This window comes from Dipodomys spectabilis, unplaced genomic scaffold (genome assembly GCF_019054845.1).
Source record: "Dipodomys spectabilis isolate Male_0828 unplaced genomic scaffold, ASM1905484v1 ptg000157l, whole genome shotgun sequence".
NCBI classification, from domain to species: domain Eukaryota; kingdom Metazoa; phylum Chordata; class Mammalia; order Rodentia; family Heteromyidae; genus Dipodomys; species Dipodomys spectabilis.
In genome coordinates this window covers 22,838,932-22,911,020 of record NW_024870834.1, presented here as the reverse complement: position 1 = coordinate 22,911,020, position 72,089 = coordinate 22,838,932, and the positions used below count along the sequence as shown (strand labels likewise).

The following is a 72,089-nucleotide window of genomic DNA, read 5'->3' as shown; positions in this document are numbered from 1 at the left end:
TGGTAGAGCACTTGCCTTGCATGCTTGAGGCACTGGGTTCGATTCCTCAGTACCACATAAGCAGAAAAAAAAAGCCAGAAGTGGCACTGTGGCTCCAGTGGTAGAGTGCTAGCCTTGAGCTGAAGACCTGAGGGGCAGTGCCCAGGCCCAGAGTTTAGGCCCCATGACCGGACCCAAAAAACAAAAACAAAAACAAATATAATAGCATTAAATTCTTATTTAGGATCTTTGACTAAAGAATCCTGTTCTATGTCTGGCTAAATTTTCCTTTTTCATTCAAAGATTATGTGTCTAATATTAGATTTTAACTAATCAGATTTTAAAAGGACAACAACTATAGTTTTCTGGCTGATAGCAGCTGTTCATCACAGGATCTAAATCTCATTTCTACTTTAAGTAGATATTATGAAATTATATAGAAAAGACAAGTAACTGCTAGTAAATCGTTTGTATGTCAAATCCAAACAAACCAGTTTTTTTTCCAAAAGTTCTACTTCATAATCTACAACTCAAAAGAACTATTTGCTGCAAAATCTCTAGCTGGCGAAAATGCTATCATTTAGTAACTTACTTCAAGTGTTCTAATGTTAGCCTCTGCATTTTGACCACTTCATTATTACACGTCCTGTCATAAAAAGGATTACTTCTTTCTGAAAAGTAATCCAGTACACTACCGCTGTTCAAAATGGGGATCCAAGAGCTGTCAACCCAAGAGATTCCCAGCAGATTATCTAGGCAAAAGAAAAAATGATAAAAGGATTAGAAAAAAGAATCCAGGCCAACAAATAGCTACTATGCATCTAATGTAATAGACACTATGAATATAAAAATGGCCTGGCACCTACCTACATGCTCTCATTGCCTAACAGAAGAGAGACATATACAAGAAAACAATAACACAATCTAGGAAGTATTATAATAAAGATAGGGTTATTGGGTTATAAGGGCAGAGAAGAATGAGAATTTACCTAAAGGGGTAGGATTTTTTTTTAATAAGGACAGGATGTAGAAGTATTCACTGTATGTGATATATGATAATAGTGGTGGTGGCTCCTTTTCTGTCCTCACAGCAATTTTAATATATTTTTACTATTAATACTCGTATCATAACCAAGAAATACAAATGTGTTTGCATTACTCATCATTAACTAGCAATGGACCCAATCAACAGTAATTAGCAAATGCTTATAATTCATAGACTGAGGATTATAAACAAATATGATTTACTCTACTAACCACATATATTTATCAATTCATTTACACAGACTTCAATATCCAACTCCATTATCCAAGGATAAACGCTTAACTGGGATTAAGAGTACATTCTAAAGCCATAAAATAAAACATTATCTTTCTCATTTGGAGGCTGGAACTACAGCCTCATGCAAAAAAAAATATATCAACGAGTTAAGCAGACTCCAACCACTTCATACAGAACACTTCATCTTGAACACTCTCATCCTAGCTCGTCAGGAAGCTGAGTTCTGAGGATCGCGGTTCCAAGGCACCAAAAGGCCGAAGTGAAGCTGGGACAGAAGTGATAGAGAGAGCTAGCCTTGGGCATAGGAAGCTCAGGGGCAGTGTACAGGTGCAGAGTTTAAGCCCTAGGACTGGCAAATTAAAAAAAAAAAAAGGTAACCGTACGAGGTACCGATCAAGGGGTTGCCATCTCCAGTTTATTCTCTGGTTGATTTAGCAAATACTTTAGGACCTCTACATTCCTGCTGTGAAAAAAGAAACCACCCCCTGATCTGTTGTGCTGAAAAGCATCAGAGACCTAAAAACAAAGCTCTCAACGGAAAGACAGAGGCAGCCTCGCCCGGCGGCCCAGGCGGGGCCCGAAGGGCGGCTCCAGGCCGAATCCCACCAGCCGAGCGGGAGCCTTTACCCCTCTCCTCCCTCTGCACAGACACCCCCCTGTGGTTACGACGCCACAGCCCCAACGCCAAGGCGGAGCCGGGCGTGGAGCGGAACCCCGGCGGGGGGCCCCACGCGGAGCCGGGCGTGGAGCGGAACCCCGGCGCAGGGCCCCACGCGGAGCCGGGCGTGGAGCAGAACCCCGGCGGGGGGCCCCACGCGGAGCCGGGCGTGGAGCGTTCTAGAACCCCGGCGCAGGGCCCCACGCGGAGCCCGGCGTGGAGCGGAACCCCGGCGCAGGGCCCCACGCGGAGCCGGGCGTGGAGCGGAACCCCGGCGGAGGGCCCCACGCGGAGCCGGGCGTGGAGCAGAACCCCGGCGGAGGGCCCCACGCGGAGCCCCAGCGGAGGGCCCCACGCGGAGCCCCAGCGGAGGGCCCCACGCGGAGCCCAGCGGAGGGCCCCACGCGGAGCCCAGCGGAGGGCCCCACGCGGAGCCCGGCGTGGAGCGTTCTAGAACCCCGGCGCAGGGCCCCACGCGGAGCCGGGCGTGGAGCGTTCTAGAACCCCGGCGCAGGGCCCCACGCGGAGCCGGGCGTGGAGCGTTCTAGAACCCCGGCGCAGGGCCCCACGCGGAGCCCCAGCGGAGGGCCCCACGCGGAGCCCCAGCGGAGGGCCCCACGCGGAGCCCCAGCGGAGGGCCCCACGCGGAGCCCGGCGTGGAGCGTTCTAGAACCCCGGCGCAGGGCCCCACGCGGAGCCCGGCGTGGAGCGTTCTAGAACCCCGGCGCAGGGCCCCACGCGGAGCCGGGCGTGGAGCGGAACCCCGGCGCAGGGCCCCACGCGGAGCCGGGCGTGGAGCGTTCTAGAACCCCGGCGCAGGGCCCCACGCGGAGCCCGGCGTGGAGCGTTCTAGAACCCCGGCGCAGGGCCCCACGCTCCGAGCCGCTTCCAGCGCCTTCGCGTCGGCGCGGTGCCAAGTCCGACCCCCGGGGACCGGGAAAAACTCAGCAAAAACATTCAAACCAAACTAGGACTATCCGGAAGAATTGGAGAAATTTCCCAAAGGGCTATGAACCTCCAAGCCAGCGTACAAACCAGTAAGGAGACACAACAACGCCAATCACCTCGGATATCGACCGCCGCCATCCTTCCACAAGCGCCTGTAGCGTCTGCTTCCGGCGCAGAGTAAATGCGTAACGACGAAGACGCAGAGTAAACGCGTAACGACGAAGACGGCAGAGCGGCGAGGTACAGATCGTCAAAAGAGACAAAAAGGTGCGCTCGCGAGGCAAGAAGATGAGCGGGGCGGGGACGCCCAGGGGCGTGGCTAGTGAGTAGCTGGGCGGGGGGAAAGAGTAGGAAGGAGAAAGGTGTTGGGGAAGGGAAAACTGGGGACGGTGTGGGAAAAGGTAGTTGGGCGGAAAGGCCCGGGAAAGAAGAGTGGGGGTGTGGGGAGGGAGGCCAGTCTGAAGGGGCGAGGCGGGCGCGGGTGGGCTGCGTACTGGGGAAAAACCCTAGGCCTCCAGGGAACAGGTGGAGTGGTGGCGCGTTGTGATGCTGCTGCGGAGTGGCCGCAGGGAGACCTTGTCTGCAAATAAATACACGTAGAGGTAAACGTACAAATAATAACACATGCCCAAAATAAAATGGTGGCTTAATAATGGTTTGCTAATGATAACATAAATTTCTCTGGCTAAGGAAACAAATGCAAGCACCTCCTGCGTATCCAATGAGCTGTTAAGACTAAGGAGCTACTGGCCAATTCTATTTTCATTGAGTTTCAGGTGTTTAAACCCAAAGTCTAAACTAATTAAAAATCTCAACCAATCAAAAACCGACAACAAAAATTTCACATGAGCCGGGCGCCGGTGGCTCACGCCTGTAATTCTAGCTACTCAGGATCTGAGGATCGCAGTTCAAAACCAGCCCAGGCAGGAAAGTCCGTGAGACTCTTCTCCAAATAAACCACTAGAAAACCGGAAGTGGTGCTGTGGCTCAAGTGGTAGAGCGCTAGCCTTGAGCTTAAGAGCTGAGGGACAGCGCCCAGGCCCAGAGTTCAAGCCCCGCAACTGGAAAAAAAAAAAAAAATTCACATGTCCGGGAGTGCTTCTGAACTATTAAGAGGATTGAGAAAGAAGGAGAGAGAGAGAGAGAAAAAAAAAATAACACCCAGAGCAAGAGCCGAATGTTTGCATTCCAGATAGTTTGCAAGACTCAAATAAGGAATGATTCAATGGGGGGAGGGGGGGGAAGAGGAAGAAAAATGAGGGAAGGTAAACAAGAAATGTAGTTACTACCTTTTTATGTAAGTGTAACCCCTCTGTATATCACTTTGACAATAATACAAATTTTTTAATCCATGGAATGCTTCAGAAAGCCTGAAGCTCCAGTGTGGCTAAAGAAAAACAAAATGGAGCTACCTATAAAATGACACAGACTAAAACCAGAAAAAATCCCTGAGAGGGGTGTGCGCTTACATTCTTGAGAATTATGAACATTCCTAGAATCCAGGACTCAAAAGGCTTCACCATGTATTTAGATGGGATTTTTCACCTTAATAGATGTGGTATTCACACTTTAAAAATCTCAGTATAATAGAAGTACACTGCTATATTCAACCTGGAATTTTTATACTGAAATGGTATGTATAATGTATCCCACTAAAGCAGATTAGCTATAGGAAAAAAATGCTGAAACCAACCTCCTTTTATAATCATATCCTAGGAGACACCTGTGAGTTCTGTCTCCTCCCATGACCACTCTTCTTGTGGGTAATTAGTGGTCAGTTTGTGCTTGGTGCAGAAACTCCTAGCTAGTTAAAGCCAAACTGAGGCTCCTACATAGTAGAATTTTTTGCATCCTTAGCCTGACCTTTGCACAAGAAACTCCTACATAAGGCTTCATGCATACGTGTTGAATCTCATATACTTAAAATTATAGGATGGAAGCCTTGTATATGCACAGATCCCTTCCAAAAATCTACCAAGTCATGACCCTTCATTTCCCTAAGATCAGCCCACTACCACTACTATGAACTCCTTCCATTCTCCCAAAATCATACAAAGATGAAAACTTTAACTCTTGAGCCACTTAACTCATGGCTACTGTTTCCTTTAGTGATGCCCTTTCTATTGAACTTGGTTTACCACTTTACTTGTGTGTGTGTGTGTGTGTATGTGTGTGTGTGTTCATTCAATTGTTAGAGAAACCAAGAATCTTGTTATCTTCACCTCTGCAATCACCCACAAGTAATTCAACCATGCACATGGTTATGGCAAACAATTTTATTGATATGAACATTATTGATATTCATTTCTTAAACAGGTAATGCTATAAATTCTCAATGAATAAATATTCTCATTGTATTCCTTGAGTTTCAATTTGTGGTATTTTATTATCATTTAGTTCTAAGTGATTTTTTTGAGTTTTATTCAATTTTTTTTTTTTGGTTGGTCGTGGGGCTTGAACTCTGGGCTTGGGTGCTGTTCCTGCACTCTTCTACTCAAAGTGAGCTCTCTACCACTTGAGCCACAGTGCCACTTCCTGTTTTCTAGTGGTGTATTGGAGATAAGAGTCTCATGGACTTTCCTGCCCAGGCTGACTTTGAACCAAGATCCTCAGATCTGAGCCTCCTGCATAACTAGGATTACAGGCGTGAGCTACCAGTGCTAGCTTATTGTCTGTCTTTATGAGCACATCTTCAAGTGAACCGGACACATAATGTAAACTACTAGATTTTCTTGTAGCTGTCAAGACTAAAATTCAATGTCATCTTATTTACAGACAAACTTTAATAACAGGAAAAGAGGAGTTTGAAATAATAGACTTTGTAACAGAGCATCTTTTCTCATGTTAACACTTCATGCCATAATTATTCCAAAGTTATATGCAAACAAAGAACACCAATACATATAATTTTTATATATGGTATACTCATATAAAATGAAAAACCATATTAAATATTGCTAGCATCCAGGGATCTTAAAAAAACAAGATGGTCTTTACATACCTGAGGATATCTGTTTGATTCATTGACAAATTACTTAAATAAGACACAATTTGTCTCCTGTGTCTTCATTTACTTCTTCATTCAGCTGTTAGTTCTGCTGGGGTGCAGAATGATCAGGTATATCAATGAGTCAATATTAAAAATGTGTTACTATAACAGTGATGTACAGAGGGATAACAGTTTCATAAGTCAGGTAAAGAGTACATTTCTTTTTGAACAATGGCCATCCCTTCCCTCACACTCTCCCAGATTTTCCCTCCTCAATAAGCCAATATTGTCAACCAAAGTAAAAAGTGATGAACCTATCACAGGGAGGGATTTTGTTCAAACAGGAGCAAATACATTATGCCTCAAGAATACTAGTGCTGGAAAATGAGATCAGAAGAGATATGTGATCCTAGTGTGTTGTGGATCTTACTTTTGTAGGCAATGGCATTTTGAGTTGATTCAGAAAGCATTGGTTCAACAATGGGGAATATATTGGAGGATGAAGACCCAACTGTCAATATGGAGAATAAATTGGATGCACATTATCCAACATCTGCTAACAGTCCAAAAAGTGATGGTAAATTAAACTAAGGCAGAAGGTATCAAAGTAATAAAGCTGTAGTTCTTGGAAAAATAAAATATTTTGTTCCTAAGGCCTAAAGGCTGAAGTACACCAATTGGCTGCTGCCCATATAAAAAGTGCTAAGGAATTCTGTACATTCACACATTGATATTGTCTGCTCTGGGTTATTCTTCCTTTCCCTTACTTCTGACTTCAGAGGAAAGGGTAATTATAAAATTCATTAAGTTTCTTGAATGAAAAAGTGTGATGTCTTCCAGGAAAAAAATTAAACCACCACAGGGCAAAAAGGCTTATCTGTATACTTCAAAGCTATGAAATGCATGGATCATTGCTTAGTGTCCCAAATGTAGGCTACCTGAAGCGGATCAATAATCATACTCCATCTGGTCAAAATCAATCACATTGTTCTATAAACCAAGAAAAACATTTTAGAATTTCAGTTTCCTATCACATGTATCTCATTTGCAGATGCTTCATTCTCTTGCTTGAAAGAAGAGAGAAGATTATGTAATATGTACATTAAAATCTCTCATTCAAGGCTCAGAGCTTGAAAAGATGATTTGATAGAACCTTCTTATCCTACATATAAGACAGGAATGCCAAAGACCTCTGCCAAGTATCAGATGTTAAGCAGATCAATTAGGATGACAAACCAAATTGAAACAATCTAACCTCTTCATCCATTTCCTGTAACCAAGAAAAGGCAAAAAAATAACGTTGGCTCTCCAGTGTTACATTTTCCTATGGAATGACATCAGACAGGGCTCAAATGGAAGCACCTAAGGGATGAATTTTCTCACTGACTAGGAGCCCTGTAGGGCCACAAGAAGGAAAAATAGAGGGTGAAAGTGAAGAAGCACTAAGTCAAAGCAGAGAGAGAAATAACAATATCAAGGTTGGCAAAGGTGCTTGGGATTTGTCTCAGGCAATCTCCCATTTCCCATCTGGAAATGTAAGATATATACACTAGCATTAATGGGCCAAAAGGTCCTGAGTCCTTGTCCCCAACTCCCTCCAGAAAACTGCCATGTTCTAAGTGACAAGTCTGATGTGGAGAGAGCAGCTTCCCTCATAGAACTGCCAGGCAAAGCCTGGTAGTTGCCTATGGTGGAGCATAGAAAAGATCACACATAGCCAGGTGCAGGTGGCTCACACCTGTAATCCTAGCTACTCAGGAGGCTGAGATCTGAGGATTGCAGTTCAAAGGCAGCCCGAGCAGGAAGGTCCGTGAGACTTTTAGGAAACCACTCAGAAAACAGGAAGTGGCACAATGGCTCAAATGGTAGAGCAGAATCTGTAAGTGGTATTGAAGTGAGGTGGACTCAAGCGTCCAATGGGCCAGTATGCCAAAAGCCATAAATTACTTTATTTTTATTTACTAGGGGGTAATTGGCAGTTTGACGGGTTTTTTCCCCTTTTGCCTAGTCCTGGGGCTTGAACTCAGAGCCTGCGTGCTGTCCCTGAGCTTCTTTTGCTTAAGACTAATCCTCTACCACTTCCAGCTTTTTAAGCAGTTCATTGGAGATGAGTCTCATTGACTTTCCTGCCTGGGCTGGCTTTGAGCCTTGCTCCTCAGATCTCACTCAGCCTCCTGATTAGCTAGGATTACAAGGGTGAGCCTCTGGTGCCTGGTTGACAGTGTCTTTTATATGTTATATTTGGGAAGCCCCAAACCAAAGATTAGACCCAGGGCTTGAACAGAAAAAGAAAAAACAAACTAGAATGTTGCTTCCCATTTACCAACTTTGCTCATTTACCATACATCTGGTGTACATCTGAGGCGGAGGTGGGGGGAGAAGGAAAGGAACAAGGAATAGGGACCACAAATACATAATTTCTGCAGTTCTATGAGCTGTCACTGCACCATCTCTCAGCAGAGGAGATGCAAGCGGTCTTAGTAGAGATGTAAGCGGCAGCATGCACGGTGTCATTTCAGAGCATCAATAAGAGTCTCTCCAAATCTGGACTGGATGTAACTCATCTCAGAAATCTTTTAAATTTGTCTCCTAATTTTCATTCTCAGTATCTCTCATGAAGATTACCATTATAGACTCCGGATTACTGTCCCTGCCTCTGCTTTATTTTTCCTACTCAAATATCTAGTAAGCAACAAGATATAAAGAACAGAAGCTTCTTTGGAAGTTAGATATGTGGTGTAGGTAATTGAAACCCAGAGGAATGAATAAGCTCTCCTAGATAGTGATGTCATTTAAAACAAACAAACACAAAGCTCCCCCTATTAGTGAACTAGGGAAAGCTCCCCCTATTAGTGAACTAGGGAAAGAACACGCACCCATTTGCTCATTTATTCAATAAGTTTTTTGTTTTTTTTTTTGTCTCAGGTCTTGAACTCAGGGCCTGGGAACTGTCCTTGAGCTTTTCTGCTCAAGACTAGCACTCTACCACTTTGAGCCACAGCTCCACTTCCAGTTTTTTTGTGTGTGTGTGATTAATTGGAGATAAGAGTTTCAATGACTTTCCTGCCCAAGTTGGCTTTGAACCATGATCCTCAGATCTCAGCCTCTTGAGTAGCTAGGATTAACACTGGTATGAGCTACCAGTTCCCGGCTTCATTTATTGACAAATGATTACTGTGAATATTTATTGTTGTATAGCAAAAAATGTGTGACTCCACATAGTTAATCGGGATTGAATTATTCTACCTATGCAATAATGGGAATAATTGGGTAGAAATTCCAGCACCAGCTTCACCTAGGAAACATAAAAGACATGAAAGGTGTGGGGGTATTTATTTCCTAGATGCAGTGGAGAATAGAGAGGAGGAAGAAGGAAGAAAGAAGAAAGGAGATATGTTGGCATGAAATATCCTCATTTTCTTCAGCCAAGTCAAATGACTAGGAATCAGCCTAGACTTCCTCGCTTTCCTCCCATCCATCCAGCTGCCAACTCCTTTAAATCTTAATTCCTTTTTGCCCATCACATACAATCCTTCCTCTTTACTCCATTATGATTTCCTCAATTCAGGCCCACAGTCTTTTTTCACTCAGACTATAGATAGTTATAACTTATACTCCTCAATTCATCCTCCACAAAACCGACAGCTTGGACTTTCTGAAACAGACATCTTAACACTGAAGTAAAACTCTCAGATAGTTATCTCACTGTTTATAGGATAAATCCCAAATGACTTGTCACGAAAAATCGCGAGGTCTCCAGTTATTGGGATTCGGCTCATTTTTTGCTTACACCCTTCTTCATTTTTACCTATCACTACTAATTTCCAGACATATGGTAACTGCTTACAAATCTTTGAATATTCCAAGAGGCTTCATGCTTACACATCTCCTTGTACAAATTATGCTTGAGATGACTTACTGGATGTATCGAAGGTGAAATTCAGAGGGTAGTTGGAATTAGAGATAGAATTCAGGGAAAGTTGTGGACTACAGTCATACACACACAGGCAAATATTTGACTCAGAAAAATCATCTTTGCTCTTTGTAGCTCTGCCAATGACTGTTTATGACCTATCGGCTCTCTCTTGGATGATTAAAATGACTTCATTTGATCTTTAGACTCTACCCTTTCCAGCTCATCCTTCATATTTCCACCAGTGGTATTTCTAAATGTAATACATAGCCTCTCACCTAAAGCTACTGGTGGCTAACTACAAGATTGCAAAATATAATCTACACTTCTTGTGTTTGGTCTCTTGGCAGAGAATAAGTCAGCTTCAGGAGGTGGTGGCTAACACCTGTAATCTTGACTACTCAGGAGTTTGAGATTCAAAGGGTCACAGTCAAAGACAGTCTAGGCACAAACTCCTTGAGACTCCATTTCCAGTTACCAACAAAATGCCTCATAGCATGGAGAGCCAATAACGAGCAAGCAAACCAAGCTGAATTCAAGCTTAATATGGAAAAAATCTGTATCTATAGATCAATGAATATTAGCCATCACAGTATGTCACTCTTTGCTCAAAATTGTGCAATGGTGTTGTGCTGTTCTTCAGATAACATCCAAACTCTCTGGCATGACTTGTAATGTGCTTCACGATCTATTTTCCTCTTCAACCTCATTTCTAAGCATTCTGTTTTATCCCTAGCAACATACTTACCTTCTCGTCTTGATCCCTCTGCCTCCATGAGTTCTTTCTACTTAGAACCAACTCTCCCCTTTCTTTACCTAGTCCATTCCTGGAAACTCTTCAAAACTTAATGTAGATAGAGCTAGGAAGGTGGCTTAGCGGTAGAGTGCTTGCCTCATATGCATGAGACCGTGGGTTCGATTTCTCAGCACCACATACACAAAAAAGGCCAGAAGTGGCGCTGTGGCTTAAGTGGTAGCGCGCTAGCCTTGAGCTGAAGAGTTCAGGGACAGCGCCCAGGCCTAGTGTTCAAGCCCCATGACTGACCAAAACAAACAAAACAAAATAAAACAAAACTTAATGTAGCAAACTCCAGTTGGCTGGGTTGGCCACTATAAGTTGCATGCTGTAGCATCCTACTTCTCTTTTGCAACACACAGTACAAAGTACATTACATTGTAATGGTCTCCTCTCTTTGGGAAAATTCTATGATGATTTTCTTTTATAAATGTCCATTGTGGAATGAAAAAAGTACGTAACAAATAGGATTATTGCTGTTACTTTCAACTTCTGTGGATCTGAATCCTTTGATGGATCTCTTTATACATTGTTTTTTCTTTGTAAAGCCTTTCTAGGGGTCTGAGAATGTGGCTTAGTGATAGAGTACTTGCCCAGCATGCATGAAGCTCCAGGTTTGATCACATAAATAGAAAAAGCTGGAAGTGGCACTGTGGCTCTAGTGGTAGAGTGCTAGCCTTGAGTTCAAGCAACAGGATGGCAAAAAAAAAAAAAAAAAAAAAGAGCCTTTCTAGGGTTTGAAATCAGTCTTATTCTTGCTGACTGGACACTCTGCCATGTACTCTCAGTTCTTTTTTGAGACAGGTTCTGGCCAGGTAGCCCAAACTAGCCTCAAACTCATGATCTTCCTGCCTCTTAAATACTGGGATTAGGGGTGTGTACTACCATGTCCCACTTATGGTCTTCTTTAATAGATCCTGAATCTAGCTAGCTAGCTAGCTGATTCTGGGGCTTGAACTCTGGGCCTGGGCTCTGTCGTTGAGCTTCTTTGTGCTCAAGTCTTGTCCTCTACCGTTGAAGCCACAGCACCACTCCCAGCTATTTCTGGGTAGTTTAATTGGAGATGAGAGTCTCATGGACTTTCCTGCCGAGCCTGGCTTAAGAACCTCAATCCTCAGATCTCAGCCTCTTGAGTAGCTAGGATGAGCCACGGGCACTGGGTGGGTCCTGGAACTTTTACCTTAAAAAATTCTGACAGGCACCTCTTGTCTCAGAGATGCACCTCCTCCAACCACTGCTGCGATCCTGTCAATTAACTGAGAGCAATACAGCAGACATTGCAGAAGTTATTGTTATTTGCAGGTTCAAGAATACAGGTAATTGTCACAGACATATGGAGATCAGACAGCTAAGCCGTCAACTCAGTACAACAGTTTTAAATGTAGGATGATTCCTATTAAAATTCATGCTTTCCATACTCTGTATTTATTTAACTCTTCCTAACTCTTTTTCATAGACCATGTATCCTCTTATGATCTTGCTTCTGCCTATCTTTCCAGCAAAGTCTCTCTACCTTCATGGTGTTCCAATGACATGGCCTGTTTTCACTTCTGAAAGACATAGCGAACTCTTAACTCCCAAGCATTCTCCCATGCTTATCCTACCTAAGGGCAACCTCTCTCCCTTTTCATTTCTCCATGAAATCCCAGCTGTGTTTATTTTCACTTTATGGTACCCATCACTCATTATAAATTATTTTTACCCATCACTCATTATAAATTATTTTCTTTCTTTGTTTGCCATTTGATTCTCTCAACACAGATACTTAAGTTCTAAGGGAAGAATGATATTCATTTCACTCAATGGTTAGCATCTACTAATTGGTTGATAAATAAATATTTGTTATTTAGAAACAAATAACAGTTCTTTGGAACTATTCAGTGAAAATTATCTATCCAAAGAAGAGCAATAGTATTATTATTCCTTTTTATTTGATCTGATAAAAATAATTCTACAAAAGGCTTTTAGGACTTTTGTTACTTTAAAATAGAAACAGTTCCTTTTAGCCAAAGCCATTGGAAAAAGAAAAAGTTTTAGTTGTCACTGGTACCACCTTCCTCATTTTGTAGAATGATAAAATAGAATATAGCAAGGGGAAGTGATGAGTGCAAGGAGTTAGTAATAAGCTTAGAAGTGAAACCCGCCTGGCATCACACCTATAATCTTAGCTACTCAGGAGGCTGAGAACTGAGATCACAGTTTAAAGCCAGCCAGGGCAAGAAAGTTTGTGAGACTCTTATCTCCAATTAATCACCAGAAAATGGGAAGTGGTGCTGTGGCTCAAAGTGATAGAGCACTAAGTCTAGAGCAAAAAAGCTCAGGGACAGCACCCAGTCCCTGAATTCAAGCTCCATGACCAGAAAAAAAAAGTGAAACCCAGGCTTTCTCTCTATGGCTTTAGTACTCATGCATCCATAAATAAAGTTCATTAAGTCCCTTCTCTATTGAGAAGCAATGCTTTGGGTGATACTTTTCTGTGTTGGGTGCACATTACAATACCTAGGAAGCTGTAAAAGGCATTAAAGCCTGGGACCTTACCCCCAACTAACCCTTCATGTCATTAGGTTAAAACTGCTGAAGCCTAGGTTATCATTCTGACCAATGAAATCAGAATCTCTGGGAATGGAGGCTAGGAATCATCATTTTAAAAAATGTGTTATTATTATAAAGGTGATGTACAGATGGGTTTCAGTTATATAAGTTAGGTAATGATTCCCAGAATCATCGTTTTTAAAGGTCCTCAGGTGGTCCCACTGGATAGCCAGGGGTGAAAAGCACAGATTAAGGAGAACAATGTAGGGGGGCTGGGAAGGTGGCTCAGTGGTAGAGTGCTTGCCTTGCATGCATGAGGCCCTGGGTTTGATTCCTCAGCACCACATAAGCAGAAAAAGCTGGAAGTGGCGCTGTGGCTCAAGTGGTAGAGTGCTAGCCTTGAGCTGTAGAGCTGAGGGACAGTGCCCAGGCCCAGAGTTCAGGCCCCATCACGGGGGGGAGGGGGAGGGGGAGGGGGAGGGGGAGGGGGAGGGAGAGGAGGAGGAGGCTGATTCATCTAGAAAGGAAATTCATCTAATATCAGCTTAATCCGTAGATCATGTTTTCTCCCTAATTATCACCCCTGTAACAGTCACATGTCAAGATAAAATCAATTCTCCTGATATGACTAAATAAAAAATAGTTCTGTGTATAGCATTTTCATAGTCAAATTTCATATAATCAAGGTAGGGTTGAGGCAGGATTAGTTTATGTGTGATATTTTCTGCCCAGTGGAAACTGCCAATCATTAAAAAGATAAAGCATATAAGTGTAGGGGCGGGGGAAAGCTACTGCATAGAAAGTCATCTGCAAGTTAGGTGCTGATAGCTCATGTCTGTAATTCTAGCTACTAAGAAAGCTAAGATCTCAGCTGGGCGCTGGTGGCTCATGCCTGTAATCTTAGCTACTCAGGGGTCTGAGATCTGAGGATCACAGTTCAAAGCCAGCCAGTGCAGAAAAGTCCATGAGACTCTTTTTTTTTTTTGCCGGTCTTGGGGCCTGAACTCTGAACTCTGGGTCTGGACGCTGTCTCTCAGCTCTTCAGCTCAAGGCTAGCGCTTTACCACTGGAGCCACAGCACCACTTCCAGCTTTTTCTGTTTATGTGGTGCTGAGGAATCGAACCCAGGGCCTCATGCTTGCAAGGCATGCACTCTACCACTGAGCTACCTTCCCAGCCCCTCCATGAGACTCTTATCTCCAATAAACCACTAGAAAACCAGAAGTGGTGCTGTGGCTCAAGCAGTAGCATGCTTGCCTTGAGCTGAAGAGCTGAGGGACAGCACCCGAGCCCAGAGTTCAAGCCCCACAACTGACAAAAAAAAAAAGAAAGAAAGAAAGAAGGAAGGAAGGAAGGAAGGAAGGAAGGAAGGAAGGAAGGAAGGGAAGGAAGGAAGGAAAAAAGAAAGAAAGAAAGGCAAGCAAGCAAGCTGAGATCTAGAGGATCACAGTTCAAGGCCACCTATGCAGAAAAGCCTGCAGGACTCCATTTCCAATTAGCCAGCAAAAAGCAAGACTTGGAGTGTGACTTGAGTGGTAGAACATCAGCCCAGCAAGAAAGCCCAGCAAGTGCAAGGCCCTGAGTTCAAAACTCCATACCTGCAAAAAAGAAAGAGAGAGAGAAAGAAAAGAAGAAAGGAAAGAAAAAGAAAGAGCAAAAGAAAATAATCTGCAAAAAGGAGACCCCCCCCCAGGTATTTTGACACAACGTAAATAAGGAATAAGAATATTTAAAAACCTTACATTGCATTTATTTCAAAAATAATTTAAAGTAGGTCATGGACCATATCATCAATTTCTTTTACTATCCTAAACTGAATCCAGGAGAATTTTGACTGCTAGATCCAATTCTGTGGTAGCATCTTCATGAGCTCTGCTGGGAAAGCAGGCAGGGTACCTGAAGCTACACAATAGATTCATTCAAAGACCGACGGAGGTAAAAGACAGAATCCAGATTGCTAGTTCTAAATATCAGGGTTTTCCATTTGTAAAGTTATATTTGGACCTTGTCAGGAAACATGCATTTACTTCTATTTAAGTTCATGCAGAGTTCACTTATAGCCAGTTTCTGGGGGTGGTATAGTGATTAAAACCAATTACACAAAGGCTTAATTTTGATAATCTTGTAGTGTCAACAAATGACTCACCGTTTTGGCATCTGCAGCTGGTTGAGAAAACTCTGTAAAGAAACCAAGTGTCACTGTGAACCTTACAGCCTCAATGCAGGCAATGAAGGTGGTTCTTGTGAGAGTGGGAAGGGGGCACACAAATTGCACTCTCTTTACATATGGAGCGCAGACATGTCATGCAACAAATATGCAGTATATCTTCAGTATTAAAATTTCATGGCAACCACATAGGTGATCTTGTCATGCAAAATGTTCAAACAGGCAAGTTACTCTAAATAGAAAGTAGATTTGTGATTGTTTTGTGCTAGAGAGGTTGAGATTTGGGAGAGTTATTTACCAATGGTTATGTTTATTTGCGGGGGTGAGGTGGTAATAAAAACGTCCTGAAAGCCAGGCATTGGTGGCTCATGCCAGGAATCTTAGCTACTCAGGAGGCTGAGATCTTAGGATTGCAGTTCAAAGCCAGCTGGGGCAGGAAAGTCTGTGAGACTCTTATCTCTGATTAACTACACATGTGCTAAAAAGAAAAAAAAAATCTGGAAGTGGAGCTGTGGCTCAAGTGGTAGAGTCCTAGCCTGGGCATAAAAGCTCATGGACAGTGCCCAGGCCCAGAGTTCAAGCCCCAGGGCTGGCACATGCACACATACAAAAGAAAAATCTTGAAGTCATTGACAGGGAAGGACAATTTGGGGAAAAAAATAACTAAGAGACTCCTTAAAGGACCAACTATATACTTTAAAAAAGGTTGAGAAACACTTACTTGGACCAAAGAACTCTATTTCATTTTTAAGATCTTTATTTCTAGCCCTAAGAATCAGTGGTGACAGACCATCACCACCTACCCCCGCCAGCCTCAACAGGTTCTAGGCTGATCCTACCCAAGAGAAGCGTATCGTATAGGCCTTGTCTCTATCAGTAGGTAGGGTCTGGGGTAGTCTCACTGCCCAGTGTCTGGTCTGTATGTATGCTTAGGTAAAGGAAAAGAGTGATTTCAAATTTTAGTTATTGTGAATAGTGCTGTTATAAACCTGGTTGAGCAGATATTTTGACTGAATGTCCATGAACATTCCTTCAGATATATGCCTAGTAATGGTACAGCACGATCATAAGAACCTCTATACTGAGTGGCTGTACTAATTTACATTCCCACAATGTGTTATTTGTCCTCACATCTTGCCAGCATTTGCTGTTATTTGTTTTCTTTTTTTTTTTTTGTCAGTCATGGGACCTTAACTCTGAGCCTGGGCGCTGTCCCTCAGCTCTTCAGCTCCAAGGTTAGCGCTCTACCACTTGAGCCACAGTGCCACTTCTGGCTTTTTCTGCTTATGTGGTGCTGATGAATCAAACCCAGGGCCCCATGCATGCCAGAAAAGCACTCTACCACTGAGCCACCTTCCCAGCCATGTGTTTTGTTTTCTTAATGATAGCCATGCTAGGTGCCTATCAACTAATGAATGGATTTTAAAAATGTGATATACATACACAATGGAGTATGATTCAGTCATAAAAAGAATGAAATTATGTCATTTGCAGGGAAATGGATAAACTACAAATCGTTTTAAGTGAACTAAACCAGACTGAGAAAAATGAAATATTGCTTGCTCTCTTTCATATGTGGAATCTTGTCTTTGAAAGACAGGAAAATAATACAGGTTTTACTTGAGGGAACATATCAGTTGGGGGAAAGGTGAAAGGTGAGGTCATGGTAGAGTTAGTGTGGCTGAAGGATTCTATACACCATTGAAAGTAGAAAAATAGAACCCACTGAAATATTTCTAAGGGGGGAGGGGAGTGATAGAGGGGATTGGTTTGATTGAGGCACATTGCATGCATATATATGTCATAATAAAACCCTTTTGAACAACAACTATATGCTAAAAAAATTGTAAAAATTATAGTAAAAATTGTGGGGAGGAGAAGGTGAGAGAGGGATGTAGTATGCAGATCAGGAAACCTTGTGAATGCTATAATAGAAACTGTCTCACCAGGCACCTGGTGACTCACATCTGTAATCCTAGCTACTCAGGAGGCTGAGATCTGAGGATTGTAGTTTGAAGCCAGCCCAGGCAGGAAAGTCTGTGAGACTTTTATCTCCACTAAACTACCTCCAAAAGCCAAAAGTAGAGCTGTGGCTCAAATAGTAGAGTGTTGTTTTGAGCAATGAAGCTTAGAAGCTAAGTGAGTGGCCCAAGCCCTGAGTTCAAGCCCCAGACCAGCACAGGAAGAGGGGAAAAAAAGAAAAGAAAGGAAAGGAAACTGTCTCCAAGTTGAAAGTGAAACTCACACTCAATCCATAGCACAAAAAAAGAAAAATACAAAAATTAATTTTAAAAAATCAACCAACCAACCAACCACCACTATCACCAATAAAAACCCCTAAAAGTGAGAATCTGTCCCTTCCCTAACTACTTGCTTAAGACTGCTAGAGGCTCCCTAAACACAAAATTTATCAACTCAGGAATGAAAGTCTCTGGAAGATGGACTCTTCTATGTTTATGGGGATGGCATTTAGTAGAGGATGTTCTTAGAGTCAACATTTATTGAAAAGACAGGGAGGGAAACAATTCAGTAAAGGACCTATGGAGCTACAGTTGAGGCCTGACAATGGATTTAGCCTGCCCCAAGAGGAGCAGCAATGGCCCCCCTGAATTGTCCTAATGAAGGGTCTAAGTCCCTCATTCTAGAAGGGTATCTGGGTACTTCATTAAAGAATTCATTCCACTCCTTGCTTCACAAAGGCCAAAACTGGTATATTGAGACACATCAACAGAAGCTCATGAGTTGTAATAGTTGTAACTGGTGGTTGTAACTAGATGACAGAAGGTAACCTCTCAGATGGATTCATTCTTTTAGTCTCCTGACCTCAGAGAATTAATTTCTATAGCATTAAGTCATTACACAGTTGATACTTATTAATATTACAAACTTACATTAATACTGTAAAGCAAAATATGTGACGCACCCATTGTCAAATAATCCACATACACAATGGAATCTTTCCTTGTATAGCTAACATATGTCAGTTTTTAAGAAGAAATGATTATAATGCAATTTTGAAAATTCCATAATAAGTATGTCTACAAAGACTATGGACAGGAGGACATAGCAAACAACTGGAAAATTAAGGAAGGCTACACAGAGAAGGTGACATTTGTGCCAGCTATGTTAATTTTTTTAATAAAAAATGATGAATCTGGCTGGGAAGGTGGTTCAGTGGTACAGTGCTTGCCTTGCATGCCTGAGGCCCTGGGTTCGATTCCTCAGCACCACATAAGCAGAAAAAACCAGAAGTGGTCCTGTGGCACAAGTGGTAGAGCACTAGCCTTGAGCTGAAGAGCTGAGGAACAGCACCCAGGGCCAGAGTTCAGGCCCCACAACTGACAAAAAAAAAACAAAAGAAAAAAAAAGATGGATCTGATAATTGTTTTGAGTGTTAAAACTAGAGTAGCTGCTGAAAACAAAGGTGAGCAGCCGACTAGAGCTGCAGTTCCACAGGAAGACATGAGGGGGCATAAGAGAACAAGTCTTTCAAAACAATCCTTCAACAAACTAGAGCTAAAGCCTGAAGGTCTTCCCCTTCAGGGGACAGAAGACTGGGGAACATGACTGTTTAATCGGATGTCAAAATACCAGAAACACATGTATTATTATAATCTTCATGTATATATTATTAATAATAAAATACATACAAGCCTATGTTATCACAGATCTCAACCTCCTCAGTAGTTCTATTACAGGCATGAGCCACTGGCATCTGACAGGTTTATTTAGAGATCACCCCCACCTTAAATGGACAACTCCTTAACTATATTAAGAAAAGAAGAGCTGTGTGAAGGTGATTCCTGCCTGTAATCCTTGCTACTCAGAGACTGGGGTCTGAGGATCACAAATTGAAGCCATTCTGAACAATCAAATCCAAGTGACTCTTATCTCCAATTAACCCCAAAAAACACAGAAGCTGAGGTATGGCTCAAGTGGTAAAGTATCAGTCTGAGTGAAAAAGCTATGGGACAGCTCCTTGGCCTTGAGTTCAAGCCCTAGTATTAGCATAAAAGGAAAAAAACAAAGAACAAAGAAGAAAGAATAAAAGAGAAGCAAACAACTAATATTAAAAATGAAAGAGAGAGCCTGGCACTGGTGGCTCACACCTGTAATTCTAGCTATTTAGGAGACTAAGATCTAAGGATCACAGTTCAAAGCCGGCCTGGGCAGGAAAGTCTGTGAAACTCTTATCTCCAAGAAAGTACCAAAAATCTGGAAGTGGAGCTATGGCTCAAGTGGTAGAGTACTAGTTCAGGGATAGCACCTGAATTTAAGCTTCATCAAGGCACAAGCAATGCCACAGAATTACAGAGAAATCTGTTGTTTGTGGTGGAAAGAAAATAACAATAAAAATACAAGTCTCAAATTAAGGCCTCAAATAATTTAATAGTTCACTTTTCCATAGAAAGATATTTGAAGAGTGAATAGAGATATAAATGAATGGTAGATGTGCTGGTAACTTTCTCAGGTAAATTATGAAGTTCAACCTAATTAGCAAACACCCTCCAAATAGCTTTGGTTTGGATGGCTTAGATTTTACTAAGAGTTTAAAACGTATTTCTCATGTATGCTCAGAAAACTGAAGGAGGAGACAAAGTAGCACAAAACATCTGTTTAGGAGGTACACACATTCCAGAATGAGTATGAGAAGAAAGTCTAAGATCAATGGGTCACAGAAGATTCAGAAACTCCAAGAGACAGAATTAAGATCAAGATGTAGGGCAGATTGAGAACCTGCAGCCCATAAAGTCAGCAGGGGCACTGTGCCTTTTGCTTACCACTAAAGTTCTTTGCTTCAAAACAGTCCCACGCATGTCTTCTCTAGGAAATCTTCCAGTATAGCTCAGCAGTAATGAGCCATATGACCGCCCATTCGATTCACTGACCTGCACTCACAGTTTACCTGTGAAGAACAAAGAGAGAGGTTTTGAGGTTTTGGTGGACTGGAAGCACCAACCCTGCTGGGGTTCAGTCATCTTTCTCTGTGAAGTTCAGGAAAAAGCAGCACATGCAAGGCCCCCTTGATAGATAAGAAATAAGAATACTACTTTATTTTCATTTGTATACATGCCTAATTTCTCAGTGCAGAACTCTCTTTTTAGGGCAAGCAGCCACCATGGAAACTCTCCAAAAGAATTCCTTTCTTCCATGAAGCACCCAAATCATCCCACACTAGACAGGAAATGAAAGCAATAAAAGAGTATGATTGGCTCAGACTGGAAATAAAGATGGACATATGCCAAGAGGAGGCCTTTGCCCACTTTACCTATTCCTGGCTATGCGAAATAGAAGAGAAAGCTGAATGAAGGTCCCTAACCCAGTTCTCATTACACATGGGCCAATTAATTTCCTGGGTTTGATCAATCTACTCAACAACTAGGCCTTGGGCTGGGAATGTGACTTAGTGGTAGAGTACTTGCCTAACATGCATGAAGCCCTGGGTTCAATTCCTCAGTACCACATGAACAGAAAAAGCTTGAAGTGGCACTGTGGTTCAAGTGGTAGAGTGCTAGCCTTGAGCAAAAGAAGCCCAGGCCCTGAGTTCAAGCAAAACAAAACAAAACAACAACAAAATAAAAAACAACTAGGCTATGGGAAATGCAAAGATTGGAGAAGGGGAGATATAGAGATGGATGACTTTTCTTTCTTTTTGTTGGTCATGGGGCTTGCACTCTGTGCCTGGGTGCTCTCCCTTAGCTTTTAGTTCAAGGTCAGCACTCTACCACTAGAGGCACAGCGCCACTTCCAGTTTTCTGGTGGTTTATTGGAGATAAGAGTCTCACAAACAGGCTGGGAAGGTGGCTCAGTGGTAGAGCACTTGCCTTGCATGCCTGAGGCCCTGGGTTCGATTCCTCAGCACCACATAAGCAAAAAGAAAAAAGCCGGAAGTGGCGCTGTGGCTCAAGTGGTAGAGTGCTAGCCTTGAGCTGAAGAGCTGAGGGACAGCACCCAGACCCAGAGTTCAGGCCCCACGACCGGACTCAAAAAAAAAAAAGAGTCTCACAGACATTCCTGCCCGGGGTTGGCTTTGAACCATGATCCTCAGATCTTAGCCTCTTGAGTAGCTAGGATTACAGCCGTGAGCTACTGGCACCTGGCTTTGGATGACTTTCCTCTGACAATTGTTTCCCTAATTTGGGCTATAGACCATCAGCATCAGCAACACCAGATAGTTTGCTAAAAAAAAATATGTAATCTTGAGCCACACCCTCAATTACTGGAATCAGAAAGCTATACTTTTTTTTTTTTATGATTGTCAGGCAACTCTTGCTGAAGTGTGAGAAGCATTGGGTTTCTGACTTCTAAATTCATGCTCAAATTTCCTGTCATTTGGATCTGGGCTCACTTCCTGAAATAGTTCTCTGCAATATGGTCAATAGCTAATGAAAGTATGTTGGAGAAATTCTCACTGATACTCATTTCCATTTGAAGGAAAGAGACCTTTTCTAAAAAGCTAGTACGTGCCAATAAGTGGCTTAGATAGAAAATAAAAACATACTAAAAACAAGCAATTCCACACTTATACACAGTTCTGTTGAGAGAGACAGATGGCTATAGTAACTCTTCTCACTCCATCTCCCCACCCATAACATTCCCTCCCTTATTCATTCATGTTTCCTTTCCGTATGAGCCAGTACTAAACTCTGATGTTGTACATCACACACAGGACAGTATACATTATTACATGCCTCTGTTAGCCCTGTCCTTTTGTCAGCCCAAATCTAAAAATGAGATACTCTACCAGTAAGACAAGACATGAAGGTAAAACAAGAAGCAATCTAGCACGTCTATACATCTTTTAAAGGACTGTGACTATTGGATTGTCATAACCCAATGCATTTCTCATTTTTTATATTACCAAATCCCAGGCTATCTATAGCCCTTTCTATCTAAACAACTTTACTTAGGTAAAGTTCACTTAAGTTTTCACTTTTACTTGAGAATGAAAACTCAGAGGAAGGCCAGGCGTTAGTGGCTCATGCTTGTACTCCTTGCTAATCAAGAGGCTGTGATCTGAGGTTCATGGTTTGAAGCCAGCTCAAGCAGGAGACGCTTATCTCCAATTAACTACCAAATGCAAAAAGCAGAAGTGTGGCTCAGTGGCTCAATGGTAGAACACCAGCCTTGAAAAAAAAATAATGAAATAAAAAGTTAAACAAGAGCCAAAGGCTCTGAATTCAAGTCCTAGTATCGGCACAAAAAAGTTGCCATCTTTTGAGAACTTAATACGTGTTTCATAGAACCTTATAAAAGTAAGGAGCATCCATCACTGAAAGTGAGAGGAAACCTGAGGTTGTCTGAAGTTGAATAACTTATCCAGGAAATAGCAAAGAATTCCAGCCCACACCCACCTCAAGTTCAAAGCCTCCTAGCCACTGAACTAATAGGATGTTTTGCTTGACATAGGCACCATAGTCTCACAGTGTAAGCAGAGATTTATCGTCCCTGTCTGGAGTAAATGGGAGGATTAAATGGGTTAAAGATGATAAAGCACTTAGAAATGGCAATAATATATGGGAAAACAATTTTATCCCTTAAAATAAAAAATATCAGTTAATTTAATATATATTTCTCATGTATCAAATTTAAAAGTATCTTTACATGTTTTACCTTTGATGTTAGTAAGGCTAATGTGAAACTGTACATGACTAACCAGATAATCAGAGCAGGTTAATATCTCCTTTTATTATTATAGTAATTATTATTATTTGGTGACAGTCCTGGGCTTGAACTCAGGGTCCTAGGCACTGTCCTTTAGCTTTTTTTGCTTAAGGCTACCACTCTATCACTTTGAGCTACAGCTCAACTTCCAGCTTTGTTTGGTGGCTTATTGAAGGTAAGAGTCTCATGGCCTTTACTGCCTGTGCTGGCTTCCAATCATAATCCTCAGATCTCATCCTTCTGACAAGTGAGGATTACAAAGCATGAGCCACCGGTGCTTTGCAGGATCTCATTTCTAAAAAGCAAGTTGACAAGACTTTCTTGAACTGAGTGTGTAGCCAGTGGTAGAGCGTTTGCCTTGCAAACCCTAATTCTGACACCCTTCACCTCCAGCTTGGCAAAAAAAAAAAAAAAAGAAAAGAAAAGGCCTTCTTAAAAACAGACATGATTTCAAATTAGGATAAAAATATGCAAATACAAAGAGTTAAGAAGCAGACATGATGGTGCACATCTGTAATCCTAGCACTCAGGAGATGGAGAGCAGAGTGTCGTTTGTGAAAATCCACGTTGCCTAGGTCTGGAATAGGGCCAGAGAATCACATATTGCTAAGCTGCCCAGCTGTTGCAGAGGCACACTTCTACACATTCTGCTTTAGGATATATTTTGGTTTGGCATCATAAAAGAAAGGTATGCCTTGGGCTGGGAAGGTGGCTCAGTGGTAGAGCACTTGCCTTGCATGCCTGAGGCCCTGAGTTCAATTCCTCAGCACCACATAAGCAAAAAGAAAAAAGCCAGAAGTGGCGCTGTCGCCCAAGTGGTAGAGCGCTAGCCTTTGAGCTGAAGAGCTGAGGGACAGCGCCCAGGCCCAGAGTTCAGGACCCACGACCGGACACCCCCCCCTCCCAAAAAAAAAGTAAGAAAGGAATGCCTGACTTCTTCACTGACTACAAAAGTCATCTTCATCCCAAAGTTCCCATAACTCATCTCAATCATTTTCCAGTATTTCTACGCAAAACATAAAGAAATCAATCAATAAATAAAATAAAACCACTAAGTCTTTAACACACCTTGAGATTTCAAATACCACCACTTCTTTGGAATGCCTTGTCATTTCCTGCTTATTTCCTTATGCCCAAATCTTACCCATCCTCACGGCCATAAAATGCTTTTCCTTCTGCAAAGCCCCCGCCCCTTCCCCTTCCCCGGTCGCTCTCCTCCCCAGCGCTGTACAGAGCTTTCTATTTCTCCATTCTCCGCCTGGTCCAGTGTGTCCCAACAGACTGGGCGCTACTTCATTCAGTACAAGGGGTAACTTGCCCATCTTCGCGTAGCAAATTTCCAGCAAGCCCTGAGCGTGGACTGAAACAGAGGAGGGAGCAACGGATCCCAGGAAGGGCGCGGAATGGTGTAATAATGGAAGTGGCCACCCCGGACCCGCCAAGCCCCACGACCGACCGGCAGTAACAGGTGTCTCCATCTCGGGAACCTGTGATTCCCGAGGCCAGGCTGCGCGCGCACGCACACTCCGGGGATTACAACGCCCCACACGCCGTCGTGCGCACAGCGTTCTAGGCGCCCCGGGGACACGCCACGGCCACAACCTGCATCCACAAACAACAACAACCGCGGCAGAGACGCCCTGTCCCCTCCAAAATAGCAATGTTTGTACGGCGAAGAGCGACAACAACAAAAAATTCCAGCTCGTGCACACTTCCCTGGCTCCCCACCGCACCTTCCCCCTTACTAAGAAATCTAGTGAGAATGAATCTGCATGCATCGCCAAGACCGATCCACCTTAACACACACACACACACACACACACACACACACACACACACACACACACACACACACACACACACAAGCGCGCGCGCGCGCGCGCGCACAGGCGCGCGCTCGCTCCCTTCCCCCATTCGTCCCTTTCCGACTAGGCGCGCCTCCCAGGCTGGATTGAATGGGAAAGGGCGCGGGGGGCCCCCTTTGTCATAAATACGCCGCGTTTTGGAGCAAGCCCAGCTTCTTCCGGGTCAGCGACGATCACCGCCACCCCAATCAGGCCCACGGTCCCCCCAAACCAAGAACCCCAGGGCGCGCGCGCTCGCGAGGGTCGGGTGTCTGCCGCCGGCAGGTTGCAGGAGGGGAGGAGGGCGGGGAAGAGGGCGGGCGCCCGGGAGTGGGGAGGGAGGGAGGGAGGGAGGCAGAGAGGGAGAGAGGGAGGTAGGGAGGGAAGCCATCCCGGGAGGAGGAGACAGCAGCCTCCGACAGCTGGGGAGGAGAATGGGAGCGCGGGGCCACGGGGCGCCGCGGGGTGTCACGGCCGCGGCGGAGCCAGCGAGGCGTGGGGCCAGCGCCCGCCGCTTTTAAAACCCGGGCGGGCGGGCGGATTGACCAGCGCTCGGGGCGCCCGGGGTGGCGGCCGAATGGAGAGGAAGAGCTCGGCGGCCGGGGCCAAGGGGAACCCGAGCCCGCCCGTGGTCGGTGAGGGGCAGCGGCCGCCGCCGCCACAGTGCGTCCCCGGAGGTGGTGGAGGGACTCCGGCGCGGGGCCCGGCTGGGGCGGCGGCCGAGCCCGCGGAGCTCATCCGGCGCGCACACGAGTTCAAGAGCCAAGGGGCGCAGTGCTACAAGGACAAGAAATTCCGCGAAGCCATCGGCAAATACCACCGGGCGCTGCTGGAGCTCAAGGGCTTGATGCCACCTCCCGGGGAGCGGGAGCGGGATTCGCGCCCAGCCTCGCCGGCTGGAGCCTCCAAACCCGGCCGCCTTTCGGAGGAGCAGAGCAAGACGGTGGAAGCCATCGAGATCGACTGCTACAACAGCTTGGCAGGTGAGCCGCGCCGCGCCGCGCCCCTCCTCCGCCCGCGCGCCCGCCCGCCTGCCCCGCGCGCCGCCCCATCGCGGGGCCTTGACCCTGGGCGGACGGTGGCAGGGACGGAGTCCCAGCCCAGGGCACACTCCGTGCAGCTTTGTGGAGGAGGGAGGGAAAAAGTGTGACTTTCAGGGTGACACCTCCTTAAGGCCAGAATCATCTCCCGTCCTTTTGCTTGCACACATCGTAAATCTTGCCTTGAAATGGCTGGGCAGGCAGAAGGCGATCCAGCTGGTCTGGCAAAGACGGGCTCCTGTTTGCCAGTGGACTTGAGTCCACAGACGTAGTAGTCGTACTCTGGGTGGGCCTCTGCATCCATCACTAGCCCTGCGTTTCCCTGTGGGTGGGTCTACTAACCTACCCGCTCTTCTCCCCCTACCCCCAACAAACAGCTCCCCCCGCATCCTTCCCCTAGTTCTCTGGCCCCCGCTAGCCAAGGGGAGTGTGCCACAATGCCTTCTTGCATCTTAAGCAAAATGGATTCCAAAATGTCACTTTCTTCTCTCTGAGCACTGCTGGAGCTCAGGTTGCCAGGTGAAAACCCATCTCCAAAGGTCCCTAGGAGTTGGGGTCTCAACCTGCTGCCTCATTCTTCCCGCCCAACTCAGGATTGGGGAAATCAGGGCTTCTGTTGGGCTTAGATGATGTATATTCCACAGTGCACTTTGGAGACAAGGTTAGAGTCCATAGTTAAAATATTTTAAACGTGTCTTCAAATGTCTTGTGTTGTTTGCTTTTTTCGCAGATGATTTAAAGTCTGTTAAAAAAAAAAAAAAAGGAAAAACTCTAGGTCTTTCTAAAGTCTTTTCCTGGAAGAAGATGGGCAGGGGGACATTGGCCTTGTATTTGAAAAAGAATTCTCCTATTAGATTTGGCAGAATTATGGGCATAGTTGAGCTACTCTGACCAAGTTAAAGACCATTTCTAGTTCCTTAACCCTTGAAGTTGCCTAAACTAGCTGTGGCCTGTTGAAGCTGAGTTGGGTCTAAGAGTGTGACTGGGTGTGGCAGGGAGGGTGGAGGTGTCTGGAGCCCAAGCACTTGGGGATGGAAATAAACACCGTTCCCCAGTGCAGATCTCCCTGTGAAATTTCTAGTAGTCCCAGCCTACCTCTGCTATCCCCAAAGCCCAGGTCTGTTACCATCTTTAATCAGGTAAAACCCAGACCACTTAGTACATGGCAAAGTAGTTTAGAAACTTAAAGGATGCATGGCAATAGGAAAGCAGCAGCAGTTTTAGAAATGATGGTAGCCATAATGGCACTACCAATAATAGCAGCAGCTAAAATGATGGTATAGCCAAAATGGAATTTTTGAACATTGATGTGATAGACCGGTTGACTTCTATTTCCTGTAAGTCTCTGGCATCCTGGCTGTTGTCTGGTGAATAGTAAAAGGGCAGAGTAGTGGTGGGTGGATAATGGAGTGATCTGGTGTTAGGGATGGAGCCTTATAGTCAGTGTTCTAAGACTACTCCACACCCCATTCTTTTGGCTCTTAGCCAGTGGCTAGCACTGACTGTTCTCCACCCCAGAAGTGGTTACATTTCCTTAGTGAAACTAAAGATGTGTCCTTGGGCAGGCCAGTCAAGTCAGGGTCAGGGTGGGGCCCAAGGTCTGGACAGCCCCTCCACTTCCATTCTTGCTCCATGAACACTTTTGGGGAGGGGAACCTTCAGTGGTAAGAGAATGGAAAGTAGATTTTTCTCCTCTGCTATCCTCTTCAGTGCCTACCACTTAATATTAATAATTTATTGTGTGTACTGTTAGGTATCTTACTGGCATACACTTCTTTTAAAATATAACCTATCTAAAAGAAACAGAACCATCCATTAAAAAGAGACATCCATTTTATAAAGGAAAACAAGAAGGGTACAGAGCCAGTCCACTTCAAAGTTAATGCTGTTGCCCTCACACTTTAATGCAGAAAGCATCCTCTGGGCCTTTGCCTCCTCGGAAGCTGGTCTCAGATGGTCTCCCAAATCCCACACTTGAGAGAATTCTTCATTTCTTAGCCATGGTAGCCAGGAGAAACAAATGCAGGACCTTGATTTAAAGTTCCAAAAGGGGTACATACTCCCAAATGTCACAGCTTCCATAATAAGGGAAAGAGTGACTGTAAACTGAACAATCTTGTCAAGGCCAAAGTCTGTATCTTGGTGCAGAAGATGCAGCAACTGGGAGGAAAGGTGGTTTCACACAGAAGGAAAAATCTAATTTTGACTTTCTTTGGGGTGAAAAGTAAAACCAGTTACATCTCTCTTGGAAGTCCTACCTAATAGAGTGAAGTATCTTTACTTACGAGATGGAAAAGTAAGAGAGAGATAGCTAAAATATGTGTTTTCCTTTTGAAAATAGCAAAACAGTCGAAGAAGTAAATACAAATTTCCCTTTCATTCATCACCTAAAGAAATCCATTGCATTGTTTTTTCCTATAAATGTAAAATATTTATAAACATATATATATATATATATATATAAAATTCTGTATCCTGCTTGTAATACTGCTTACCATTACATTACAAAGTCTGGTATTTTAGACTTATTAAAGTATTTTCATAAGACTTCTTTCTTTTTTTTAAGATTTTTTATAACGTGTATTAATTGTAAGTGGAAGTTTCAATGTCATTCTCTTACATTTATACAATAAATCTGATCACACTCACCCCTTCCATCTCTCTCCATCTCCACCGCCCTCCTTTTAGTTTTACATTTGTATTATTTTATTGTTTTTATAAGGTTGATGTACAGGGGGCGGTTACAGTTACCTAAGTCAGGAAATGAGTACATTTCTTTTTGGATAATGTCACCCTTCCCTTGCTTTCATGAGGCTTATTTCAAGTAAAAAATTTAAATGTGTATTTTCAGCTATCAATAGATAGTTAAGGGTTTTTTTTTTTTTTTTTTAATGCCAATCCTGAGGCTTGAACTCTCAGAGTCTGGATGCTGTCCCTGAGCTTTATTTTGCTCAAGGCTAGCACTCTACCTCTTGAGCCACAGCTGCATTTCCATCAATGGATAGGAAGAAAGGAGAGATGATCAGTAGCATTATTGTCAGAGTGGAATAGTGCAGCCTTGCCCATGAGATAGTCTTTTCCTTCATGGGCCTGCTCAAAGGAAGGAGAGCAGCAACTACAGGGACATTCTGGCAGAAAGGCAGCCAACCCTTCCATGGGCTACAGTGCCAGCTAAGCAGCTCAATGGGCTCTAGTTGGTAGCAGTCTGAAGATACCTTCCCCCCCCCCCCCCCCCCCCCGCAAGGCTTTATCCACATAGAGTGAAAGATTGGGATCAAGAAGGCACTTGAATTAGCCCAGAATACTTGGAGAATTAAGTTTTGTTGCTAAGAGCATCTGTGCTCCACACAAGAAGCTTCTGGAGGAAAATTAGCTTCAGTGGACCTTTATTCTTATCTGAAAACTTGCTGAAGAATAGCAAGGGGAGCAGCTGCAGTTTGATGGAGATGTTAGTCTAAAACCCATCTGGATGGCCTAGAGTCACTAGGTGTACACATGATTTGCTAAGTGCCCCATGCTATTGTCTGTTCTCATGTGGATTTCCTTGTTGTTTGGGAAGTATCTGGCCAAATTATTCAGGGCCTCTGCGTGAGATTTTGCATTTCTTTCTTCACTGGGAAATTCAAGGGAAGAGGTAGGACATACATTATTGCTTCAGAAAATTATATGGTTCAGATACATTGATTAGAAAAGCTATGTTGACCTGCCTGGGAAGACTTAGGAATCTGGTCCATATGGAGGATTCTTGTTGACCTTGAATGAGATACAAGACTCCTCTGGAGTCTTGGAAACTCTTGACATGGAAGAACCTTTCCTGCATGACTATGGTGGCCCCAACTGGAATACAACCCAAGAGATGTAACACATAATGCCTTTGTTGGTATTTTCAAATAATGGCTCTGGCTCAAATGCCAAAAGTGATGGTTGGATTCAAAGTCTAGACACTTGCACCTCTATCTTTGAAATACCTTGTGGCCTTTTGTTTCACCCCCATTTCCTATATATTTATAGCTAAATTTGGATGGGGCAGATAATATTCATTGGTCCCAGTTGAAGCTCCAATACTAGTATGTGAAATCCTGGGATGGTGCCCCCTGAAATCATAATATCCATCCATATACATCTTCATATGTATTTGTATACATATGTATATTTGTATATGGTTCTATATATAATACTATATATACACATCTATGTAGAAATGTATGTATATACACATATACATATGTGTGTATATATGTGAATATATATTTCTCATATGTATATATATACATATATATATATGTATATATATATATATATCCCTTTCCATTGTACTGAGGCTTTGGACCTCCAGCTTGCTAGGTAGGATCTGTACCACCTGGGCTACACCTCCAGCCCTGAAATCAGTTTTTATTAGTGCTTGTGGCTATATATTGAAGCTATGGGCTGGGCTCAGGGCCAGTTATATAATTTTCAGGGCCAATACAAAATGAAAATGTGGGACTCCTTGTTCCAAAAGCAGAGAAAACATGTCATTGCTGGTCCTACAAGTTAGCTGAGTATGGTGTTACATTCTTGTAATTCCAGCATTTTTTGGGAGGTTAGGTCAGGAAGATCTTGACTTCAAGGCCTATATAGCAAGTTCAGGTTTAACCTGGGCTACATAATAAGGCTCTATCTCAAAAAAAAAAATCAAAAAAAAGATAAAGCTTTTTTTTCTTTTTGGGGGGCTTTTTTATATTCTTTTTAAATTGCTATTTAGCATCATAAGAAAATTAAAAGTTTTATATTATTGGTATGAGCTTTGCTATTCATATATGATTCATGCAATGCCAGTTTTGTATGGAAATATGAAAGCATTAGTATGTGGAATCATAAAAATCATACAATTCAACCTCATAGCTCATACATGCATGAGTCACTGATTCCTACTAGAACAGTGACAGTGTTGTACAAAACAGACTTTTTATCTAGTTTCTGTGTATCCTTTATTTCCATATTTTACACGTTGGTCTTCCACAGGGTTGCTGATGGACAAGGAAAGGAGAAGGAACTGTAGTTACCTTGCCCTTTTCTTTCGTGACATCATTTTCAACATAACTAAGTGGTTGACTTAACAGATAAGGAATGAAAGTAAGAAAGGATTTGTAGACCATTTGTATTTCTTAGGACCCCATTGTTTTCTTTCTGGATTTGAAGCAACTTCTGGTCCCAAAGAAGAGGGTGGCCTCTGGGAACTGTTCACATATATACTAACTTATCCACCCGACGCCTTTACCTGTGCTTGCTTTGAGTCGTGTGTGAGTCGTGTGTGTGTGTGTGTGTGTGTGTGTGTGTGTGTGTGTGTGTGTGTGTGTATGCTGGTACTGGAACTTGAACTCAAGGTCTCACTCTCTTGTTTAGCTTTTTTGCTCAAGGCTGGGCTTCTACTGCTTGAGCCATACCTCCATTTCTGGCTTTTGGCTGATTGATTGGAGATAGATGCAGCTGCCTGGGCTGGCTTGGAACTATGATCCTGAGATATTAGCCTCTTAAATAGCTACGATTATAGGATGAGCCACTTCTATCTATCCTTATCTTGAGTTTTGGTGAATGTTCATGTATCTTGAGTCTACTCTAATTCTGAGTTCATGGGGTGTTATGAATACATATGTGACCAGGGCTGCAAAGAACAGTATCATGCTTACTTCTTCATACACATATTCCTTGGTCCAATCAGATTCACTTACAAATACTAGTTCAATTACGAAATTATTAAGAAGTTCAAGAAGGCAGCAACAGAACATGTGCTTTGGGATATGGGTCCTATGCAGTAGCACAAGTGACCCACTTTTGAAGCCAGCTCTTAGTGGAATGCCCAGAAGATGAGTGAATGGATACACCAAAGGTGAATGAAATAGGGTGTAGACTTGGGAGGAGAAGTTGTTGAAAAACAAAGAGTACACAGTAAAAACTGATGTCAGGGACCAAAACAAAAACAACAAAAAGTAAACATGAAAGACTTACAAAAAAAACTCACAATAGTAAACAGAGTTCAGAGGCTAAAGACATGAGGTAACCTGGTAGCCAGAAGATGAAGTTCTGGGGTAAAGATTGATTCAAAGAGCTAGAAACAGGTGCTGTGCTAAGGCGCTTAACCAAAAGCCTAAATTGTTGATCTAGGACTGTTCCTTGTATAGCACATTGGAAAATAAATCAATCTTAAAGATTCTGTAAATGTACCTTCCAAGTCCATCTTCCAGAGATGGATGTGAGATGGAAACTTGTAGGATGCTGGAATACTGGAAGAACAATCAGAATGTAGAAATGGACTGAGTTTCTGAAGTAGATTCTGAAGCTCCTTAGTCTATCTCCAAGGGAAATAAGTTGATTGGCTTGTAGCCAGAAACTTCAGGACATCTTGAAATCTGACTCTCTACAGGCCCAAAGCTGAGCGTTCCCCCATCCAAGATGCAAGACTCAGCTGCTGTGCCAACCAGAAGAAACACCAAGACAGGGAGAACTCAAGCTGCTCCTGAAGGTCACAGGTTGGCAGTGACCTTCAGATGGAAAGTTCTGCTCTTTTTTTTTTTTGTCAGTTGCTTGAACTCAGCCTGGGTGCTGCCCCTGAGCTCTTCAGACTCAAGATGAGTCACAGTACCACTTCTGGTTTTCCGGTGGTTTATTGGAGATAAGAGTCTCACGGATTTTCCTGCTCGGGCTGACTTTGAACCACGATCCTCATATCTCAGCCTCCTGAGTAGCTAGGATTACAGCCGTGAGCCACCAGCACCCAGCTACTCTGCTCTTTTACCACCAGATTGTGCCTGCTACATACAACTAGGATTTAAAACAAACAAACAAACAAACAAAACAAAAACAAAAACCTGTCCAACCAAGCAGAGATTTCCTAATTTCCTTTGGAAAGTCAGGTGTGCATATTTGAAACAGCATTTTTCCCCATTTCCCCCCACATAATGAGGGTGGCTCATTCCCAAGCATAAAGCAGCAACCACATGCTCTAGCCAAGACAATAGCGCAAGACAGAAAAGCTAGGAAGATGATGAGAGGATTTGAATGAAAGGCTTTGAGCCTTCCTGCTCATCTTCACATTGCCTTGAATTTGTTCATTATCAGTATACAGCTCATTACCTAACCCTTGTACTTATCTATAGCTTTACTTCAGCACTGAAATTAAGTGTTTCCTACAGGACCTGAACCAGTACTTCCCAATATTTTTTTGAAAAAGGAAGCAGGATGTTAATTGCCAAGGAGAGTGGACTTAAGCTAGAAGACTACCTGGTTGGACTGGATCCAAGTACACCTTGTAAAAGAGGGGCTGAGTGGTGAGCTCAATGTGGAGTGCTTGCTTAGTATACCTGGGTCCCTAGATTTGAGTCCCTAGCATCACAGGAAAATAAGTAAGTAGGCACTCAAGTGACAGGTAGTATTTACATGGAGGAAATTTAGAGGACCAATGTTTCCTTTTTACTGTGTTTCTATGGAAAAAACAAAACTGTGAAGTTGGGTCAACTAGCTAACCCAAGACTTAGATAAAAACAGAATTATGCTTCTGCCTTAAACAGGCCTGTGAATTTCCTTGTCAACATTACCAACTCACCATGTAGCCTCTGCTAGGCATTTCTAATCATAGGGATACTCACCATCACGTTTGACGACTACCACTACCAAAATAGTTACAACAACAATAATAGTTACAGCAATGACAGAAAAGATAACTGTGCTGAGCCCAGTTCCTGGCACATAGTAGATGTTCCACAAACGTCTTTGAAATGATTGAAAACGCCTACCATAGTAACTGTCTTTGGGTTAGGAACCAATACATTCAATCATGCAATGAACCCTTACTAGGCAAATGTGTTCTAGACCTTGAGCTTGAGAGCTAGATATATAATGCAATAAACCTGAAGGGCAAGTTCCGGCCTTCAAAGTACTTACACATATATCATTTCCTTTGACTTGTACAACTTTGTGAGTTGGAACAGTTAAGTCATTTGCCCATGGTCACAGAAGGAGGAATATGTGGCAATCTGGGATTTCTTAGCCACCAGGTCTGTGATCCCCCAACCTGCCATTTTAGTGACTCACATCCTCTGCCTTTAGGAGTTTCTTAGATACTAAAATTAGCCTCCTTGAAATTTTTATCAATCTATCCATGTTCTCCCTTTCCAGCAACACTGGATACATCTCATCTTTGTTCTAAGGATAAGCCTTGACATTTTTAGGGCAACTCACTCACCTATCCTCCCATCATTTCTCTTGGTGTTTAAGCATCCCTTTTACCATCCTTGTGCCATATGGGATTGGAATCCCCATGTCATGACCATCGTAGGAGAAGAAGAGTGGACGTCCCGTGTTCAGCCGTCAGGGCATAGTTTCCCTCAGTCACTGGAAAAGCACCATGAACTTATGTGTACAAAGGGGAATGAGGAACCTGTAAGTCAAAACTTTTTATGAGTATAGAAAATGCAGAAGCCTCAACCATACCTCCTCCTCCTTGCTTCCCAATGGATCCCAGTGCATAGCTTCCAGTTAAGGATGGTATCTTAACTATGTGGCTCATGCCTGTAATCCAAGCGACTCGGGAGGCTCAGATCTGAGGAACGTGATTCAAAGCCAGCTCAGATAGGAGAATGCTTGTGAGACTCTTATCTCCACAAAAAAAAAAAAGCCAGAAATAGAGCTGTAGCTCAAGAGAAGTCTGAAATATCCCTAGTTCTCCTTAGGCATCCTTTTTTTTTTTTTTCTTAAGGACACAGTAGAAGGCCCCCCTGGTGCAAAACAACCTGGACTACAAAATCTACCTGGAATTTGTATGCTTTCGACCAAAGAATTTTACCTCTGGGACCATGGTTTTCTGATTTATCCAAACTGAAAATTGGATTCTAAGATATTTTTTTCCTTCTTAGGGAAGAAATTCTCTTTTTTAGGATAATATCCTCATAGCTGCTTCAGGTGAGGGAAAGAAAGCTTAGAGGTCAGTACGAGGCAAATTAGCCAGATGAAAAGATAGTGAAACTAGCCTAAGAAGTGGAGAAGGACTGGGGAGATGGGAAAGAGTGAGAAGCACTGGCAGGTAATTGGACTTTGCCCCAAATGGTAAGGCTAATACATTCCTGGTATTCTGATGAATAGCAAGTCTGAGGAGAAACAATTTCTAATTTCAGTTTTTCAGATGTAAACTCTTTTAAGTATCCTATAGTCATCAGTAAAACCCAGAATAAGTTCACGCTCTGCAGCCTGATGTTCTAGTACCCTGGGATATACAAGGAAACTGAAGCACACGGAGGTGAGCTGCCCTGATGGGGGACACCCAGAGAATGAGCAGCACTCTGTGGTGCTGAGGAGGAAGAGGAGACCAGGAGTTCTCTACAGTGGCTCCAGCACATGGGAAGCCAGAGCTTCCTCTCCTAAATAAACTGGAGAAAGACAAACCTTGAAGTGGGCTTCCTGGGGTTTATTTTACATGTAAATGTTTATACACACATGATTAGAAGCAAATAAACCCAAACAGCTAAGAGTTGTCATCTTGGAGGAGCAGATGACAAGTACTTGTTTGTTGTTGTTGTAATTTTCATGTATTTCTATCAATGTCTACAAGTATAATTTTTTAAATTAGAAACTAAAAATAAAAAACCAGAAGAAGAACAACAAAAACAAAAACCCTCAGCAACTGATCCAGTTTTTTCAACCCAGGAAACCTAGGGTTTCCTGGGTTGAAAGCACTGCCTATTTATGGGGTACTACAGGGAGAGGGGAAGGACTGGATGGGAAACATGGGGTTGTTTGAGGACCAGGAGCATTTTCTGGTGGAGCCCACCTGGAGTGCTCCCAAGGGTCACATCCACAGTGCACTCACCCCCAGGAGACCCAATCAAGCGAGGGCTTTCTTAACCTATGCCTTGGAGGCAGCTTGGAGAGCGGGTTCCATCTTGATGCACCATGGGGCATAAGCACAAGGTGTCAGCTTCATGGCTTCCCCCAGAGGCTTTCTGCCTTCTTCCTTATCCCTTCCCATCAGCCTATGAGCTCCCTTGTAAGCATGGGGGCCCACAGCAGGTATCTTTTGATTAATCACAGCAGATATCTTCTCTTCATGGCAAGTCCCCACTCTGTAGCCTCCAAACACTTCCGACTTGTAGGTTCTTAGTTCAAAGAAAGGAGCAGGGGGAAATCCTAGGACAGAGGATAGAAAGTAGCTCCAGGGATAAGAACATCTAACCACACCTCATATAAGTGTATAATCTCAAACTTATACCTGCCTGGGACCCACCAGTTTCTAAATGTTTCCTGGATGGATTCAAACCTCAGAAGTTGGAAAAGGGAAAACCCCTTGACCCTTTGGACCAGGATCAGGGTCCCTTCTGGGGTTCAGTAGCACTACAGGAGAAGCCTAATGAGTTAACACTTCCCTCCACTTTCCTAACCCACATAGGAAATGCCATCTAAGGTTAGATCAGATCTTGATCACTATCCCTGTTTTGCAGATATCAATAGTTATACACACAAACAGACACAGACCACTCCCCTTTTGTTTGTAGCTCTGCTCACCTGCTTCCCATATTCTCTCAGGACCATTTTCACTACATCTGAAATCATGATGTCAGTGAAAATGATTGCTACTTTCCTGCATCCAGAAAGGATTCTTTAAGCCCAATTCCACCACATCTATTCATTCCATAGAATCATTTGCACTACCCTAGAACTTCTCCAAATCATGTGTAAGTGCTCACTCCATTTGTCCTACAACCAAGGTTTCTTTTTCAGACTGTTTAGTATTATTTTCTACCAGTGCCTCAAACTTGGTTCAACTTCTATGAATACCATTTGTCCCCTAATGCCTATTGGCATGTTCCCACATGCCTATCGTGGTTTAGGGTTTCTGTCTTAAATACTCAATTCTGATGGACTCATAAAAAACTGAATCTTTTTCTCATATGGCTTTTGGGAAAGAATTCCTATCTGACATAAAATTGCACGGAACCCATATAAGTGTCCCCTCACTTGTGGATTTCCTCCAGGCCCTAGGATGTTCAGCCCCAATCTTTCCAAATAGCTCCCTTTCATTTTTTTTCTTCCATAGGCCCTCCCCACCCCTCTAGATCATTGAGGAGCACAGCATTGTTATGTAACAGGCTCACCCTCCCTTTATACCTCAGGAGCTGCTGAAAGCCTTCAGCCTCAGCATGCACTGCTCCTGGGCAGCCTGATGGGAATCTTGATGTCTTAGGGACAGTCTAGCCTACCTGCTACCGGACGGACTGCGTTACTTTGGCGCAGACCTCCCTTTCTCATGAGGGCTGCCTGGGCCCAGGGCCTTCTGCCTGGAGCTCTCTGGCTGCCTGTTCTCTGGACGCTGCTGTCCCCTGCCTGCTGCTCCTATGGCCCACCCGGATGGCGCTTCACATCTTCTGAAATTGTCATCCCCAGGAAGGTGCCCCATAGAAAGGGTGGAATTAAGATGCCAGACCAGCTCGCCTACAGCATGCGCTTCCGGGGTCAAAGACACGTGTTCCACATGAAGCTCAAGAAGAACTTGCTGCCCAGACATTTACCTGTTATTACTGACAACAACCAAGAAGGCATGCAGGAGGACTATCCCTTTCTCCCTGGAGACTGTTACTACTACAGCTACCTGGAAGGGGTCCCTGGATCCCTGGCCACACTGGACACCTGCCATGGAGGTCTGCGTGGAAGGATACAGGTGGATGACTTCACTTATGAAATCAAGCCACTGGAGACCTCTTCCACATTTGAGCATGTGATTTCTCTGCTCGTGGCGGAAGAGAGAGGAGAGGCCAGCCAAAGGTGTGACATTGGAGAGGAAGAAACCAAACCAGTATTTGAAGACCTCGAACTGCTTGGAAGTCCTAGAGCAGGCACCTATTATTTGTGGCGGAAACATCCAAAAGACACGCGAGTTATGTACATCGTTTCTTATTCCTACATCAACCACTTCAAAAATCAGACCCTTGTACTGGAGCATGTAATGATTATAAACAGCATTGTAGACAGCATTTACAAACCAACTGGTTTTAACATCCGTGTGCATTTTGTATTACTATGGGAAACTAGGGATGCTATCAATTCGAACGGGCCCACTGCAACTAGGTTCTTAGTAAACTTTGGGAGGTGGATGCTTAATGTATGGCCAAGAAGAATTAGTCATAGTGCAGCAGTGCTTTTAGTAGGACAATTGATTGCAGGCAAGAATCATACTTATCAGGGATATAAGTGCCATTAATATAACTTTTTGTGGCTGCAAGAAGATTTCATGTATTTTTGGCTGCAACTATGATAGCACATACAGTAGGTCATCAATTTGGTATGAACCATGACTCACGTTTTTGTGTTTGTTTTCGAAGGACCTATTGTCTTATGGCTCCTGTGCCAAATCTTCCAGATACACTTAGCAATTGTTCTTTTCCAGCAGTGCACCAATGGGTTCTTAAATGGGACACTTGCATGTGGCAGCTGAATGTTCCCTATGAAAGTTTTCGTTATGTAGCTCCTCGTTGTGGAGACAAGATCATAAATCAACTGGAGGACTGTGACTGTGGCTCCTTCAAAGAATGCTCCAGTGATAAGTGTTGTGGGACTGACTGCATGTTCACACCAGGCTCCAAGTGTAATGAAGGAGACTGCTGCCTGGACTGCAAATTCTCTCCCCCTGGAACGATTTGCAGAGACATAGGGGGTATTTGTGATCTGACAGAATACTGTGATGGAAAATCGGAGAAATGCCCAAATGACATGTTCCCCACAAGCTTTTTGTATGAGAGGAAACTGCAGCGATCGTGAGACACAGTGCCAAGCCCTTTTTGGACGCAACATAAAAGATGGTGCAGCAGAGTGCTATAAACAATTGAATATGATTGGTGACCGATTTGGAAACTGTGGGGTGAAGTCCCAACTAGGAGGACCTAGACTTGTGAGATGTGGCAAGGAAAACTTTATGTGTGGCATGCTGCACTGCAGTGGTCTGTCTAGTATTCCGGGGGGAGGGGAGCACACTGCTTTTCGCCATCTAAGTGTGCGATACGAGCAAGTAGAGCACCATTGCTTTGGATATGATGCACACTTTGGCTCAGAGCTGCCACAAATGGGTATGGTAGTGGATGGTGCAATGTGTGCCCCAGGAAGGTTCTGCCTTCAGAAGAACTGTACCTCTCATCTCGATTTGAATTTTGACTGTGATGTGAGAAGATGCAATTATAAAGGGGTGTGCAACAACAACCACAATTGTCACTGTATGCCTGGCTGGAAACCACCAACCTGTGAAGAGAAAGGAGAGGGAGGTAGTGAAGACAGTGGCCCACCATCTGGCAAGCAACAACGTCTTCAAACCTACATACGCGTGGATATGCACAGAATAATCCCTCTGATGTTAACTCGTTTAATTCTGTGTCTGCTTTCCATTCTTGCTGGTGGAATCCCAACTCTCAAAGAGGCTGTATCAAGCAGCTTAGATAAAGATGAAACATAAACGTGTACATATTCAGATGACCCACGCTGTGGATTTTCGGTTGCATACTATAACTTCCTGGAAGGAATAGTCCATGATCCCTGTGACAATTACATCATCTTTATTCAATCTGAGGTGTTATCTTGAAATAAAATGACTGTGAGATTAAAAATGGGTCTTTTCTAGGTTCACTTTTTCCTCCCTCCCTCTCTCCCTCCTACCCTTCCTCCCTTCCTCTTTTTCTTCTGTAATGGAGATCAGACCAAGACCTTGTTCATGCCAGCAACTACTCTACCCCAGAACACACCCCAAACTCCACATTTGTAATACTCCTACAGATGAACAGGAACTTGTAGGTTCACTAGCAGATTGACCTGTGTATAAAGTGTGAGTTTTAAACTTCCCTGAATATCCTGCATTGCATTAATTTGCACTAGTTTTAAGTGTCACGATGTGCTTCCAACTCAAATGAACTAGATTTTTGTTAATTGTCCATTTTACTATTTTGTTGTGAGTGTAAAACCTAAGTTAAAAAACTGACATTTGCCAATGATATGCATGGAAGACAATCACAAACTCTCTTTCTCTCTCTCTCTCTTTCTCTCTCTATCTCTCTGCCATACTAAGCCTCGAACTCAAAGCCTTGCACTTTTCTAGGTTATACTATGCAACTGAGCCATACCTCTTCTCTGTTTTAAACTTTTGTGTTATGGCCATCTAGAAATCCTTAATCTTTCAGAATTTCAAGGACTATATTGAACATGTGGAGATGATTTGACCACTCTGGATATAGACAAATTTGATGATAGCAGCAAAAGAAAAGTCCGTTATGTAGTGGCTATGTGCTAGCCGCTGCCTCATCACATTGTTATCCTTGCGTTGTCCGAAGTCTAGAATATTGCATGCGTAATGTCGTTGATATAATTTTATTAAACCATCACATGATGAACACTAGCCTTTAATATAACATTTTTAATGCTTGGGGTGTTTCAAGTCATAGGATTTCATGTATAGAATCTCAGAATTACCTCTGCATAGCTTCACAGAGGCAACATTGAAGTGAAACAGGCCGAATCCCTGTGGGAGGGGGCACAGAGGAAAGTCTCATAAGTGATAAGGGTTGTATTCTTTGAGCTGGGTTTTATAGTTCCTACCTGTAACCCCATCTGTGGGAAAGAGGTTGGTAGAAGCAGCACAGTCTACACGTGACCTAGGCAAATAGAGCCAATCTGAAAACTAAAGCAAAAGGGACCAGGGGATTGAGTCAAATGAGAGAGCATTTCTGTGGCAATTGTAAGGTCCTGAGTTCAAACCCCATTCAAAAAAATCCCAAGAATTCTTTTTAAATAATGAAGATCCTTTGCCAAATCTCCTCTTCAAACTAAAGCATCTAGATTGGAGTAGCCAGCACATGAGCGCGAAAGGTTGCAAGAGCATGGGATCAGAGGGTCGCCACCCACCTTACACTTGCCTATATTTGGGAGCTCTGTTGCCTACCACTTCTTGTCCAGGAGGATACTGAAGACTCAAAGTGAGTCTTGTGCTCTTTTCAAACAGCAGGGTTGCATTGGCACCTGACACTAACATAATCTAAAAGCAGTCAGGAGGACCATTCCTAACAACAATGTTTTTTTCTGGTCAAAGGCCATTATTGAAACCACAAACTGCATCTCAGAAATACAGTCATTTTGTTTCCGTTTCAGCAGCCTGGCTGCCAAAGCTTGGTATCTGTGGGCTCTGAAGACTCCCCTCCCTATCATCCTCCACCAATAGCTGCTCACAACTTCATCAATTAAAACTATTTATTTTATATTTTGGGTAACTGTTTCCCTTAAGCTCTTTCATCTGAAGTATTATCAGTTTTGGTGTGGTTTACTTGGTTCATTATTCATCTCAATAGTGATCTGCTTGTAATTTGAGGCAAGGTAAGATTTCCCAGTCTTTCTGATGATCTGAATGGAATATATTTGATGTTTTGAGTTAAGTTTCATATCCCCTAACAGACAATAAGGTCAATATCAAGGCATCAATTACCTGAATATTCTTTAGAGCAGTGTCTAGTAGGTGCCCAAGGATTGAGGCACAATACATCCCTTTGTCAATACAATTAAAATGCCTCAGTCAGCATCACAAGGTAGAAAACTTGGGAGTGACGTTTAAAGATTTTTCTTCTTGTTTTTAGGGTTTTGTCTATTCATTGGAAGCTGATCCTTAAACTCAAGTGGTTACAGGCAGCAGGAGATGTGGAGGAGAAAGAGCAAGGAAACAAAAAAGAAGATAGTGGTCTGGAAAGCAGGATGTTGAGAAAGAAGAATCAGAGGCAGAAGGAAAGGAGAAAGTCTTTGGATGGGGTCTTGAACTCAAGGCCTTCCCCACCCTGGACTTTCTTGCCCAAGGCTGCTCTTGAGCCACATCTCAGGCCAGACATTTTTCTTGACCATTGTAGGTAAAGTTTCATGAACTTCATTCCCAGGCTGGCTTCAGCCCTCAATCCTCAGATCCCAGCCTCCTAAGTAGCTAGGATTATAGACATGCTGTGGCTTTTTTTTTTCTTTTTCTTTTTTGGTTGGTCATGGGGCCTGAACTCTGGGCCTAGGTGCTGTCCCTCAGCTATTCAGCATAAGGCTAGCACTTTACCACTTGAGAGACAATGCCACTTGCAGCTTTTTCTGCTTATGTGGTGCTGAGGAATCGAACCCAGGGCCTCATGCATGCAAGGCAAGCACTCTACCACTGAGCCACCTTCCCAGCCCCATGCTGTGGCTTTTTTATCCCAATGGAAATAAGCTAAGACTCACCAAAATGCACAAATTTGATAAGCTTCAAGAAAACTAGAAAGCCATTCTAGTTCCATACTGTACATTGTGACATCCTAGCATGAAGAGAGTAAGTGAACACAATGACAAACTTTTTGCCAGATAATTTTATCTAGGACAGATTTGGCCAGGTGATTATGTTAATTAGGTATTTACACAGTTCATGGAGTTGGAGATAATAGAGGAGGCTAGATCTATGTTAGAAAATTTAGCTAAATTGTGTGCTCAGGAAAAAACTCTCAAAAACACAAGAAAAACATGGACTTGAGAATGAACACTGGTGACCTAGTGAATAACCAAGGCTATAACCTCCAGAAAAGGTCAGGAAAACAGAATTTGCATGTCCACTCAAGGATCTGAAGGTTCTCTGATACATATTCTTCTTGATCCAAAACAAAGCAAGTTTGGGAATTGATCTAATTTTTCCCATATGACAGGTGCACATTTTTCCCCACTATGATCTGTTGGTGGGCTCCTAGGCTGATTGAATAATTTAGATATTTTAAATAATGCCATTATCAAGAGGTATGTGTGAGTATTGCTATAGTAAACTAACAGTGATTCTTTTGGGGAATGTATACACTATTCTATTTTAATTCTGGAGGAATCTCCATGCTCATTTGCATAGTGGCTGGTTTAATTTCCATTTTTATCAGTAGTTAATAATGGGTCAGTTTTTTGTCCACTATTTGCCCAGCATTTGCTATATTGTTCCTTTGTTGATAGGCATTCAGATAGAGGTGAGATGGAGTTTCATTGCAGTTTTGATTTACACTTCCCTGATAGCTAAGGATATTGGATATTTTTCATTGTTGGCTGTTTGTATATTCATGAAAAGCAGGCAAAGTATAAGTAGAGAGTATAAATCAATAACTGTCGATTATTAAGCTTCTAAAAGTGGAACAGTTGCAAGAAAACAAACAGAAACCTTACTTAAAAGGATTCTATGCTCAGCAGGAGCTGCCAGTAGGGTCAGAGTTCTGCAGCGGCAGCTGCAGAGCTGCATTCTCAGCATTTTTTCATCTTGTTTCTTTTCTTTTTGACTGTTTTGTTGTTGTTGCTGCTGTTTGCTTGTTTTAAATCTCCTTTTGAGATCCATGCATCCACCGTACAAGCAGAATGAAATAAAACTGCAAGACTGTGATTGGAGATTTGGAAGTTAGGGAAAAGCTAGCCCTGACCTAGTAGTATAGATAATAACAGCCATTTCCTGAGGGCACCGTAGAAACAGTAAATAAGTAAATGTTGGCCACACAAACCATTCCATACCATAGAATAGCTGCTTCACTAGGATAATCTAGAAAGATGCCTTGTTCTGCATTCATGGCCTTGTGAGGGACTTGCTCCTGAGATCCACATGAACAAGAAGAAAGGCTGCTAAATTTTCCTATAACTTGTCTACTGCCCAGGACATTGGGCCAAGTGGTAATCACTGCCAATGTTGCTTATGAAGCACCTCTCCCAGGCGGCCAAAATGGGGATCCCTCTCTTCCCTGAATGCCAGCCTACCTTGCCCAATTCAGTCCTAGTGAGCTAGTTCAGAAGGGAGCGGGCAGAAAGACACAAGCCTATCCCTGAGCAGCAGGAGCAACAGACTATTGGACTGACTTTGCAAAGCCTGTGACTGATTGGAAACAATCCTGAACATACGCAGCAGCTTTACAGACTTCCATATCCTAGATCACTGCCAGGATGTATAGCAATCTTGATAAGTGGTAGGAGGGGAGGTTCTCAAGAGACATAGTGGCTTCCTTTCTCACTTAGAAGGGCTGTAACTTATTCAAGGCAGATCATGGAACAGAACCCAACCGTGGAAGTACAAGTCATCTTGAAGTGAGAACTTAGTGGGAAACAAACTATATCCTCAACATGGAGTTTGGTCATTTGACTCTTCCCTCCCCCCAGCCCCCAGACTCCAAACAACTTCCATTTTGTCAAAGGAAGGTATACCCTAGAACCCAAAGTCATCTAGAACAATGGACCCTCTTTTTTTGAACATAACATACTACCAACAATAGTCTTTGAACCAAGTTTCCTCATCCAGAGAGGAAAAAAAGCGTTCCACATAGTAAGCATGGAGACTATTTGTCAACTGAGAGTCATCTTCTCAGCACATGTACTACCATGCAAGAATCATATCATCTTAACAAAACTGCAAGAAACTACCAATGGAAAACATACAGGAGACCAAAGCCTCCTGTGTATCCCAGCAAAAGATCACAAAATTTATGAATAAACAAGACAGTGTGCCACCCTCAAAAACGAACAAAGACACAAAAAGAACTTTAGTGAGAATGAAGATGAATAATGGCAAAATAATGGTCTCACTAGAGCAATGTTAAGAATACCCAATGAAATGAGACATTCAAAAAACTAACTGAATTCCAAGAAAATCAGAAAGTCAACAATATGTAAGCTAAAGATGGCTATACAAGAATTCAATGAAGAGATGGAAACCATGAAAGAACCACCCCCTTTCCCCAGAAATCCTGGAAATGAAGAGCTCAATCACTGCACTATAAAGAAAAATGTCTATTAAAAGCTGAGGCAGCTAGGCACCAGTAGCTAGGCCTGTAATCCTAGCTGCTCAGTAAGCTGACATCTGAAGCTAGCTGGGGCAAAAAAGTCCATGAGACTTTTCTCTCCATTAACCACAAAAAAAACCAGAAGTGGAGCTGTGGCTCAAGTGGTAGAGAGCAAAAAAATCTCAGGGACAGTGCCCAGACCCTGAGTTCAAGCCCTAGGAATGGCACACACCAAAAACAAAGAGAAAAAAAAAAACTTAGGCAATAGAAGAGAAGATGTTGAAAATAGGGCATCAGAGGTTGAAGATAAAGCAAGAGATCACAGATTAAAGGCATTAAAAAAAATAAGGACATACCAAGAGGATTTGCAAGACCTCTGGGACTATCAAAAGATATAATTTACATGTACCAGGAATAGATGAGGAAGAAGAAATAAAAACTAAAGACCTTGACAATATAGCCAACAAAATTATAGAAGAAAACTTGCCAAACATCAAAATGATGAGTTTCATGCATATAACAGAGGGATACAGAACTCCATAAGACAAGAGAACAAACATTCCTAGCCACATCATTGTCAAAAGAGTAAATACACAAAATAATGGAAATAATATTGAAGAGAGCAAAAGGAAAAGGGAAAGAGACAACTTGCAATGACAAACCCATTAGTTTAGCTGCTGATTTCTCAATCCAAACACACAGTGCTAGTCAGGTCTGGAAAGATATAATTCAAGCTCTGAAAGCTAACTGCTAATCTAGACTATTGTACTGAACAAAGCTATTCTTCAGAATTTACAGAGAAATAAAAACCTTCCATGATAAATGAAACATAAAGGAATTAATGACCAATAAACTAGCACTACAAAAAATATATAAGGGAATGCTAGCTTCTGAAGAGGGCAATCAAAAACAAATAAATACAGGAATGAGTAAATCCTGTCAGAGCAATAAATTAGTAAAACAGGAACAGGAAAGAAGCATCACCAAAAAAAAAACAACCACAAGAAATGGCATATTTCTAAATAGTAATGATAAACATCAATGGGCTAAATTCTTCAATCAAAAAATTCAGAATAGCAATGTAGATTTTAAAAAAGTTTTTTCTTGTCTCCAAGAAACACATTTCACCAGCAAAGATAAACAAGTTCAGAATGAAGAGATGAGAAAAGGCCTTCCAAGCCAGTAATTCTCTAAGAAGGTAGGCGTACTTATATCTGACAAAAATCGACTTCAGGCTAAAATCAGTAAGAGACAAAGATCACTTTATGTTAAGGAAGGAAACAGTCCAATGAAGAAGAAATTATACTTATCAACATATATGAAATATTAACACATTCAAGTTCATTAAACAAACACTTTTGAACTTACACACACTGATAGACCAACACAATAATAGTGGGAAACTTCAACACCCTACTTTCACCAAAAGACAGGTCAACCACAACAACAACAAAAAACCACCTCAGAATTAAATGACACCGTAACCCAAATAGATATCCACAGAGTATTTTACCCAATAACTCCATAATACACATTCTTTCAGCATCCATGGGGGTTTTTCCAACATAGATCATATTTTAGGACATATAGCAAATATTTTAAATATTTGAGCAAAATTTTTGAAAACATCAAACAACTTACATTTTATATGACCACAACGAAATTAAACTAGAGCTCAGCATCAAAAGATTTTATAGAAAATAATCAAATGGACAACACATTGTTTGAAGAACAGCTGAGTCGCTGAAGAAATAAAGGAAGAAATAAAAAGTTCCTGAAAACTAGTGAAAATAAAAATACACCCTACCCTAACCCCTAGGGTACAGCAAAAGCAGTACTGAGAGGAAAGTTAGTGGCTCTGTACACTTACATAAAAACAACAGAGAGATTGAATACATAACCTAAATAAATAAATAACAACTAAAATTTCTCCAAAAACAGGAACAAACCAGCTGGGTGCTGGTGGCTCATGCCTATAATCCTAGCTACTAAGGAGGCTGAGATCTGAGGTCATGGTTCAAAATCTGCCTGAGCAGGAACTTCTGTGAGACTTTTATCTCCAATAAACCACCAGAAAACTGGAAGTGGTGCTGTGGCTTAAGTGGTACAGTGCTAGCCTTGAGCTGAAGAGCTTAGGGATAGCACCCAGGCCCAGAGTTCAAGCTCCATGACCTACCAAAAAAAAAAAAAAAAAGTAACAAACCAAACGTATAACTACTAGATGGAGAGAAATAGTAAAAAGCAGGGAAGAAGTAAAGGAAATAAACTATACAAAGAATCAAAAAAAAAAGTAAACAAAGAAAAAACAAAACCTGGCAACCCCTTCCCCTGCAAATTTGATGAGAGAAAGAGAGAGAAGAGACACAAATCAAGAAAATTAAAGATGGAAAAGAAAATACCACAATAAATATCAAAGAAATACAGAAGATTATGAGAAAAAACTTTAACAACCTATATTTAAACTGACCACCAGTGGCTCATGCCTGTAATCCTAGGTGCATAGGAGGCTGAGGTTAGAGGATCAAGGTTTAAAGCCAGCCCGGACAGGAATGTCTATGAGACTCTTATCTTCAGTTAACCACCAAAAGGCTGTAAGTAAAGCTGTGTCTCTAGTGGTAGAACCCTAGTCCTCAGCAAAAAAGCTCAGACAGCACTGGGTTCCTGAGTTCAAGTGTAGAATTGGCAAAAAAAAAAAAAAAAAAAAAAAAGCAATGCTGGAAGTATCACAAGTCCAAACTTCAAAAATTACTACATTGGTATAGTAAGAAAAACGTCTGGGTACTGGCATAAAAACAGACCTCAAGAATAGACTAAAGGGCCCAGAAATAAACTCATACTTACAGCCAACTGATATTTGAGTGCTGTATATAGTTTTTTTTTTGTTATTTTTTTTTTGTCGGTCGTGGGGCTTGAACTCTGGGCCTGGGCGTTGTCCCTCAGCTCTTCAACTCAAGGCGAGCGCTCTACCACTTGAGCTACAGCGCCACTGAGCCAACTGATATTTGAAAAGGAAACAAAAAATTTATGTTGAAGACATCAGTTGCTGTGTGGACAGCCATATATAGAAGACTGAGGCTGGATCCCTGTCTTTAACCTTGTACTAATGTCAACTCAAAATGGACCACAGACCTCAGTGTAAGATGAGAAACTTTGGAACATTAAGACTTGGCATATGCAGGAACTTTCTGAGTAGCATTCCAGGGGCTCAGCAAATCGGAGAAACAATTGACAGATGAGATTGTATCAAGCTAAACATTTATGCACAGTAAAGTACGTATCTACTAAGCTAAATGAAAGCCTACAGAATGGGAGAAATTCTTTGCTAGCTATACATCTGACAAGGTCCTACAATCCAAAATATACAAGAAGCTCAAGAAACTATACCTCACAAAACAATAATAATCCAATTAATAAATAGGCAGAGGAACTAAATAGAGAATTTCAGAATAAGAAAGAAAAATAGCAAACAAACACATGAATGAATGCTCAACTCCTTTTGCCATAAAGGAAATGCAAACCAAAACATCTCATCCCAGTAAGAATGGTCATCCTCTAGAATACAAAGAACAAATACTGGAGGGAATGTGGCAGAAAAGAACCCCTATTATACTCACTATAATACTGTTGGTGGAAATGTAAACTAGTACAACCACTTTGGAAGGCATTTTGAAGATTCCTCAAAAAACTGAATATAGAAGTACTTTATGAGGTAGCATTTATCCAGAATATTATTAGCCATATAAGACACATATGTATATCCATGTTCATTGCTGCACTATTCACCATAGTGAAGTAATGGAAATGACCTAGAATCCTTACAAAAGATGAATGGGTCCAGAAAATGACATATACACATATACATGCATACATACACATACACATGCATACATAATGCCATGGAATTTTACTCATCCATCAAGAAGAATAACTTTGTCATTTACAGAGAAATGGATGTTCCTGGAAAAAAATGTTAAGTGAAGTAACTCAGGTTCAGAGAGAAAAGTGTTATGTGTTTTCAATCATACATAGAATTAGATCTAAATAACAAGCATATGTGAAAAAATATATAAGGTATATGCATATATACACAAATAAATTAAGTATCACATACTCATGAGAGGTATCCAATGGTTTAACTCCTCTGAACAAATAAATTCCAAGGAACTAAAATACATTTTGCCAGGATAATGTCAAGGGGCAGACAAATGGAGAGAAGAAGGGTGGGCAAACGCAGTCGTTATAGTCCACTTACATATGTGAGAATTGGAACCATATAACCTGAAGGTATGTAACCTGGTTGGGAAAGATGGAAGGGATGACACTGATCAAGATTCATTGTACTTACAAACTGATTTTTTTTTTTTTTTGGGTCCGGTCGTGGGGCCTGAACTCTGGGCCTGGGCGCTGTCCCTCAGCTCTTCAGCTTAAGGCTAGCGCTCTACCACTTGAGCCACAGCGCCACTTCCGGCTTTTTTCTTTTTGCTAATGTGGTGCTGGGAATCGAACCCAGGGCCTCAGGCATGCAAGGCAAGCGTTCTACCACTGAGCCACCTTCCCAGCCCCTACAAACTGATTTATTGAATTGAAACCCTTTGTACAATTACTTAAAGATTGTAAAAGAAACTCATTAAAATCCTTGCAATTACTATTCATCAAAATATTTAAAAAGTTCTACACCGTGATCTAGTGTATGATCCCTAGTTCCTAGTGATGCAAGGATGGTTCAACATACACAGATCAATAAATATAATACATCACATTAATAGGACTGAAAACAAAAATCCTATCATCTTCTCAATCAATGTAGAAAAAGCCTTTGACAAAATTAAACCTTTCATGACAAAAGCTCTGAAGAAGTTAGGAATAGAAGAAATGTATCTGAATTTAAGAAGAGATGTATATATAATATACACATATAGACATATGTGTGTACATATATACATATCAAGTACATAATGCATATACACATAGGTGCACTCATACATACATGTAATATATGCCTATATGTATGTGCATGTACAAAAACACAGAGGTACATAGGCTATAGCTAATATCACATTAAATGGGGACAAACTAAAACCATTTCCCTTAGAGTGAGGAACATGACAAGAATGTCTACTCTTTTTTTTTTTTTTTGGGTCCGGTCGTGGGGCCTGAACTCTGGGCTTGGGCACTGTCCCTCAGCTCTTCAGCTCAAGGCTAGCGCTCTACCACTTGAGCCACAGCACCACTTCCGGCTTTTTTTTGCTTATGTGGTGCTGAGAATCGAACCCAGGGCCTCAGGCATGCAAGGCAAGCGCTTTACCACTGAGCCAACTTCCCAGCCCCAAGAATGTCTCCTCTTTATTCTTATTCAATATAGATCTTGAATTCCTAGCCAAAGCAATAAGATAGGAGAAAGAAATAAAAGGGATTCAAATAGGGAAAGGAGAATTCAGATTATCCCTATTTGTTGATGATATGATCCAGTACAGGCCTTATTGTCTTACCAAAAATATGTGGAACTGATAAGTTCCTTTATAAATGTAGCAAGATGCAAAAACACTAAAAATACACTAAAATTGGCAGCTTTTAATGTACCAACAACAAATAGGCTGAGGAAGAAATCAGGAAGTAAAATGCCTACATATTAACCAAGGAAGTGAAAGACCTCTGCAGTGAAAATTACAAGACCTTCAAGAAAGAAATGGAAGAAGACAGAAGAATATAGAAAGACATCCCATGCTCATGGATGGAAAGAATCAATCTCATAAAAATGGCCATACTGTCAAATGCAACCCACAGCTTCAGTACAATACCTATTAAGAATCCAAATGAAGATGGGGAGGGGGGACAGTGGGGGGGGGGATGAGAGGGCAGGGATGGTAAGGGGAAACAAAGGAAGAGGCAACAATGCTTGATAAGAAATGTATTCACAATAAAAAACATTAATAATAAAAAAAGGAAAAAAAGAATCCAAATGGAATTCATCACAGAATTAGAGAAATCAATTCAAAAATTCATATGGAACCAAAGAAGACTCCAAATAGGAAAAGCAAATCTGGTCCAGTAATTAAAAATAATAATAATAATAAAACAATGCTAGAGGTATTAAAATTCCAGACCTCAAACTTTACTACAGAACTATAGGATCAAAAACAGCTTTCTAGTAGTACTACAACAGGCCTGAAAAACAATGGAATAGATTAACACCTAGAAATAAACCCATATACTTGCAGCCATCTGTAACTTGATAAAGAAGTTATAATCTGACAAGGAAACAAAATGTACATGTTGGAAAAAAAGACTTTTCAACAAATGGTTTGGGAGAAATGAGATTACTATCTGACACCACAACTTAAAATGGATCAAAGACCTCAACTTCAGCCTGAAATCTTGAAACTACTACAATAGGAGTAGGAAAAACATTAGAATTTATTGGCATAGTTAGGAACTTTCTAAGTAGAGTTCCAGGGGGCTCAGACAATTGGAGAGAGAATTGACAAATAGGATTGCATCAGACTAAACTTTTCTGCACAGCAAAAATATAATTACTAAGTTAAAAAGTCAGCCTACAGGATGGGAAAAGGTTTTTTATTTTTTTTACCAGTTATAGATCTGAAAAGGGCCTAAGATCAAGAATATACAAGGAGCTTCACTGTATTTGATGTCTGTGCCCTCCATCTTGTATATATACTTCTCTAGCTTGGGGAGGGGAAGGGAAAAAACAAAATGCTTAAGTAGGGATACAGGTTGACCCATTGTAACAATGAGATGTACAAGACACTATGTTGAAAAACGAACTTTACAATTTAAGCTGGGGGGGGTAAATAGTTGTGGAGGTGGGAAGGAAGGGAGGGTAGGGGAAATACAAAGGAGGAGGTAACAATGCTTGATAGGAAATGTACTCATGACCTTGCTCATGTAACCGTAACCCCTCTGTACAGTATCTTTACAATAAAAAACATATTTAAAAAAAGAAACTAAAACTCTAAAAATCAATAACCTAATTAATAAATGGGCAAAGGAGCTAAATAGAGACTTCTCAAAAGAAAAAGAAGCAAGAATGGCCAATAAAGAAATATTTAAAATCAAGCTGGGCGCTGGTGGCTCACGCCTGTAATCCTAGCTATTCAGGAGGCTGAGATCTGAGGATCACGGTTCAAAGCCAGCCCGGGCAGGAATGTCTGTGAGACTCTTATCTCCAATAAACCAGTAGAAAACCCGAAGTGGTGCTGTGGCTCAAGCGGTAGAGCGCTCACCTTGAGCTGAAGAGCGCAGGGACAGCACCCAGGCCCAGAGTTCAAGCCCCACAACCGACAAAAAAAAAAAAAAAGAAATACTCAAAATCTCTGTCTATAAAGGAAACGCAAATCAAAGCAACATTAATCCAGGTACAGATGGCTCGTGTCTCTAATCCTGGCTACTCAGGAGGCTGAGATCTGAGGACCAGGATTCAAAGCCAGCCAGTTCATGAGACTTTTATCTCCAATTAGCCACCAGAAAACTGGAAGTGGCATTGTGCCTCTAAGTGATAGTGCTAGACTTATGCAAAAAAAAGCTTAGAGACAGCATCTAGACCCTAAGTTCAAGTTCTACCCATGACCAAAAAAAAGTAAGATTGGCCATCATTAAGAATATGAACAACAGGGGCTGAGAAGGTGGCTCAGTGGTAGAGTGCTTGTCTTGCATGCATGAGGCCCTGGGTTCGATTCCTCAGCACCACATAAGCAGGAAAAAAAAAGCCAGAAGTGGTGCTTTGGCTCAAGTGGTAGAGCGCTAGCCTTGAGCTGAAGAGCTGAGGGACAGTGCCCAGGCCCAGAGTTCAGGCCCCACGACCGGACCCAAAAACACATTGTTGGTGGGAATGTAAACTAATACAACCCCTTTGGAAGGTGGTTTGGAGATTCCTCAAAAAAAAAAAAAAAAAAAAAGAAAAAGAAGGAAAGGAAAGGAAAGGAAAAACCTAAATATAGCACTACCCTGTGATCCAGCTATATCACTGGGGCATCTACCTTGAGCATTACAAGCCAGGCTTTGGTAATGGCGCTTACACATCCCTATTCATTGCTGCACTACTCACAATAACCAATGGAAACAGCCCAAAGATACCCACCAATGTATGAGTGGCTCAAGAAAAGGTGGTCCATATACACAATGGGAATTTACTCATTTATCAGACAGAGTAACATTATGTCATTTGCAGAGAAATGGATGGACCTCAGAGAGACAATTGGTGCATGTTTTCTCTCGTATGTGGAAGTTAAATCTAAAATACAAATACCCGTGGATACAAATACAGGATTATATACATCTACATAGAAATGAATTGACTGAAGGAGGGTATACTTCAGGGAGGAGTCCAAAGGTATAACTGCCCTGAAAAACTAATGAACAGTTTGGCAAAATGAACACCAGGAAGCTGAAACATGTTCTGTAGGCAGAGGTAAGTGGAGGTGAGGTAGAGGAATGGAAGGAGGAAGAGAGAAAATTCAGCCGTTATATTCGATGTACACTATGTAAAACTTGAACTGTGTAACTTGAGTGTAGGGATGAGAATGGAGAAGGATGGGTGAGGATATGTATTGTACTCATAACTTGAATGAAACCCTTTTGTATAACTACTTAAATAAATAACCTTAAGGTCCAAGTTGTAGAACATCTGCCTAGCAAGCACAACGCTCTGCTTTCAAACTTCAGTACTGGAAATTGATGATGATGATGATGATGATGATGATGATGATGGGAACTTTCACTGTATGACTTTTGAAGAAACATTCATCTGTGGGGTTAGGTTTTCTAGGTATCAAGGTCTAGTGCTTTGAACTGGGTGCTGGTGACTCACACCTATAATTCGAGCTACTTAGGAGGCTGAGATATGAGGATCTTGGTTTGAAGCCAGCCCAGTCAAGAAAAGCTGTAAGACTCTTATCTGCAATTAACCATCAAAAAAAAGCTGAACTAGAGCTATGGCTCATGTGGTAGAGCATTAGCCTTGAGCACAAAAGCTAAGGGAAAGCACCCAGGCCCTGAGTTTTAGCCTCAGGATCAATATCTAGTGCTTTTATACCTTGCCCACAAGCCTTCACGGAAAAGGCAGACTGAAACTATAATTACTTTCTTTTTTATTTGTATTATATTTTTATGGTCATGGGGCTTGAATTCAGGGCTTGGGTGCTGTCCCTGAGTTCTTTTGCTCAACGCTAGCACTCTACTACTTTGAGCCACAGTGCCACTTCCGGTTTTGGTTAATTGGAGGTAAGAGTCTAATGGACTTTTCTGCCTGGGCTGGCTTTAAACTTTGATCCTCAGATCTTAGCCTCCTGAGTAGCTAGGATTACAGGTGTGAGCCACCAGCACCCATTACTTTCATTTTTGCCATTTTCAGCGATGAGAGAGGTGGGAGCTATAACTCAGGGGCACACAGTGAATTGCTGTGCTGGGCATATAGTCTTCCTCTTTGGCTAAGAAGCAGCTAAAATGGCCCACCAACTCCCCAGCTAAAAATACTTGCCCCTCCCCTCATAGGCTCTCTTGAGTTCTATAGAGTTGGGAACTGGCCTATTCATATTCATTTTTCCTGCTACAGCTGGCTTTCAAAGCTCCTAGCTCCCCTGAATTGTCAATTCCAGAGGAGCTCACTGGTTTTTGGTCCTTCTCTTTCCCCATCCATAAAGCATTCTGTCAGCCAGCTGGATATGACTGTGGAGTCCATTCATGGGAGAGAAAGGGGTTGGGGCAGCAGCATTAGTTCCTGATACTTGAGGGTGGGAAAGGTGTAGAAGAGCAGAAATGGGCTCAGAGCCCCATTCTATGCCTCCACTCCTACATGCTCCTGTCTTCAAAGCTACTTTTGTAATATTTTATGTATTTACCAATCCCGGTGTGGAAAATACACCTTTGGAAGGAAATCTGGTAAATAAAATGCAGTTAGGTAAGCATTTGAAACCAGTGAGTTTTTAACCTAGACAATGAAACAAAAATGAGGAATCAGGAGTCATTTCAGAACTGCAAAAGCAAGCATTTGTACCAGGCAGAATCGACAATCAACACTTCATGGTGAACTTGGGTATATCGACTATTCTCAAGAAAATGCAAGAAGTTGTAAATTTTGTGGACATGTCAAACATTAAGTATAGATCTCAGGATGGAAATTTTCTTTTTTTTCATTTTGAAAATACCATACAGAGAGGTTACAATTACATGGGCAAGATAATGAGTACATTTCTTATCAAGCATTGTTGCCTCCTCCTTTGTTTCCCCTTCTCATCCCTTCCCATCTCCCCCGCTCCTGTCCCCCCCCACCCCCACCGCCTGCCAAAGTTGTAAAGTTCATTTTTTGACATAGCGTCTTATACATCTCATTGTTGCAATGGGTCTACCTGTATCCCTATTTAAACAATTTGTTTTTTCCCTTCCCCTCCACAAATTATACCAACATCAAATACAGTGAAAACAGGGGTTATACCGTGGGGGAGGGACATACAAAGCAACAGAGAAATCATTTTATAAATATGTTAGAAACAATCAGGAAATTTTCTTTAATGCATGTACTCATTGTTGGGCAAACCATATTTTAAAGGAGATTCCAAAAAGAGTCAATGTTTATAAGAATCAGTTTTTGTCCCAGTACTGAGAAAGACATATAACACGCATTGCTTAGCTGGCTTCATCATCATAAATAAGGCTTCATCATCAACAAAATAAGGACTCGTTTTCATTGAACACAGGCAATAAACTTACCCAAGGGCCTGTGCTAGTCACTGGGCCCTGGGTGCTGAGCTCTGATCTGCACCCCTGGAGTGGCTCAATACCCCGTGTCTGTTGGGTTTGGTTATAATCTATTCTCTGGCTAAATAGTGTGAATATTAACCTCCATCCAGTTCCCACATTCCTTCCATTTTACTCCTGTGCTATTGTTCTGTGGAATAAGTTTGAAAACAAATAAAATCATTAGGGAAAAATTTCCCCAATAACAGAATGGACATTTCCTGGATCTACCTCACAAAGGAGTGGTCAACACGCTAGTGTAGCTTCCTAAAGCTGTTCTAGTAAGTTACCAAATATACAAGTAACACATTATCATCTCTGGAGGCTGGTAACTCATTTCTGGAGGCTTGGAGTCCAAGACCAAGGGGTGAGATGGAATAGCTCCCTTTGCAAGTATCAGATAGCAGTAAGGTATCTCTGTCTCTTGATACCAGTTTTACTCTGGATATATCGTCTCTGTGTCCAAGTTTCTCCAGTTTCCTTTTTTTTTTTTGGTGCCATTCCTGGGCCTTGAATTCAGTGCTCTGAGCTTTTGTGCTCAAGGCTAGCGCTCTACTACTTGAGTCACAGTTCCATTTCTGGCTTTTTGGTAGCTATTGGAGATAAGAATCTCATGAAGCTGGGCGCTGGTGGCTCACACCTGTAATCCTAGCTACTCAAGAGGCTGAGATCTGAGGATCGAGGTTCAAAGCCAGCCCGGGCAGGAGAGACCGTGAGACTCCTATCTCCAATAAACCACCAGAAAACCGGAAGTGGCGCTGTAGCTCAAGTGGTACTTTGAGCTGAAGAGCTGAGGGACAACGCCCAGGCCCAGAGTTCAAGCCCCACGACCGACCAAAAAAAAAAAAAAGAATCTCATGAACTTCCCTGTCCCTGAAGGTTTAGGGCTCCTGAATAGCTAGGATTACAGGCGCGAGTTACTGGCCACTGACACCCAGCTAAAGTTTCTCTTTTTCACAGGGTCATTTAGATTAGGACCTTTTTTTTTTTTTTTTCCTTGGGCCTGGGTGCTGTCCCTCAGTTCTTCAGCTCAAGGCTAGCGCTCTACCACTTGATCCACAGCACCACTTCCGGCTTTTTTCTTTTTGCTTATGTGGTGCTGAGGAATCAAACCCAGGCCCTCAGAGGCATGCAAGGCAAGCGCTCTACCACTGAGCCATCTTCCCAGCCCGGATTAGGACCTTCTTTACCACCTTTTTACTTGATCAAGTAAATAGAGGTAATCACCTCTATTAAGACCCTTTTTCTAAATTAGGATACATGCGCTGTTCTGATTAAGGACTCCAGCATATCTCTTTGAAGGATATATAAGATGACCCAGAACATCCAGGCAGCCTTATAGAATGGGTTCCTTCTCCACTCCCAGCTCCTGGTGGGTCTTTCCTTTCCTTCCCAGCCATCCACTGTAATTAAGGGCAAACTATTATGAGGCAGCATAAGAAGAAAGCCAAAGACTACATGAACTTGTTCTTCCTCTCATCATTTCCCTTCATCTCATGCCAGTAAGTGGCACATTGCCCGGGCAGTCACTGTGCACCACATGCACCAGGGAAAACAAAAATAAAACAGGTGCCAGAGTAAGGAGAACCTCACAGGCTGTAGCCTGAGTCTAGATGTGATTGCTTTGGGGAATATTAACCTCCTGATTTTCTCTGCCTGCATGCCTAGGTGTGCAGTGTGGGGCTCTTCAAGTAACTGATTGTTTAACTTAATAGTGACTAGAAGACACCTTGATGGAGCTAAGGAAAACCTGCCAGCTCTTTTTACATAATCCTACCCCAACCACCCAAGCTTGCAGTAGAAAGGACTCTCTGTTAGGGAGGTGTGCTAAGAGATTTACAGCTCCAATTCTTGTCTTCCAAAGTCATCTTTGTCTTATGAACTCTTGTAAGTTGAACATGAGGCCCAAGGAAGGTTGCGTCCCTTCTAGTACTCCTTCTCTCAAAGGCATCTTTTCTAAAGAAGTTCTATCTTCTCTGTCAATTAAGTGAGGTGTCTTCTGTTGGGCTGATGATCAGAAGACATGGAAAGGATTAAAATAATTGCTTGTATGTGTTTGTAAGGGCACATGTGCATGTGTGCATGTGGGAGGTATTGGGGTTTGAACTCAAGGCCTGGGTACTGCCCCTTGGCTTTTCTTTTTTTTGCTCAAGGTTAGCACTCTTCCACTGAGCCACAGCTCCATTTCCCACAGATTTGCCTTCCTGGGCTGGCTTGGAAGTAGAATCTTCAGATCTCAGCCTCCTGAGTAGTGAGAACTACAGGCATGAGCCACCGGTGCTCCGCCCATAGCACACATTTTTGCTTTTAGTCAGTGCCTACTAAATATTTGTGTGGTTGAATAGAGGTACAAATAGCCAGCAGGGCTGAAGTCATTTGTGGGGAGTACCTAAGGCTCAAAAACTCACCCACTTGCCAAGATAGTTCAGCCACCTTCCAAGGTCAGCTTTACCCTGTCCCCAGCCCGTGGCTCTGAGCTGATGAGAAAATCCATTCTGAGGACAAGGCTTTACTCAAACAGGGCTGTTTTATGGGATGTTGGAGGGGAGTTCCCAGGGGCATCTGTTAGTTTTAGCTTCCTCTTGGGACCCCCATGCATCTTATGTCCGGAGCTGTGCCCTGTGTGAGCTGGTGGTTAAAGTCTATCAGAATGTCCCTGTTCTCAAGAACCTCAGAGACAAGCAAGTATAAAAGAGACAGTCACAGCTTTCCCTCCAAGGACATCAGAGGCTGAGATCATTGGTACAAGGCTGAAAAGAATGATAGTAATGTTAAACTTACATTACTTGAATGCTTATTAGTGACTAGCCCTGTGTTAAGCATGCTCTCTATGGTTGGTTTACGTATCCCCTCTCATCATGAATAACACTTCCAAAAGAAAGGAAAGAGGCTCTGGAGCTAGAGATTTGGTTGAAATCTCATCCTTGCCTTTTTGCAAATTATATATCCTTACAGAAGTTTCTAAATCTCTCTGAACCTCAGTTTCCTTACTAGGAAAAGGCTAGTAGTAATAATCATACCCGCATTATAATATAGTACAGGATGACATCAGGTAATACATGTAAAATGATGAGTCAGGCATCTGGCACAAAATAAGCATTCAAACACATACTAGTTGTGATGATGATGATGATGATGATGATGATGATGATGATGATGACAACGACGACAGCCTATGGTAAATTCCTGGACTGAAGTAACAAAGTCCCATAAGCCAAATAGCTTTAAGCTATTTCAGAGTTCTGGAGACTAGAAGTCCAAGATCAGGTATTCATGGATTGGTTCCTTCTTAGGCCTATGAGGGAGAATCTGTTCTGTGCCTTTCTCCCAGCTTCTGGGAGCCTCAGCCATTCCTTGGCTACAATTGTAGTAGGTGGGAGTCATCTATCTATGTCTCTTCATATTGCCTTTCCTCTCTGGGTCTCTATTTCCCCTTTTACAAGGACACTAATCCTATTGGATTAGGGCCTACCCCAAGGACCCTTTAGTCTGATCACATCTAAAGATCCCAACCTATCGACAGTACCTTACGCTATCCTACCAAGTAAGGCCACCTTCTCAACATTCCAACATACCTTTCATGGGAGACATAATTTAGTCCATAGCACAAGGCTAAGTAACTCACTTAAGTCACCTGGCTTGTTAGCGATGAATCTGGTCCTGTAGCCTAGGATTATTAGATGCCAAATCCCATGGTAGAAATGGCAATAGAGAGGCCCAACACTGCTGAACTTCCTCTGGAAAGAAAGTACAAAAGAAAGATGTTCAGAGCCTTCCACAGTGGCACTGATAGCCTTTTCCTGTTATTCTGCCTCCACAGCCTGCCTGCTCCAGGCGGAGCTGGTAAACTATGAGCGAGTCAAGGAGTACTGCCTCAAGGTTCTGAAGAAGGAAGGGGAGAACTTCAAGGCCCTTTACCGGTCTGGGGTGGCTTTCTACCACCTTGGGGACTATGACAAAGCGCTCTACTACTTGAAAGAAGCCAGGACTCGACAACCCACAGGTAAAGTGACTATCTCTGCTTTCTTAGGTCAGACCCCTCTGACAGCTCCTGAGCCACTTTATTGCATTGGACATCTTCCCGTGGCTGGCAGGGCCAGGTGAGAACAGAGAGGACCAATGAGGGGTCAGGTGTAGGACCTGGAATGAGGAGAGTGTGTGTGTATGTATATATATATATTCCATTCATTTACAAGAGTCTGGGTTCCAGGAATTATGGGTGTCTCTTCTCTTCAAGTACACAGAATCTTCTCTTTCCAACTTAAAGTTCAGCCCCCTTTACTTTCAATAAGTAAATACATATTATATATGACTATATGATTTATATTATATAATACATATTATATGTAACAGTATATATATAAATATATATATTGCATTCTTAGCATCAGCCATAGTCTGCTGAACAGCAGCACACATGTGGATAAAAAGACATCATACCCACCCATGGGAGGCTCACATCTGTTTGGAGACAGTACAGACCGAGAGTGGTGATGTTAAGCCCTGCACCTTTCCCAAAGTTTGCTCTCACTTCTCCAGTCAGATACCATCTTCAGAGCTTGAGTTATCTGCACCATCCCTTTAGATCATGTTCATTAGCTCACCCAGTCATTCCTCCACTCATTCCACGGGGAGTACAATGGGCCAGGAACTATTATAAGTGCTGAGTACCTAGTAGTAAACAGAAGAAAGTTGCTGCATGAGGTTCAGAGACAATGTCCAAGCACTCAGGACCTGAGACAGGAGGACCACTTGACACCAGCTTTGGCAACATAGTAAGGTCCCTCCTATTGTGAGAGACAGAGAGAGAGGGAGGTTAATATGTTTAAAGAACTTACATTTTACTGGAGGAGGATGGATAGTACAAATGGGAAAATAGCTGGCCTATGATTTAGTCATGGTAAATGCTATACAGTGAATAAAGCAGAGTGGACAGGGAGAGGTAATACTTTGACTTGTTATTTTTTTCATGTGGCTGATTTGTGTGTGGGGGTGTTTTTGTTTTTTGGGGCTTGGGTTTTTTTTTGTCTATTTGGGGTTTTTTGCAGTCCATCTTCCACCTGCAAATGTCTGAATATATGTTCTTTTTGTCTTTTTAAAACACTTTTTATTTTTATCTACTATATACAAATCGTGTTCTGACAGCTTTACTGTAAGCAACTTGAGGACTAAGAGTGAACTGGTTTCATGCAACAGAATTTTCTTGAGCACTTACATGTGCCAGTGCACTTCTGCATGGACTTTTGAGCATGAGGCAATGTTCATTTCTACACATGGGAGCAAACATCCCAGGTAACCATATAAGTCTTCTGCTCCAGACTGCAGAGCTCAGGAGCTGTTCCATGTCCTGCCTTCTTCACTAATTTGAGGACTGGGATGGGGGAGGGGTTGCTGAATGCCCTCACTGTGGAGTTCGTTGTCTGACCCTATTTCTGAAGACAAAAATAAGACCATGAAGCAAAGTCATTTGAAACTCCTCAGGCTAAACCAAGTGAGATTTAACTAATATTTATTGATCATTATATTAAGTAATTTTAGATTTACCTCACTGGTCCTCACTGCAATTTTATGTGGCCAATGGAAAAGGAGGCTTTGGAGTCAGACACACCAGTTACTATGTATCTGCTTGGGTATTTTATTTAATGTCTCCAAGTCCTAGCTTTCCCTTTTGTCACAGTGATCCTGAGGATGTACACTTCACACAACTGTAATGAGAATTAGATGGGATCATGAAGGCTAAAAATACCACAGCCGGGTATGGTTTCACATACCTGTAGTCCCAGCTACTCAAGAGGCTGGGGTGGGAAGATCGCTTGAGTATAGGAGTTCAAGGCTAGCTTAGGCAACAAAGTGAGTCCCCATCTCAAACCTGGTACAAAACTGGTACTCAGAAATGAAGTTTGGCCCGGCACTGGTAGCTTACACCTATTATCCTAGCTTCTCAGGAAGTGAGGTTGGAAGGATCATGGTTTGAGCACAGGCTATGACTAAACTTCATGCAACCTGCCCCCTCCCTCCGTCCTGCCCCCCCCCCCCCCATCGCAACAGCAACAGCCAGACACAGTGGCATGCACCTGTTTCCCCTAGTTACACACGGGCTGACACAGGACTGCACAGTTCCAGAGCAGCTTAGGCAAAAAACAATTTACAAGACCCTATCTCAACAGAAAAAGCTGGGTGTGGTGGTTGCATACCTATCATTCCAGATATACTAGAAAGCATAAATAGGAGAATTGTGGTCCAGACCAGCCTATCTCAAAAATAACCTGGGCAAAAGGGGCTAGGTGCATGGCTTGAGTGGTAGAGTGCCTGCCTAGCAAGATCGAATGCCTGAACATCAGAACAAAGAGAAATAAACAAATGAGTGAATGAATAAATAAATAGAATAAAAATCATTTCTTTCAGCCAAGACGTGAAACGTAGAGAAGTTGGTCATTTGTCTGAGGACCATCTCCAATTTGAATCTTCAGTTAGCTAGGCTGATTGGGGGCGCCCACTAAGATTACTGTTGCATAGAAATAGAAATAGGGGGAGAAATTCTCTCCTCTCCTTCCTGTCTGCTCCCTGGGCCATGGTGACCTGTCCACATTTGCTAAGGGGATGGAGTAAAGGAAGAGACCAGTCTGGCGCCCCTCTGAGCCTCCACCACCACCATGGTAAGACAGAAGGGCCTCAGGCTGAGCATGCGTGAGGCAGAGCTGGGCCTACACCTGAGCTGCAGACCCAGCTTTTGCCGAATCTTGTGCAGACCTCTGGTGCTGTTTCTCTCCTCGTAGACACCAATGTGATTCGGTACATCCAGCTGACCGAGATGAAGCTCAGCAGATGCTCCCAAAGGGAGAAAGAAGCCATGTAACCAGGAGCCCTCTCCGGAGCCGCGCCCATGCCTGACCGGGGACTCCAGGCCCCCGTGGTGGAGAGCCTCACCCTGGGTTCTGTCCCTTTCTTCCCACTTCTTCAGGCACCTTCTTCCTCCTCCTGTTGCTCCCCAACACTGTGTCTACTCCCAGTGCGAAAAGAAGGTGAGCAGCTCAACTGGAAGATGGTGGCTGCTCAGACATGGAGCCATCTTCTTCTGTTGTAGGTCAGTGCCTGAGGCAGGCCTTGCTTCCGTTGGGACGGCTGGGGAGGAGTCTCACAGTCTGGGGATGGAAATGGGGCCTGGACTTGGACCAGTGCTTCTGACAGGCAGCACACATGATGCCCACGGACTGGATCCTTCTACACCTTCCTGATACGCCAGAGCATCTTGAGGCAACTGGAACAAATCCAGGGATGAGACAAACAACCTGAAGCATGGATGAAGCCAACATAGAGACTGTGAACTTGTACACTGGAGTCCCCCACTCTCCCCAGTCACCTTAGTCCCTGCCGCCCCCTCCCTCCCTTGGCTTGGCTTGTGCTTTCTTCTCTCCCTCTCAGGGATCTGAGTCTCTGCCAGGATTCACATGCCATCGAGGCCCACTCTGAGGGCCCTCTGGTGACCACACATACCATTCCCCGCCTCCAGCCAGCAGGCAGCTGGGCCAAGGGTAGGGGCAGGGCAGGCTGTGTAGGGGATGGGATAGGGAGATGAGGCCGAAGGCTAGTGACGGGACTGTGGAACATTCAGTATACATAAAAACAAATCCACACGCAGCAGTTGCTGTCATTTCTGTTGGAAGCAGTCCACTCCCAAACCTCAGTCGGAGCTGCTTGTAGCCAGGCAGAACAGGGCTTTTCCCAAAGCCATTCGCCATTTGTCCAGCTCTGTACACCATGTCAGCTGCAGCCTTTGTACTCTAAAGAGCGGGGCTGAGATTGTGGAGACTGGCCCTAGGGCTTGGCTGTGTGGAAACTTGTATAGCTTCTTTAGGATGAAACTATCTGAACTTAATGTCTAGCCCGTAGAACGTATTCAACAAAAATGTGTTGAATGAATCTATTATGACTGCAGACTGACTTTCCTGCCTTAAACTAATTTTATCCCAGCCTAGTCTCCTGATATCTAGCCTTCCTCATGCTATGCTGTGTTGCTTCAGTCAAACAAGAAACATTCACTGAGGGCTTACTGCTCACCCATTGTAGTGCAATATGCTGTGGGACACATGATACAGTCCCAATCTTTGAGGAGATGGAGAAGTTGAGACATGCTTATGGATTATTACCAATGACCTTGCTAATTTATATGATGCTTAAACATTTTCAAAGCACTTTCATGTATTTTTCGTGTGGTTAGTGACACAATATTGTATAAAACTAAGATATAAGCAGATGCAATAATGTTAATAGTTAGGATTTATTAAATGCACTATCTTCAGATCTTTACATGGAAACTCTCGTTTCTTTCATATGATGACTACTCTGTGAGATACTTTTCCTATGTCGTAGATAAGAACATGGAAAACCAGAAAATGAACAATCCTGAGGTTGCATGGCCTTAAAGGACATAGCTAGAACTTGAACCAGATCTAACTCTGGAGCTCTAGTTAGTAACTGTGCTATCCTTAGTGCATGCTCTCTCTCTCTCTCCATATGTGTATATATATACATATATGTAATCACACATGCATATATAACATATATATATTACATTGGGAAGTCACAGCTGTTTGAGAGCACGACACTGCACTAAGTTGAGAAATGTTCACAGTGGTGACACATGGGCCTCCTCTTATATTTACCCAAGGCAGAAAAAGACCAGAGATCAGAATCCTACTGGCTAGAGCAGTGACCATCCAGGAGGAAACAGCTGACACCTGGAATTATTTCAGCATATTATCTGTTATACTTGCTGATTGGGTCCGAACATAGCTGAACAACCTACCTGGTATTCCACCCTGCCCCAGCAGTGGGAAAGGACCGCAATTACAGGTATGGGCCAAAAGGAGATCCAGAGTTAATTATGTGTTATTTGTTTAAGTAGAGGCTCTGCCATTACAAGATCCAGTAATAGCGGAGGGGCCCACAAACCAGCAGCACAGGTTATAGTTACATAGCTCTCCAAACACTCTAAATGGGAACCTCAAGAAGGTGCTAGAACTACCCAGGGGTCCACAAATGACTCGCTTCTGAAGAAGAGCAAAAGGAAAAAGCCATTCCAGCTGACCAATTCCCTGTTCCTATTCTCACTCCTGCCATAGGCCTATATAGGACTGTTTGCAAAACTACCCCATTCCTAAGCCTCCAGATCAGAAAGTATGCAAGTTGACAAACTGTTAGGAATTGAAGGATAAAAATGAGGTCAGAGGTGGCCTGCAGAACTAGATCAAACTGGCAGGGTCTTCCTTTGATTTTCATGCATCATGATGGACTCTGTGTGAGTATTTCCAACATGGAAGCAAGAGAAAAGTCTTGTTTGATTGACTGAGTTGGAGTGGAGCTGGACAGATGGGAATAAGACTGGCACCATCCCAAGGGGACCTCAGAAGTAGGTGAAGACAACCTCTTGGAACAAGCGTATAGACCATTAGCTTGTCCATTGACTTAGATATACATACTTATGGGAACTTCGTTCACTGTGACCCAAATTTCAATGATCCTCCTCCCCAAAGAAGCTATCTGAGATGTCAACTAATGTTTAGGGTGGCAGATTTCAACTTTAATGAGCATTTGTCCAACAGATACTTTAGAGAGCTGTTGAGCAAAACTAGCTCTGTTTACTTTTCCAAATTTTTTACTTCCTTCCCTCACCCCTCCTAAAAAAAGGGACTGAAATTTAATTACACACTTTGTGGATGTCACTGTTGAACTATGTAAACAGAGCACTAGTCATGGATCTGACCTGCATAGTCATTTTCTGCCTGGATTTTTGTGATAGGCTCTTTTTGTGGAGGGGAACAGAAGGGGAAACCATACATTTTGTTTAATTATGAAAACCTCACATGTAGACACTTGGAGTGGGAGACAAAAATTCAACGCATCATCCTGCCACCCAAGACAACAGAGTTTTATCTTTTGGATATATCTTAGTTCTTTTTTTGAATATATTATGTATATATTCATGCATAGATTTTCGTGTGTGTGTGTGTGTGTGTGTGTGTGTGTTTGTGTGTGTGTGTGTGTGCACACGCGCGTGCTGATACTGGGGTTTGAACTTAGAGCATCATGCTCTCACCTGGCTTTTTTGCTCAAGGCTGGTGCTCTATCATTTAAGCCACACATCCACTTACAACTTTTCAATGATTAATTAGAGATAAAAGTCATGGTCTTTTCTGCCTGGCTGGCTTTGAACCATGATCCTCAGATCTCAGCCTCCTGAGTAGCTAGGATTACAGGCGTGAGCCACCAGCATACAGCAGATTTGCTTTGTTTCTAATGGAAAACTGCATCATACTGCACATCCTCTTCAATAACTTTACTTTTCAAAACATGCATTTATATATTAGAATATAAATATGTAAATAGATTAACTATTCAAAAGTACAAAAAGCTCAGAATTAACTCTTCTCCACTCTCTGCCAACATATAATTCCTCTCCAATTTCACAGATAAACATTTTCAAAACCATATATATGTATATATATGCACATATACATGTTCTTTGATCACACAAAAAAGTAGCATAGCAGACATGTCTTTGCTCTTCCGTTTACTTCATTGAATATATGAAGAATGCTTTCTGCATGTCTTTCAAACTTTACCAAAAGCACCTTCACTATGGTAGTCCCTCATTTTGTAGTGAGTCCCCAAACGTTAATTTCATTGGTTCCCAGTCACTATGATAGGTAATGATGTAGCACACTTTCTTGCCACTGACTTTTGCACCTAAACAACCATTTCCTGAGGATATAATCCTAGCAGGAAATTGTTCAGCTATTTTTTAAGGATTTTGATATATGTTGACAGCTGACACCCCTTCCCCAATCCCCAAGAGTTTGTACCAAACATGGTCTTATTGGTAGTCTCCAGAGTATCCTATTCCTAGGGCCCTATTACTAAAAGTTGTCACTTAACAAATCTTGTCCAGTTTGATAGGCAAAATAATTGTACGTCAATGTTATTTTAACCTGTCATTTTACCTTTCTTTGGCTATTAGTGAATAACGTTCTCATATGCTTATTGACCATCTATACTTCATTCTTTGTGAAATTTCTATTTATTTGATATTGGTATGTTTTTATTATCAATTTGTAATTTCAAGAATATTATTTTTGTGAAGAAATGCTGCCAATATGCTTTCCAAGTGCTTTGCTTTCCAATTTTGTTCATGGTGCTTTTTGACACGCATAAATTCTGAATACCACAATTCATTTGTTCCTCTATTGCCAGCTTTTCCTGCCTACAGTTTATTATCTTGTTTCTGTCAGAGCGGCTCTTCTAAAATGTAATTTTATCATGAGTTTCACAGCTTTAAAAGTTTTGTAGCTAAATATCACATTTAGGATAAAGGCCAAAATGCGTATATAACACAGAACACCACGTCTTTCGTGCATTTTCTCCCTCTGACTTTTCTTACCCTCTTTTCCAAGGCATTCTACTGTGGCACAGACTGGAGCCGTTGTGCTGGGGCTGTGGAACTTTGCATGCTGCTCCTTCTGCCTAAATGTCTATTTCACATCCTTCCACCTTCTCTTTGCCTTAATTAAGTCTTGGCTTAGGATCACGGCTTCAAAGTCATGGCCTATTCTCCCAAAGGAACCCAATCCTACCTCTGTCCAGTGTCTGCTACAACTAATTATAATTTTCTACTTACATTCATCCCTCCCGCTGCCTGGGTATTCCTCAAGAGATTGCAGCCCAATGGTCTAGCACAATGCCTGTGCATTATGGGTGCTCAAAAGCTGTTGAGTGTTGAGCCTAAACTGGATGAATAATGGACTAGATCTGTGCTTCTGAGAAATGAAGATGTCCTGGGAGACTTACGTCAGGAGAGGAGGCATGTGCTCTAGGCCTGTGCCTTCTAAAACATGACCACTGGATGAGCTCTTTAAAAACTGACAATCCAAGGCACCACCTCAGACGTGGTGAATCAACTCACAGCATGCTAGAGGCACTACAGTGTTTAGAACATTAGAAAGAGTTTTTGACATCCAGACATGTTCTGGGGCACCACCTCAGAGACTAGCAGACTCACTTCCAAGTGCTTTGCTCCACCATTTCAAATCATGTTACCTTTTGGGGTAGCTAGATGAATACCAGCTTAGATACCAGCTTAAACACAGCTAGGAGACTAGCTGTTCCTAGCTGTGTGCCCCTGGGGAAGCTGCTTAATTTTTTTTTTTTTTTATCTCTGGATCTAGACACTGCCCCTGAGTTTTTGTGCTCAAGACTAGCCCTCTACTACTTTAGTTACAACTCTACTTTTGAATTTTTTTGATAGCTTTAGTAGAAATAAGAGTTTCAGGAAGTGGCGCTGTAGCTCAAGTGGTAGAGCGCTCGCCTTGAGTTGAAGAGCTGAGGGACAACGCCCAGGCCCAGAGTTCAAGCCCCATGACCGAAAAAAAAAAAAAAAAACTATATAGAAATAAGAGTTTCATGGACTTTCCTGCTTGGGCTGGCTTCAAACCACAACTCTTAAATCTCAGCCTCCTGCATAGCTTGGATTATAGGCATGAGCCACCAATGCCCAGTCTGTTTAACCTTTTTGACCTAGTTTTCCTAAACTACACATGGAGATGTGATAGACCTTAAAAGAGAGTTGAGAGGGGGAAGAAATAATCCTCTCCTAGCTCAGTTCCCACTACAGAGTAGCCATAGGATATTTCACCTCCTTCCCCCTCCCTCCTCAGCCTCAGTTTCCTCATTTATGATGTGCTTGCTACCTGCTTGCCTCCCTCTTTCTACACTCCATACTCCAGAAGAAAGAGGCCTTCCTACAAGCCCTTAGATATCTCTCTGGTCCTCAGGCAAAGCAAAGGCTCTACAGTAGTCTGTGAGAATAATTCTGATGGATTCCAGAATCGTTTTCTAGTCATATCAAAAAAAAAAAAAAGCAACATGCTTTGCTTCCTAACAGTCCACCCTAGCAGGCAGCAGCCTCTGCGCTGTAAGGAGAAGGCATTGTCAGGAACTAAAGTGGTCAATGCCCACTCTCCTTCCATTGCTCTTGATGGCCTCATCGGGAAAACCAAGAATGGTGGGAATGAGGGTGAGGTCGAATAGCTGATGGACAGCTGCTTGGATTAAGATGCCCCACTTCCCATTTCCAGTGCCCGCACCAGCCTGGGGTGAGCAGCAGAGACAGGGGGAAATGCACACAGCCCATCAGGCATGGCAGAGTTCAAATTACCAAGTCAGCATGAAAAGTCTCACTCTAAATGGACTGAAATTAGATTCTATTAAAAACCACACTCAGCAAGGCCTTGGGCTATTAATATTTGCTAAGACATGGAGGAGGGAGAGAAGGTGGAGGCCCCTGAAAAAGCTGCTGGTGAATTGCTTGACTGGAAGGAAGCCCACATTTGAAACCTAGCCTTGCCCTGTTTTTAAAGTCTCACAGACTACTATGGCTGAAAGTGAGTTTAAAGCTCAATAGTTCTCCTCTTGTCTTACAAATGAAGGATCAAATCCAGCAGTTAATGACTTGCTCAAAGTTGTGTAGCTTGTACAAAGTAGCAAAGGCTGAACCTGAACTCGGGCCAGTTTCCTACCAGCGCTTAGTATTTCTTTTCACTGAATTGAAACACATAGGCACCCAGTAGAAATTGTGTTCTAAAGAAAGAATATTGTCCTGGCTTATTTACTCCCTCTGCAGTCACTTCAGTGGTTAATCAGATAGCCACTGTCCGAGAGGCTTACAGTCTAACTAGGCAGAAAACTAAATAGGCAGTGTCAATGCTATGTAGGAAATGTAACAAAAACCCCATGGCCACATAGAAGGGAGCTACAAGCATGCAGATGGTATACCAGCATAAAGATAAGCCATAGGTCAGCAGAATAGACACTTGAATCCAAAAATAAGTCCTTGCATTTACAGTAAATTGATTTCCTACAAAAGAATCAAAACAATTCAATGAAGGAGAAAAGAGTCTTTTCCATAAGAGGGTACTGTGTCAGCTGGGTAGCAAGCCACCAAACAAGAAGTTTGAACCTCTGCTTCATCCTCTGTATAAAACACACTCAAATACATTAAAGGCATAAAATGTAAGAACTAAAATTGTAAAATTCTTCATGGTTAGAATGAGATTATGGCTCATAGATATGATACCAAAGCCTAAACAAAAGAAAAACTAAGGGCAAACCATTTTGTATCTATTATATTGAAATTGAGCTTCTGTGGATACTTTCAAGAAAGAACAACCCACCGAATGGGGGAAAGTCCCCAGTTGTGTTCCTGACAAGGAACTTGTAACTAGCACTAAAATATCTATTAAAACTGAGTAATAAGCCAGGCATGGGTGGCTTATGCTTGTAATCCTAGCTACTCAGGAGACTGAGATCTGAGGATCAAAGCTAGCCTAGGCAGCAAAGTCTGTGAAACTCATCTCCATTAAACAACCAAAAAGCCAGAAGTGGAGATGTAACTCAACTAGTAAAGCCTTGAGCAAAAAAGTTCAAGGATAGTACATAGTCCCTGAGTCCAAGCCCCAAGAATGACAAAAAAAATCACAGCTGAGAAGGTAACTTAGTGGTAGAGTGCTTGCCTAGCATGCATGAGGCCCTGGATTTGATTCCTCAGTACCACATAAACAGAAAAGGTTGGAAGTTGTGTTGTGGCTCAAGTGGTAGAGTGTTAGCCTTGAGCAAAAGAAGCTCAGGGACAGTACCCAGGCCCTGAGTTCAAGCCCCAGGACTGGCAAAAAAAGTCAGTAATATAAAAAGACAACCGAATTTGAAAAGGAGCAAGAAAATCTGAATAGACATACTCCAAGGAAGATAGACATTATAATAAGCGCATTAATCTGACCAATATCATTAGCCATTAGAAGAAATGCAAAGCAAAAACCACAATGAGCGACCACTTCATACCCATTAGAATGACTATTATCAAATAATAACAAGGGTTGTTGATGATATAGAGAAACTGAAACCCTCCTACAACAGGGCTGGTGGTAACACAATATGGCGCACTGAGATGGAAAACACTTCCTCAAACAGTTCATTAGTAACCCTATGATCCAACAATTCCACTCCTAAGTATTTACCCAAGAGACCTGAATACCTATGTCCATACAAACTCCTACACACTAATGTTTATAGGAACATTATTCATAATGATCAAAAAGTAAAAGCAACCCAAATGCCCAACAACTGACAAATGGGTAAATCAATTATGGTAAATTCACACAACACATTACACACAATAAAAAGAAATGAAGGGCTGATCATGCTATAAACTTTGAAAATATGGTGAAAAAAGCCAGTCATGAAGTATGAGTCTATGTATGTGAAATTTCAAGAGTGTGAAAATTCTGGAGACAGGAAGTGTATCAGTGGTTGCCTAGAGGAAGGGTTTTCAAGGAGCTGGAAGGAATGGGAAGTGGTGGCTAAAAGAGGCCAGGTTTCCTGTTGATGAAACACCCTAAAATTAATTGTGATGGTGAATAAACAATTCTCTGAATACATTAAAAGCGATACACAATACATATTTTAAATGGGTATATCATATGATGATAAAACTATCAAATATCTTATTTGGCCCTACTTTATCATATAATCAATATAACAAGCATATAGCATGCATTCTTTGTTTCATGACATTGTATGATTTATACCTTCAGCACATCTTTTGAACTAGCCCATTGCAATTGCTCACGAATCACATGTGACTAGTGGCTATTCATTGGACAACAAAGTGATAGAGCTTCAAAGAAGATCCTATGAAGACTGAGCAGTCTCCAGATTGGTAGAACTTTAATCATGCTCCTTTATGGAGTTTCCAAAGCCCTTAGAGTAGACCCTTCTGCAGAGCTGCAAGGCAGAATCAAGGAAGAAGAGGGCTCTGCTCTGTTGGCTTCCACTTAAGACTCCATGCTGGCTACATATCCTTTATCAAGGTACAACTTCAAGCTCCAATACTGCTGACTAGTGTGCCTCATTTATGAAAATAAGGATTACAATAGTACCATTGTCACAGTTACAGTGAGGGTTAACATGAAAACTGCTTTGAATGGTGTCTAGTACAAAGTAAGTCTTTTTTTACTGTTAGCTAACTATTAGACAATAATAAAAAAATAATTATTTTGTCTCCCACTCTTGGCAAAGTGCCTGGAGCATAGTAAATTCTCAGGGAGCCATCAATGTCCACACTGGAAACATTACAAGACTCCCAACACTTTTTTCTCTAACTGCCACTTGACTACTTCTATGAATCCTGTCTTGACAGCAGATCCTTCTGTTTTTAGGTAGTTCTTATTGGAACTGCACTGTTACACAGGGCTGGAATCTGTCACTTGCTTCCATTTACAACCTGCCTTTGGCCATATTCAAAGCAAGATAAGTCTTCACAACAAGATGTTATTCCAACATCTGTTGTTGCAACTGCCATCCAAGCACCTTATTTTCTAAACCTATATCTCCATCTACTTTTCTAGGGTTGTTCAGCCCTTAACCTTTTTCAGTCTATTATTGTGGTACTAGGATGCTAGGCATGGTTGGTTTGTTGTTGTTGTTGTTTCTGTCAGTCATAAGGCTTGAACTCAGGGCCTGGGAATTATTCCTGAGCTTTTTCACTCAAGGCTAGTGCTCTAACACTTTGAGCTACAGCATCACTTATGGTTTTCTAATGGTTAATTGGAGATAAGGGTCTCACAGATTTTCCTTGCCCAGGCTGGCTCTGAACTATGATCCTCAGATCTCAGCCTCCTGAGTAGCTAGGA

At 42.5% G+C, this 72,089-nt stretch overlaps 2 protein-coding genes across 4 annotated transcripts in view; one reads left to right on the top strand and one right to left on the bottom strand.

Annotated features, from left to right (window-relative positions):
- The window catches only part of Med6 (mediator complex subunit 6), a 12,869-nt gene extending 9,817 nt beyond the window's left edge, over positions 1–3,052 (bottom strand). Inside the window, exons 1-2 of one of the 3 annotated variants that reach the window (XM_042692762.1) lie at positions 2,984–3,052; positions 572–731 (exon numbers count right to left, since the gene is read on the bottom strand). In XM_042692762.1, coding sequence (XP_042548696.1) covers positions 572–731; positions 2,984–3,005 — 182 coding nt within the window. In that variant the 5' untranslated portion in view covers positions 3,006–3,052. Of the gene's footprint in view, positions 1–571; positions 732–2,954 lie in introns of all 3 variants that reach the window. The other 2 variants (XM_042692764.1, XM_042692763.1) reach the window with 2 other exon arrangements.
- Positions 3,053–25,194: 22,142 nt separating this feature from the next.
- On the top strand, positions 25,195–63,704 carry Ttc9 (tetratricopeptide repeat domain 9). The gene is made up of 3 exons (XM_042692665.1): positions 25,195–25,756; positions 59,171–59,353; positions 62,127–63,704. The coding sequence occupies exons 1-3, from the start codon at positions 25,351–25,353 to the stop codon at positions 62,204–62,206; spliced, it is 669 nt and encodes a 222-aa protein (XP_042548599.1). The 5' UTR covers positions 25,195–25,350; the 3' UTR covers positions 62,207–63,704.
- The last annotated feature ends 8,385 nt before the right edge of the window (positions 63,705–72,089 follow it).

Excerpts from the sequence above, each read along its gene's own strand:
- Ttc9 (XM_042692665.1), top strand. The coding sequence starts at position 25,351 with ATGGAGAGGAAGAGCTCGGCGGCCGGGGCCAAGGGGAACCCGAGCCCG. Across the intron at positions 25,757-59,170 it reads CTGCTACAACAGCTTGGCAG|CCTGCCTGCTCCAGGCGGAG; the intron begins GTGAGCCGCGCC and ends CTGCCTCCACAG. Across the intron at positions 59,354-62,126 it reads CAGGACTCGACAACCCACAG|ACACCAATGTGATTCGGTAC; the intron begins GTAAAGTGACTA and ends CTCTCCTCGTAG.